The sequence below is a fragment of the Dipodomys spectabilis genome, unplaced genomic scaffold (genome assembly GCF_019054845.1).
Source record: "Dipodomys spectabilis isolate Male_0828 unplaced genomic scaffold, ASM1905484v1 ptg000196l, whole genome shotgun sequence".
NCBI classification, from domain to species: Eukaryota; Metazoa; Chordata; class Mammalia; order Rodentia; family Heteromyidae; genus Dipodomys; species Dipodomys spectabilis.
In genome coordinates, this window is record NW_024870873.1 from 826,785 (window position 1) to 898,873 (window position 72,089).

Sequence of the window (72,089 nt, forward strand, 5' to 3'; positions counted from 1 at the left end):
TCCAAAAGAGTTAAGTTTGAGAATAAGGTTATCTTTCCCCTATAGTTGGGCACAAAAATGTAATGGGGAACAGTATTTAAGAAGCTAAGAGGAGGTACAAATGTGAAGTGCAATAACCAGTAAATAGTTAACTCCAACCTGAACTTTAGTGTTGATTCCTAGCCCAATTTTCTTTCTTCTTAGTAGGCTTTTTTCTAAGTTTTAGTAGCAGTTTCTGTATAGAGTGAAGTTTGTTAACCTTATATAAGGTAAAGTTCCCCAAGTTCCTCCTCTTCTTCAAGGACCTGACCTGGATAATGTCAAGAAGAAGAAACCATCTGAAGAAGAGCCAACTTAAGGGTTCACCTTCCAAATAAAATTTCCCAAATCTGAACACTGTTATTTGAGTGGGGGTAGGGTCACAAGGTTATTCCTTTGAGGCCATGTCAATCAAAATATCTACCCTCCTGGTTTTTCAGTTAAATTAATTTTTGCAGCAAGAAATGAGCTTGACAAATGGTTGATTATTAAGGATGATATTGGTTCTCAGATCCAGGTTGGAGAGTGGATATCATTGTTAAAGAAATAGACAATCTGATTCTCAGTATAGCCTTTAGAGGAGCTCTGGATGTTTGGTTCACCATTCTTGATGACATCTGAAAAAAGCTACCAAATGTGATGACAGGTCCGATTTACAGATAATAGCATTGGATATGTTGCAACTCCACAGGTTACAAGTGACAATTTCTGAAAGGGCATTTATGGTCTGGGTGTAATGGATTATGATGATGAGTCACTCTATGATGTCAAAATCATCATGGATGAGCTATAAACAAGAAGTGTAAGTATTTGTTGCAGCTAGAGGCATTTTCTGATGACATTGGTGAAGTTACATTTCTCAGGATTCACATTCATCAGAAACATGAAATATGAGAAAAGGGACACAAATGATTATCTTTTACACTTCCCTCTTTAAGCCCAGAATCCTCCTATTGAAGACATCAGAGAACTTCACAAATAGTTCCATACTCATACCTTTGATGTTGGTGGAAGATGAGCAGGTGTTTTACATTGATGACAAGTTTCTCAGTCTCAGATATGATTGTACTGCCCGTGGGCTCACACTGGAACATATAAGACTATATAGTTGTTCAGAAAGATCACATTAACGACTATGTTATGCACTTTGTCAGAGTTAAGGCATCTCTGTTTACCATGTGCCCAATAATAGCCAAATACATTTGCTTTGTCTTTCACTGTTATGTCTTGAGGACTTGGTGAAACTTTATGCAGAGGAGTAGAGAACCTACCAATTCTGAAATTCCAGTAGGTATTAATTACTTTGCACACAATGGGTCCTATTATTTTTTACAGAAATCCTGTTAGCTTGTATGTTTTCATTTGATAAAATAGATCAAAAGTCATCACTCTCTAGGATTGTGATCCTGAGGAAATGACTAAATCTCCCTTATTTCTAAAGTGACTCAGATCTGTTTCAAGTTCATAGAAATTTCTTCTTACCAACACCTTTTCGAATATGATACTTGTGCTTTGTTGATCTCGTTAAGCACCTTTGGATACAAAGAACTTGATGGACAGTACCTAGAAGGGTCAGCACTCTTCTTAAGAGGCCAAAGGAATCTGGCAATGAAGGAGCAAGCATCACAGCTAACCAGTGAAGGAATCATTTCCCCATAAGTTTCTTTTGGTACATCATACAACATGAGGGAGGGAATTGTAGTTTTAGACTACTTTATCATAACAATGATAACCTATCCTTTATTAAAGGAAGAGAAGAATCAGGTTTGAATTTTTACTGGGAAACCTCATCTAGCTAGTTTTATTTTTTTTAAAGATGCTCTGTTTTGTATATAAAATTGTAACTTATTCCAATCCCCTGAATTACAAATAAGTGTTCAAAGTAAAGACCTAGTCATGCTGTCTCCTCTACAAACCTCCCTAAAATCAAAGGCTCCTTCTCTCCTTATTGTTTTATCTCTAAAAATTTCTTTGGTGTCAATAAGCTGTTCTGCTGAAATTCAGGTGACACCTGTTTTTATTGTATTCAGGCCACCGTTTCTGCAAATGTCTTCATTGGGTTGTCAAAAGGCATTTCAACCATCCAACCTGTGTAAAAGTAACCTCAACTGAAATATACATGTTCATAACTGAGACAACTTTATTAAAGAAAAACATAAGTTTAAATGATTTTGTAGTAAGTTCTGCAATCCCGTCTTAATTTTAACCTAGTTAAATTCAGATGATTTATTATATAATATATGTAGATATTAGATAATAATATCTGGCTACAGTAAATGAGTATATAGTCAGTTGGTTGAATTAAGGTTTATTAAATGCCTATTATTTACCAGTCACTATGTTTAACACTAAAAAAGGAAGGTAAATAAAATATGTTAATAGATTTAATTTCTGTATACTTTTAATTCACGATACTAGTTTTACAATATTCATCTAAAATTTATACATGAAGTAAGGTTTTGAGAGTTAGGTAATATATCCCATGGCATAAAACAGTCAGACTCAGAGCTGAAATATGCCCAAGACTTATCCTTGTATTCTTCATGATACCTTATTTAACTCTCAGAATCTCAAAATCTAAACTGTTACAACTTCAGCAAATATTTAGTATTTGCAGTATTCTAAGTTGCTATTTTTTATAACATTACACATGGCCATGTTTCAAAACTGAATGGAAGGTAAATAGTTTGGAGTAGTCATGCTTCTTTGAATCCTAGATTTTATCAATTGCAAAAGAAGTTGGTTTTAAAGACGTTTAGATGGTTTGGAAGGTTCTCAAGGCAGGTAAATGGAGATGAACAACAAAAAGATGAGAAAAGAAAAACTAGGAAATGATAGACTTTTGATGATTAGAGGAGGGTATATAATGCTAGCAGAGGGAGAAGAAAAGAAAGGTTGACTAGACTTTTAAATGAAGTTGACTCACAAAAGATCTTAAATAGGAAGACTATATGAAGAACTGTGTTTTAAGATCCACCTGACAAGAATGTACAGGTTAAATCAAGAGATACAGGAATAGAAGAGTGAGGAAACTATGCCTGAGGACATGTAAATAACTTCATGGTGGTGAGGGCATGGACTGAGTGGCAGTCATGGAGCCAAAAAGAGAGGATACTTCCAACTACTCACTAACTGTCCTGAGATTATAGATCTGCAGAGCTTCCAGGCACTGGTCTCCCCTCTAGAAAAAAAAGACAATAGAAAGTTGAGGAGATGAGCAGAAGACATGCCCCAAATATATGAACACCAAAGGAAATAATCTAATGTATTAGGGCAAGTGAGATCCCAATAGCAGTACCTCAAGGAACTACCAGGAGGCACAGGAGCAAACCATCAGAATCAGATAAGCCCCTATGAGCCAATATAGGCAAACTTCAGGAAAACAGGGATTATTCTGTTTTTCTGAAGATCTTGATGAAACTAAGGCTATAGAAAAAATATTTCACACCTTTGAAATACTACCTCTTAAGGTGAGATGGAGTAGACAGGGAAAGTGAGGCATAGGAAACAGCAGCATGGAATTCAGAGACACTGTATTAATGATTCTATTAAAAGCACAAAAGCATTACCTTTAAGGCCTACATTCCATCAAAAGCTTCAGTATTAGTTAAAAAAAAAAAGAATAAAGAAAAAGAGTAGATCTCTTCCTCTGACTTAGCCTGCTTGTCCAAAATAAAGTGTGATCTCAATGGAATTCTATGCCTCCATCAGAAAGAATGATATTGCCCCATTTGTTAGGAAATGGAAAGACTTGGAAAAAATTATATTAAGTGAAGTAAGCCAGGCCCAAAGAAACATAGGTCCCATGGTTTCCCTTATTTGCAATAACTAGTATATGTTTGAGCCAAGTAGTAAAGGTCAGATAAGTTGATGTTAGGGGAATGAACCCCAAGATAAGCATTCAATTTTTTTTCTCTCATGTAATTGTTTCTAACATATTTATAAGATGATTTCTATGTTGCCTTGTACGTCCCTCCCCCACAGTATAACCCCTGCCTTCACTGTATTTGATGTTGGTATAATTTGTGGAGGAGAAGGGCAAAAACAAATTGTTTAACCAGGGATACAGGTGGACTCATTGCAACAATGAGATGTACAAGTCGTTATGTAGAAAAACGAACTTTACAACTTTGGGGGAGGGGAAAATCGGGTGGGGGAAGTTGGGAAGAGTATGGGAAGAGATGGGAAGGGGAAACAAAGAGGAGGTAACAATGCTTAAGAAATGTACCCGTTATCTTGCCCATGTAATTGTAACTCCTCTGTACGGTATTCTTACAATAAAAAAATATATAAAGTGTGATCTGAAAACTGAACAACGATATCTTAAAGAGACTCATCCTGGAAAAAACAGACATTTGGGAAAAATAACTTTTCTTGATAAAATGTGATTAAAGTTTTATTTATCTCACGAATGGACACCTGTCTTGGAGTATGTGGCAAAATTCATCCTTTCTCTTAGGACTTAGCAGACATCAATGAACAAAATTTAACAAATAGGTCAGTCTAGAAGTCTCTGAGCCTAATTGATGAAAGTGTACCTTATGTATTTATCTTTGTTCTCACACTTGGTACATTTAATCATCACTCTTAATAAATATGAGTCAAACCCTCAACTTCCATTTGAGCACAGCTATGCAGAAAGTTTTAAGATCATGAAGAATTTATGGTCAGACATGCCCATACCCATGGCTGGGTTGTGCACTATCTTTTTATGTTTCATTCCCTCTGCTTTACTAATAAACTTTCTTGGCCTTTACTTTGTATCCTCAAATTCTTTTCTGAGACAAATCAGGAACTCAGTATGCAAGGGCCAGGCAGATGACTTCCTTTTGGAGACATCCTCCTTGGGGCATTAGGGATCAGCAATCCTGTAACAATGGAATTATCTTCAGTGTGCTCTTGCTGTGAGTTGCCTGCTGGAACATTACTGTGTAATTTCAAAATGGCTACCTAAGCAGGTTTTGATGGCTCAGAGTTGTATTCCTAGCTACTCAGGAGGCTAAGGTCTAAGGATTTCAGTTTGTAATCATCCTGAAGAAGCAAACTCTGTGAGATTCTTATCTCAAATTAATCACCAAAAACCCCAGAACTGGAGCCATGACTCAAGTGTTAAAATGCTAAACTTGAGTAAAAAAAATTCAGGGGCAGAGTCCAGGCCCTGAGTTCAAGCCCTAGAACAGGCACCGAAAAAGGCTCCCTGTTTTGACATGTAATTCCTACATTCTAATTTACAGTCATGCATATTTTCTATTTTCCTTGTTTGACTGTCTATTTATGAAACATAATTAGGATCTAGTAAGCTATAAATAAAGTAGAGCTATTCATGTGGTAGATTCTTTTCTGTGACTGATTACCCTTGGCACAAACTGTACAGTGGCATGATCTTCTTAAAAACAGAATAATGATCTTTCCAACTGGCAAACTTGCATAATTAAAGGCATCAGCAGTGCATAGAATTAGCACTTCATGTTTTTTTCCACAGGTTTGGACAGCATCCTTCATTAGCTTGACAGATGGAATTTTTTTAAGTTCTTCATTTTGTTCTCATGTCTATAGCTACACAGTCCCTTTCGAGGACCCCATGGAAGATAAAGAGTCATGGGCCCAGGATAATTGTCTGTAGGCATGATCTGTTAGCTTGCTTTATTATTTATCACCAGAAACTCTTACCTATGTGCCATTAAAGACCAATCTGTCCAATCTGACATAGGAGAGAACTAGTAACAGAGCACACAAGCATTGGCATTCTCTAGCTGGAAATTGAAAAGATGACATCTTTGCTTGGTGGAAAAATTTTCCGAGAACCTCTATGCACTTAGTTCTAGGAGTTACTACCGCAATTATAGATGGTGTGTGCTTGCATATGCACATTCTAGCTTTAGTTATCCCTTTAATAATAACTACTAGAGTTCTTAACATGTCACAGACTCTGTCCTCTCATGTTAAAGCTGAATAAACTTAAGAGCTAAAGTCAATTGCTTAGTAACAGAATCATATATAGAACAACCTATATAAGTAGATACATGTAGCTTATTAGTAGGCAGAATGATTTATTTTGTTTTCAGATATGTAAGAAAGTCCATAAGGAAGATAGAGCAGAAAAATAATCTATTATTTAACTGTAGGTAGAAGCAAAAGCAATATTCAAATCAGAGGGATAGGTTCTAAAACTATCTGCTATTAGACATTTATCCGTGGAATGGTATGATAATATGGTGATTTTTTTTGGTCAGTTGTGGGGCCTGAATTCTGGGCCTGTCAAGGTCCCTCAGTTATTCAGCTCAAGGCTAATGCTCTGGGAGCCCTGAGTCCTAATAGCCTGCAAGTCTTAACACTGTACTTCCTTAGTGATGGGATAGGAATTTCAGCCTTACTGGACTTAGCATTGATTTCTATGTCCTTTCCTAGCACCTGGCCAAAATTATGATACATAGTTACAGAATGAAAATGTAATGCCATCTTAAGAAAGTCATTTAGGGCTCTGGGAATGTGACTTCATGGTACAGTGATTGCCTAGCATGCATGAAACTCTAGGTTAAATTCTTCAATACCACATAAACAGAAAAAGAAACACTGGAAGTGCTGCTGTGCCTCAAGTGGTAGAGTGCTAGCCTTGAGCAAAAAAAAAAAAGAATGCTCAGGATAACTCCCTAGCCCCAGGGACTAGTTTAAGCCCCAGGACTGGCAAAAATAAATAAATAAATAAAACAAAGACAACATTTAGTTAGTAAATGCAAAATAAATAACCCATACTTGGAATATATAATTGCTCCTTTCATACTGATACCTGACAATAGTCTCTAATTCATGTACTTTACCTATATTAGGATACTGTGTTGAAAAAAAAAGATTTGTTCATTAGGTCACAGCAATTAATGCCAGGAATGTGGTTAGATGTCAGGTGAAGATTAATTCTGGAAATTCAAAGATTCCAGGCTTTGAGTGATCACTGCTAATCACAATCAAAAGGGTAGTCTAAGTGAGATTTGGAAATCTTTTTGGTCAGTCATGGCACCAAAAAGGCAAAGGCTAATTAGCAGTTGTGACAGAAGAGAACGAATAACTCCAGATGGAAGGAATAAATGATAGTAACTAAGGTATAGCAGAAAACTGTTCTAAGGAACCATTTTTGGTTATTGAAGAACTAATTATCAACTAGGCTTATTCCTCATTGCCTTTAATATTCTAAATCTCTTAGGCTAATTCTTAATCTCTGTATGATATCTGTCTCTCCTGCTATATTGTTCTTTCAAGTAATCATTATTAAAGGGATCGGATCCAATGAAGATTGAATCAGAGACCCTGCAGGTGCATCTGAAAATGTTCATATCCTATGTCAAGTGTTAGAACATCTTTGAATCTAGTACATAAACAGTCTGAGCAGTCAGTCTAGTGGATATCATTGGAGAAATTCAGAAGGTCACATTTTTTCCAGCAAATCTTATCCCTTATAATAAATGACAGCATGCTGTGTCAGCCTCCTATTAATATGACAAAGTACTTTATAAAATCAACTTAAAAGAAGAAAAGATTAATCTTGGCTTCTGATTTTATACATTTCAGTTTATGTTTCTTATCCTCATTGCTTTGGATTGGTGGTGGCACTGTACCCCATGTCAGGAACATTAGATGGAGCATGTGTTCATAGAAGCCCGCAAGTAAAGAAGAGGAGGAATAGGAGTGGGAGAGGAAGAAAGAGGAGGAGGGGAAGAGGGAGAGGAAGAGTGAGAGGGAGAAGAAAAAATAGAAGGAGACAGAGAAGAAAAAGAAGGAAGAGGAGGAAAGGACTTTGATCTTAATGTCCTCTTTGATCACAATTTCTCAGTGACCAAATCTCTACAACTGTACCCACTTGAAAAGGTTCACCACCTCTTTATGGCAACATAGTGAAAGCTAATTATTAATCCCAATCCTTTATGATTTCAGATTTAATTTCTAGAGTGGTGGGTAAATATTTCTATACAATTGTGATAACATCTATTCCTAAATATTTACTTGAATTAATCAGAGGAACTATTTGCCTTGGAGTTGGTTTGGTTATACAATTGTTGGAGAGATGAATGACATATTTAGAATGCAAATACACTTTATTTAATAGATAAAGAAGCTTCAAGAGATGTCATTTTGTGATTTTCAAAAATGACTATTTCGATGGAGTTCCAGGAAGATGGTGGAGGAGAAGCTGGAGGCTAAACAAGCTCTTGCATAGAAAGCAGTTTTAGTGTTCCAGTGAACAGTCCTAAAGCAAAAGAATCACACCAAGTGTGCCATCACAGTGCAGAGAGTTAGGCCAGAGAGGGAAAATCCAGGCAAGGAGACAGATATGAGCACTTGCCAGCTGCCACAGCTGTGGTGGCTGTGGCCATAGCCGCCATACCTGCAACACAGGTAATCAAAGCCAGAGGCTGCCCCTCCCTACATCAGCCTTGACAATCAATTGAAATTCAGTAAACATAAACCCTGAGAATGGCTCCAGGTTGGGCTCTGTGAGTTTCTCAGAAGCTAGCTCCTTAGGGAAAAGCAGCTGTTTGCTGAAAGGCCTCAACTCTACCCAGAACCTAGCCTCATCACAACATCTCCAAACTAGAGGAAACAGCCATCTTCCTCTTTTGTGATACTCAAAGCAGATCTCCCTCCCATTGACCTATCTTGGGAGGAGGATCACAAAATCCTGGGTAAAGCAGAGCATTTTTCTGCCTGCTCAAACAAACTGACTTACGAAACCAACCAAGCCACAGGAAAATCAAACACCACAAGCAGACCAGAGACTCCAACAAGAGACTGGTTATGGACACAAGGGAGATACAGGATCTTCCCATCTCCCCTCCCCCCCAAAAAAATCAAAGAACTCTTTTTTTGCACCTTTTATTAAAAAATTTTTTTCTAAAACTTTTTTTTAATTTTTAATTTTTAACTTTAAAAAAATTTTGTTTTCTATTAACTTTTTTGTCTTCCTCTAATAATTTTTATTTTAGGGGTATATGTGTGTATACTTTTTTCCCTTTTCCTTTTTTCTCTTTTTTAATTTTTTTGTTTAGTTCCACTCACCATTTGATCCTTTTTTTCTTTCCTTCTCGTTCTTTTCACTTTTTCTTTTCTCTCATTCTTCTTTGCATGACTTAATTGCTGTTCTGCTCATCCTCAGATATACCTGTAGTCGATTATTAGACCTTAGCCCCATTGTGTACACACTTAATCCAGAAATGTATTACTCAATTTAAAACCTCTTAGACTTAAATTCCTTAATAGCAGTACTACCTCTTTATGCCTATATAATATTTTAAGCATTTTTATTTTTAAGTTTTTCACGTCTCCTTTCTATCCCTCCCCTTCTCTTATTTTATCAACGTTCTTCTCTGCATATTACGTTTTCATTTTTGCATAATTTTTAAGTGTTGCACTTTTTAATTTTTAATTTTTGTTTTTCCATTTTTTCTTCTTTTTTTCTTTCTCTTTCTTCTTTTTTTCTCTCTCTACTATCATTCTATCCAACCTATTTCCCGCTTTGAGATTAGGATTTAGTTACCTCTCCTTCTGCCTTTCCGCATCCCTCTATGCCTATTTTCACCTACATCTCTCCCTAAACCTAATAATTTCTGTTTGCCAAATTCTTCTTTGTGGTTCGTAGCCCATTAATACATAGTTGTTTGATGTTGAATAGATATATCTATTGAACTAGATTGTATCTGCAGACTTTTGACTGTGCAACTACAGACTTTGGTTGATGCTTGCCTTAAAATACTGTGCTAACACAAAACTGGTGTTACTTTCATCTCAAATGGGCAGAGCAATCTGGAAAAACACAAGAAAAATGGCAAGTCCGGGTATCTCAACTCCTACTCATAATCAGGGGACAGAACAGATAATGAATAATCCAGAGGAGAGTTCCCAAAAAGCTCTACAAACACTACTGGTAAACATGGTAAATGAAAAGATTGAAAACCTGCAAAGGACTCTGTATGAGCATCATAGGGAGAGAGAGGAGGCAAAACAAACTTTAAATGCAGGAATATCATGAGCGTGAAGAAGCTACTCAGAGATTGATACAGGAATTGCATGAGCAACTTGAGAACACTCAAAGAGAAAGCCAGGAATGACATGAGCAGGTTGAGAACACCCAAAGAGAACTACAGGAACTGCGTGAACATGAGGAAGCTAATCAGAGAGTAATACAGGAATTCAGAGAGCAGGATGAGAATACAGAAAGATCACTAAAGGGATTCATGGAATCCATAAACACAGAGCTGAAAGAAGTCAGGGAGACCACAAAGGGAATGCTGAATGGAACCCAACAGAAGGAATGGGAGTCCAAGGAAACCATAACCAATCAACTAAGTGATTTGAGAATAAACACTGAACACCAAATTAAGGAAGAAAAGAAGTTCATACAAAATCTAAAACAAAGCTCCAACAAAGAATTTGAAGCCATGAAAGCCGACCAAGTAGAAGGAAAAGAAATAAAAAACAAAGTAGAAAGTCTTGATAGTAGGTTAGACCATGCAGAAGATCAAATCCCAGGGATTGAAGACAGCCTAGCTATTATACAGAAAGAACATACAACCATCCAAGACAAATCCAAGAAATATGATAGATCTATTCAACACTTGGAAGACACCATCAGAAGGCATAATCTGAGGATAATGGTTGTAGAGGAGCACCTAGAGACAGAAGTTAATGGTATAGGAAATTTGTTTAACAGGATCCTATCAGAGAACTTCCCAAACATGCAAAAAGATAGGCCTATTCAGATACAAGAATCTTATAGAACTCCAAATAGACCAGACCAGAATAGGACATACCACTGCCCCATTATAATCCACACAGGATCAATTCAGACCAAGGAAAAGATCCTTAAAGCTGTCAAGGACAAAGTATCACTCACCTATAAAGGGAAACCAATTAAAATCACCTCAGATTTCTCAGCAGAGACAATCAAAGCAAGAAGAGCCTGGAATGATGTATGCCATGCCCTAAAGACAAACAACTATCAACCAAGAATTCTGTATCCAGCTAAACTCTCCTTCATAACCTCAGGTCAAACAAAAACCTTCCATAGCAAAGAAAAACTGAAACAATATATCTCCACCAAACCAGCCCTACAAAAGATTCTTAAAGATGTCCTACACATAGAAAACCAACAAGACCACAATGAAGGCCAAGAAACCTCACCCAAACTGAGAATCCAAGAACCATAGGAAGAACCCAGTTTTCACAGCCCCCAAGAAGGTGGATAACATGGCAGGAACTCCCAAATACTTCTCAGTCCTATCTCCCAACATTAATGGACTTAAGTCTCCAATTAAGCGACATAGACTGTCTAGTTGGATTAAAAAGCAAGATCCTTCTATCTGCTGCCTTCAGGAATCACATCTTGCCCATAAAAACAAACACATTTTCAATGTGAAAGGCTGGAACAAAATCTACCAAGCAAATGGCCCCCATAAACAGGCGGGAGTTGCAATCCTAATATCAGATAAAATAGACTTCAAATTAAAATTAGTGAGAAGAGATAAAGAAGGTCGCTACATGCTAATTAAGGGATCTCTCCTTCAGGAGCATATTACAATCCTAAATATCTATTCGCCAAAAAAACAGAGCACCCAAATTTAACTAAGAAACACTACTATAACTCAAATCCCACACAGATCCAAAGACATTAAGTGTTGGGGATTTTAACATACCACTTTCCCCACTAGATAGATCAACTCTACAAAAACAGAAATTGCAGACCTAAACAACTGCATAGATAAACTAGATTTAACAGACATCTACCGAATATTTCACCCCGCAGCATCACAATACACGTTTTTGTCAGCAGCACATGGAACATTTTCCAAAATAGACAACTATTAGGCCACAGAGCAAACTGGTCCAAATTCAGAAACATTGAAGTTATACCTTGAATTGTCTCAGACCACAAGGGAACAAAATTAGAACTCAGCACCAAAATCCACCAAAGAAAATCCTGTAACACATGGAGGCTTAAAAACACACTGCTGGAGGAGGGGGGACCAAGATGGCGACGGGGCAGTAGGGAAACGCCACAGCTCTCTCCAACCAAAAAGAGAGTTCGAGTTCCAACATTTAATCTCCCCAAGAGACCGACAACAACAAAAAGACGAACACTCAGAGAAAAACCAGAGGTGGAAAATAACAAAAAAAGAAAGAGAGGAAAAGAAGAATTTCAGAACAGAGAAGAGAGAAGACCCCTCCCCCAACCTTTACTGGCCGCGCGGCAGTGCGCCAAGCCGCCGGCCAGCCGGCCCGGCTGGGACTGCCGGAGCCACAGAGACACAGGGGGCTTCTTGCAGATCACCAGGTACCGGATTGCAGAACAGCGGATCGCCAGGAACAGAGAAACCTACCAGCCGGAAGTCTCCACGAGGATCCCACCCCTACCCCTCACTCTCCACCGGAGCGGAGAGGCTCCATCCCGCCAAAGCCGCCCGGCACCAGCAGCACGACAAAGGGACCTGTCCGCAGACCACCCGCCCAATCGCAATCGCAACTACCCGGCGGGGGGCCGCCCAACCCAGCCCGCAACTACCCCAACTGAACTTGGATTGCAACAACAACTGATGACCTACAGGGTGAGTACCCAACAGGGGACAGTGAATCCCTCAAGGGAGACCAGAGCTGGAGGGAATCCCCAGACCCTGACCTAGACTCCCTACCCCAACACCCAGACCACAGGACCCACTAAAACTGGGAACTGTTCGAGAGCTCCACCAGCCGGTGGAGCACACTCTGCTGGCCAGGCCAGAGCAAGAGCACCCCTGGAAGGGAGCTTAAATGCCCAAGCCAGGAACAGCGCCCCTGGGTCAAGACTACCAACAGTAGAAGAAATTTGAACTGTGTCCTCCAGGCTGCATAACCTAGGTGGTATACACGTTAGCACAGGCCTAACGAGCGCGCTCCAGGCTGGGGCCGGAACCAGGCCCGGGGACCGGCGCCTGAACAAAGCAAAAAGGGTCAGAAGTGGGGCTGTGGCTCAAATGGTAGGGTGCCAGCCTTGAGCTGAAGAGCTGAGGGACAGCACCCAAACCTAGAGTTCAAGCCCACAACCAGCCCAAAACAAACAAACAAAAACACATCAGGAGCCCATAGCAGACTCCAGTATTTGGGAGAGTGCATCCAGAGCATCTGATCTTCGCAAGAGCACCCGCAGGAGCAAACACAAGCAGTCTAGGCTGCTCAACCCTTCCAAAGGCGGGAATTGCTACAGCAGAGAGCTGAGAATCCTAAGTAAGTCAGAATAGCAGCTGGAAATAGGCTCCCAACAGAATCCAGATCAGGCACAGACTCTCTCTACCAATACAGAATCAGCAACCAAGCAAAGACAGACACACCCAAACAAGATTGAAGAGCAGTCTCCTGAACCCCCATGTGAAAATCACAGAGAAAAATCACAAGGTTTACCACCACCCAGGACAGTAAGCTCACCTCAAAAGCCAGCAGCCATGTAGGAGAGAGCCCCAGTGGGAGCAAAGCAGGAATGGAAGACAAAAGCTACATCCAAGGGTTGCTGGAGGCAATGACTCAAGAAATAAAGTGAGAAATTGATCAGAAATTGAAAGAGCACAAGGATGAACTATCAAAAGAGTTACAGGATATCAAACAAAAGTTGGATGCAAAAATAGAAGCTGCACAAACCTCAGTAAGAAATGAGATAAATGCCAAATTAGAGGTAATGCATAACTCATTGAGAGGTGAGATCAGTACTCTGAGAACCAACATTGAATCCATAAAGGGATCCATTTCCTCCATGCAAACCACAATAGAAGCCACGGTCAACAGAGTGAATGAAATGGAAGGTAGAGTGTCAGATACAGAAGACAGAATACACCAACTGGACCAAAAAGTGACAGATATGGAAAAATCACTCAAATTAAGCCAAAGGGAAATTCAAGAGCAAGCAGATAATGCCAAGAAATTTAACCTTCGCATAATCGGAGTGGACGAAGGTGAGGAATTCCAGAGCAAGGGAATGCAACACCTATTTAACAAGATAGTCAATGAAAATTTTCCCCACCTCAAAAACGACCATCTTAACTACATCACAAAAGCTTATCGAACACCCAACAAGCAAGATCCCAGCAGAAACACTTCTAGACACATTATAGTAAAAATGATAGATCTGAATAATAAGGAAACAATCCTGCATGCAGCAAAAATGAAGAAGGAGCTATACTACAACGGGAAAAAAAATAGAATCACTGCAGATCTCTCCACACAAACAATGAATGCAAGAAAAGCCTGGGAAAGCACCATAACGAGCCCTGAGAGCCAATAACTGCCAACCCAGACTAATATACCCGGCAAAGCTAGCATTCACATTCGATGGAGAACTGAAAACTTTTAATAGCAAAGAAAAACTAAATGAATACATAAACATTAAGCCAGCATTACAAAGAATTCTAAGAGGGAGGACACAACCTGAAGAAAGCAGCCAGGAACTGGGACCTGCCCCAAACAGGCGTTACTCAAAGTCTAACTGAGCAAGCACAGGAAGAAAGGAAAGAAGAAAAACTTAGGAAAACGGAATGGCAGGGACAACAATGCATCTCTCTATACTTTCTCTTAATATAAATGGGCTGAATTTGCCAATTAAAAGAAAACGAACTGAGGACTGGATCAGAAAACAAGACCGATCAATCTGTTGCCTTCAGGAGACCCACCTCTCAGCCAAACATACAAACAAACTCAGAGTGATGGGGTGGAAAAGGATCTACCAATCAAATGCCCCCAGTAAGAAAGCAGGTGTAGCTATCCTGATATCTGACAAAATAAACTTTTCATTAAAATCAGTACAGAAAGACAAGGACGGACACTACATATTAATAAAGGGAACAATCCAAGAGGAGGATATAACCATCATCAACTTATATGCCCCAAATATTGGTGCACCCAGATATGTCAAATAAATGCTCTCAAACTTACAGAATAAAATAGATCCCAATACAATAATACTAGGAGACTTTAACACACCACTCTCACCAAAGGACAGGTCTACCAACCAGAGGATTGGCAAAGAAGCTACCGAATTAAGTGAGGCCATACTTCAAGCGGAATTAACTGACATCTACCGAGTATTTCACCCTAAAACAACACAGTACACATTCTTCTCAGCAGCTCATGGAACTTTCTCCAAAATAGACCGTATCATAGTTCATGCAAGGAACTTCAGCAAATACAAAGGGATCGACATAATCCCCTGTATCCTATCTGACCACAGTGGAATCAAGCTAGCTCTCAATAACAAAGCATACCGCAGAAATTTCTCTAATACATGGAAATTGAACAGCACACTCCTTAACAAGACCTGGGTAACAGAAGAGATCAGAGAAGAAATAAAGTATTTCCTACAACTCAATGAAAATGAAAACACCTCACAAAGAAACTTGTGGGACACAGCAAAAGCAGTCCTGAGGGGCAAATTTATTGCCCTCAGTGCCCACATCAAGAGAATGGAGACAGACCAAGTAAATAATCTCATGTTGCAACTAAAACAGCTAGAAAAACAAGAAAAAATGGGACCTAAAGCTACTAGACGAAGCCAGATAACCAAATTGAGAGCAGAGCTTAACCAATCAGAAAATTAGAAAACCATAACCAAAATAAACCAAACAAAAAGCTGGTTCTTTGAAAAAATAAACAAAATTGATGGCCCGTTGGCAAGATTAATTAAAAAAAGGAGAGAGGAAACTCATATTAATAGGATTAGGGATGCCACGGGAAACATCACAACACGTACCCAAGATATCCAAACAATTCTAACAGACTACTTTCAAAAGCTATACTCTCTAAAGGAAGAAAATCTGGCAGAAATGGATGCATTTTTAGAGAAATACAAGTTGCCCAAACTGAGAAAAGAAGAAGTTAACCAATTAAATAAGCCAATATCCTATAATGAGATACAGGAAGCTATCAAAAGTCTTCCAACAAAAAAAAGCCCAGGACCAGATGGATTCACAGCAGAATTCTATAAGACCTTTAAACAAGAACTAATACCCATACTCCTCAAGCTCTTCAGAGAAACAGAGAAGGAGGGAGCTATCCCAAACTCATTCTACAAAGCCAATATCACACTCATCCCCAAACCAGGCAAAGACCCAACCAAAAAGGAGAATTACAGGCCAATTTCCTTGATGAACACAGATGCAAAGATCCTTAACAAGATTCTAGCTAACAGAATCCAGAAACACATAAAAAAAATAATACACTATGACCAGGTAGGCTTCATCCCAGAGACACAGGGATGGTTTAACATACGTAAGTCAATAAATGTAATCCAACATATCAACAGAGCCAAGGTCAAGAATCACATGATTATCGCCACAGATGCAGAAAAGGCCTTTGATAAAATTCAACATTCATTCATGCTAAAAGCCCTGGAGAAAATAGGAATAGAAGGAACATTCCTAAAAACAATAAAAGCCATTTATGACAGACCAATAGCCAATATTATATTTAATGGGGAAAAGCTACAACCAATTCTCCTAAAATCAGGAACAAGACAAGGATGCCCACTGTCTCCACTCCTCTTCAATATAGTCCTAGAACCCTTAGCCAGGGCAATAAGGCAAGAAAAAGACATTAAAGGGATCTGCATAAGGAAAGAAGAAGTTAAACTATCCCTTTTTGCAGACGACATGATACTATACCTCCACGATCCCAAAAACTCCATCCCCAAACTCTTAGAAATCATAAAGCACTTCGGCAAAATAGCAGGATACAAAATAAACCCACAAAAATCAGTTGCCTTCCTATACACTGATAACGCACAGGAAGAGAGGGAAATAAAGGGAGCAACCCCATTCACAATAACCTCCCAAAAAATAAAATATTTAGGAATTAACCTAACCAAAGATGTAAAAGAACTATTTAATGAGAACTATAAAAAGTTAAAGAAAGAAATTGCAGAAGACACTAGGAAATGGAAAGACCTCCCATGCTCCTGGATAGGCCGACTTAATATAGTAAAGATGTAATACTTCCAAAACTAATATACAAATTCAATGCAATTCCTATTAAAATCCCAATGACATACATCACTGAAATACAGAAAACAGTCCAAAAATTCATATGGAACAACAAAAGACCTAGAATAGCCAAAACAATTCTAGGGGATGAAGACAATATGGGAGGGCTATCCATGCCGAACTTCAAACTCTACTACAGAGCTATAATAACAAAGACAGCATGGTACTGGCACAAAAACAGACCCGAAGACCAATGGAACAGAATAGAGGATCCAGATATAAATCCACAGGCCTACAGCCAGCTGATATTCAACAAAGGAGCCAAAGACAAACAATGGAAGAAACACAGCCTCTTCAACCGCTGGTGCTGGGAAAACTGGGCAGCCACATGCAGAAAACTAAAAGTGGACCCCAGCCTATCACCATGCACCAACATCAACTCAAAATGGATTAAAGACCTTAACATTAAACCTGAATCTCTGAAACTACTGCAGGACAGAGTAGGAGAGACACTTGAACTAATAGGCACAGGAAGGAACTTCCTGAACAGAGTCCCAGGGTCACAACAAGTTGGAGAGAGACTCGACAAATGGGACCACCTTAAAATAAAAAGCTTCTGCACAGCTAAATCTACCACAACTAAGCTAGAAAGACAACCAACTAATTGGGAAAAAATATTTACCAGCAATATATCAGACAAGGGGTTAACATCCTGTATATACAGGGAACTCAAGAAACTAATCCCTCCCAAACCTAACAAACCAATTACTAAATGGGCAAGGGAACTAAAGAGGGACTTCTCAAATGAAGAAATAAAAATGGCAAAGAAACACATGAGGAAATGTTCATCATCCCTGGTGGTGAAGGAAATGCAAATAAAGACAACCCTGAGATACCACCTTACCCCAGTCAGAATGTCCCACATCCACAAATCAGCCAACGACAAATGCTGGAGGGGATGTGGAGAAAGAGGAACCCTATTACACAGCTGGTGGGAATGTACACTTATACAACCACTTTGGAAAGCAGTCTGGAGGGTCCTTAGAAAGCTAAAGATTGACCTCCCTTACGACCCAGTCATACCACTTCTAGGCATCTACCCTGAACAACAGGAACCAATATACAAGGACACGTGCACCTCCATGTTTATTGCAGCACTGTTTGCAATAGCTAGGATATGGAAACAACCTAGGTGCCCCACCACAGATGAATGGATCCAAAAATCGTGGTATCTATACACAATGGAATATTATGCAGCCATTAGAAATGACAAAATAATGGCATTTGCAGGGAAATGGATGGAGCTAGAAGGAATCATGTTGAGCGAGGTAAGCCAAGAACGAAGAGACAAACAGTACATGGTCTCCCTGATAAGTGGATGCTAAATCCAAAAGGTTAGGTGAAACGACAAAACTAACAGGAGTTAAGAAACAAAGAACTCCCACTCATCTGGTTGAACCACTACTAAATATCCCCATGCTGCTGATCACATATATGGTATATAACATGTGAACACCGTTATATATTACAGACTGTGATAGACAATTTGCTCCAGGAAAGTTAGAATGAACTTGTGACTTTAAATAAGCATCATTATTCCACAATACTGTGAATTTCCAGAAATTATGTAATCACTTAATCACAATCAAAAAAAAAAAAAAGAACCTCGGTGAAGGGAGGGAGGGAGAGGATGGTAGGGGAAAACAATGGAGGGGGTAACAATGTTCAAGAGGAAGTATACGCATTACCTTACTCATGTAACTGTAACCCTCTGTATAGTATCTTTACAATAAAAAAAAAAGCTTACTAAACGATCAGCCCTTTAAAGAACAGTACCATTTTTAAGACACTCTAGATAATTCAAGTCCTTCATCCCCCCACAACCATTACTACCAGTCACAAATCATTGCCAAGTGAATTTCCAGTTCTTTTTGATGTTTCAAATGGCTTAGGAGTAACATCAACAATAATTCAAGTTGTTGAGAATATTTAATTTAGAATACGCAAACAAATCAAATTCAACTCCATAGTGTAACCTTTAGGAAAAATGAATTAAGGAATATGGCATGTCCTTTGTAATTTAATATTAGACATGATGGCAAAATGCTGGAAACAGACTCTGCAAGAAGGAAACAGAAGTCTTTGATAAGATATATTAAAGATTACCTAGAGACAAGTAATTTTATCTACATTTTCTATTATATGACAACATATTTTTGTCTGCTAATCAGAGACTCAAAAAGATTTTTAATTATTATATGAAAAATGAATCATCATGAATGAATGAAATCAGGGAGTAAATGGCTCAGGAGCTGGATGGTTCTTTTATATATTCTCATTATTTTGAATGATCTGGTATTTTTGTATGTGTGGAATTACGAATGTATTTTATATCTGGGCAGGAAAGTTTGATTATTAGATCATTGTCTGATACTCAATGTCAGGAACCTAACCTGAGTCAGAGTGGTAAATATGTGTGTGTGTGTGTGTGTGTGTGTGTGTGTGTGTGTGTGTGTGTAAGCGCACACGCGCGCATGTATGCCTGCAAATCTGTATTTAGAAGGAAGAATCTTATTTCTCTCAAGGTATATACTTAATTGTATTAGTTATACTACATTAATGACAGCAGATAAAGGTAATTAACATTTTGTGCCATATGTTTATGTTTCTATGATTGCATGAACAAACTAAAAAGTTATGTTTGGGGTATGATTTTTGTGGAAGGTCAGCAGAAAATATAAACATTTGGAATCTTGAGAAAGATACCAATGGCAATCATTTCACTGTAGATCAGTTTTAGACAACACTTGCAAGGATATATAATCATATTTCAAAGTGCAACATTGGTTTATTTTCAAAAGCTACACTATTCTATAACTTTGTAGGAAAACAAGTTAAATTATGGAAACATAAAAGTAATGTGATTATTTATTGCATACAGTTTTACACTTTAGTTTTGTCAAATCAAAATACCATTTATTTCTACTGTATAGGAAGGAAAACCCTAAATATTAGAGTTTGTGCCATATTTGACATTGGGAAGGTCTGTCTGTATCAATGTTTATTTCTTTTGTTTCTGCTTTCCTATTCATAGCTCTGTTTCTCATAGTATTCTAAGGACTTTTTCTTTCTCCCAATTTGGGCTTGAACATACCTCATGTTCTCAGTTTGTTTGTTAACAATAATCAGTCTACCATTTGAACCATGTCTCCAGCCCAGAAATTTTTATAGTTAATTGGATAGTAACTCATGAATTTTCCTACTAGCCTGAAAAGCATTATCCCCCATGTCTCATCCTTCTTAATAACTAGCATTGTAGAGATGAGTCATGGACCCCAAGAGTCAATGACTTTTCATGTCTTATAGATTCCACATTTGTTATTAATTGTAATAATACACTACCACAGATTGGGTAGCATTAACACTGTAAATACATTCCCTCTGAGTTGGTGGAACTAAAACTCCAAGATCAGAGTTGGCTTCTTCTGTGTCCTCTTTCCTTGGAATATTCAAGGCCTTCTGCTTCTCTTGGAGGAGACTTCAACTTAAATGCTACCTTTGAGATTCTGTTTCCAAATGCAGTCACTTTCTAAGACAATGGATTTTTTATCTTTAGTGTGATTTCAGTGGGACAGTATCCAACACATAACATATTAGTTAACAGATAGGAGAAAAGCTCTGATAAGAAATTATTTGGTTTGGGCATGGAAGTTATGGTATATTTTTTTTTAAATACCAAAAGAGGTAAAGGTTTTATTAGAGCTTGTAAAAAGAGTGTGAAATCTTGACCTTAGACATGCCAAATTCTTGCCCTGTCACACACTTAAATGCCTAGCAGTACTGGAAGATTGAACCCAAAACTCTATACTTGTGAAACAGCATCTCTACTACTGCCATAACAGCAGAATGTAATTTGATTGCTTATTTTGAGGTAGTATCACTATGCCTGGGCCTGCTTGAACAAGCAAAACACATTGCACCCAGCAAATGGTTAGAGTTTCTGAAACTTCTTTTTTTGTCTGGGCTTGCCTGGAACTGGAATTCTCTAATCTATGTTTTCCAAGCAGATAATATTACAGGTTTGAGCCACTTTATCCAGTAAAAATATACAATTTCAAAATATCTTGATATTGCCTCTATTTGTGCTTAACATATATAGCTAACCTTCATTTTCTCCCTCTTTTGTTTAGTACTCTGAGTTGAAAACATTGGCTTTCTTGATATACTTGGCTTCGTTTTCAATGGAATCCTATCACAATGAAAAAAAGTCCTAGAAGTTTATGTTAAAAATCATGGAAAAGAAGGTTTCGGGTTGAAAAAAAAAACACTGATCCTTAAGTTATAAATGCAGTATATTTACAGGGTTAGTCAATGCTTTCTGAAGTATGAGAAGAGAAGGAAGGCAGATATGTGAACAATGTCATGTCTCTGTAGAAATTCTGTAGTTGTCACTTCATGTTATCTTCCTTCCTTAAAGCTTGCTTTATTAAAAGCTTCTGGGTGTATATTGGTTGGACTGATTGGTAACCTTACCTAGGAAATGAAGCTGATTTTAGAAGGCAGATTGTGTGGTAAATAAAGGAATGATGAGAATGAGCACAGATATTGTCACAGAATGAGCTGACCAGTTTCAGCTTCCGAACAGAATAACAAAGCAAAGTTTCAAGTCTAATTATCCACATTGGAATATATCTAGAGAGAGAGAATATAGAATCTATACAGAATATATAGATATAGATAGATATGTAGATAGATAGATAGATAGATACATATACATATACATATACATACATACATGAAAAAAGTAAATCTCCAGTAGAATATAGAGAAACTTGGCATGACAAATATTAAACTATATCAAACTGATTACAGGAAAGGTATAGTAAATATCAATAGTTTAGCATAGATTTTGCATACATTTTGTAAAGGCTGAACATTCTTTCTTTATTATAAACTTTACAAATATCCTTATTATGTTTTAAGTTTTTTTTTTCTGTGAAAATACCATAAAGAGGGGTTACAATTACATGGGCAAGGTAATGAGTATATTTCCTATCAAACATTGTTGCCTCCTCCTTTGTTTCCCCTTACCATCCCTACCTATCTCCCCTACCCCGCTCCCCACTCCCGTGCCAAAGTTGTAAAGTTCGTTTTTCTACATAACATCTTGTACATCTCACTGTTGCAATAGGTCCATCTGTATCCCTATTTAAACAATTTGTTTGTTCCCTTTCCCCCCCCACACACAAATTATACCATCATCAAATACAATGGAAACAGGGTTACTTTTTTATATATTGTAGTAAAAGCATCTACACAATGCTGGAAATTGGAATTACACAAAATATGCAACATGGTTGGGCACTGGTAGTTCAAGGATGTAATCTTAACTAGTTAAGAGATTGAGATCCGAAGATCACAGTTCAAAGCCAGCCTGAGTAGGAAACTTCATTAGATTCTCATCTCCAACTAACCACCAGGGGAAATGGAGTTCAGTTCAGATTGTGTGTCGAGCTCTGGCCTAGAACACAAAAGCACCATCCAGGTCCTGAGTTTAAGCCCTAGGACTAACAGAAACAAAAACACAAAATACAATATGGAGTTAGATATTTTATAATGAAGCACATTTTAATATATTCTACATTGTTAGAAAGACTAGACTTCTGTGTTAGCTTTATAACCTACCATAATAAGTGATATTGTCCATTTATTAAGCAGCTTACTCAGATTTACAAGTTCGAAGGTTTCAGGGTATGTTCAGTTGGTTTTATTGCTTTGGTGGCCTGTGACAAGACAATGTGAAGGTGGAGAGTATGTCAAAGAGAAAAGTTTTTGACTTAGAATGATTAAAAATAAAAGAAGAAAGAAGATGAAAGTCTATGTTCTCATGGGTTTCACTCTGAAGAACTTAATCTCCAATGGAAATATTCAGGTATTCTCAGGAAATGGTAAATCATTTTTCTTTAACACAGGTCTTTCTGGGGCATTCTAAATTCAAATGGCAACATCTTCACCAATGATGATGACTTGTCCATGGGTGGAAGCAACTAGACATTACTATAAATTCAAGTCAGATCTCAGCAGACAATATTTTATGGAATTCCTATTAAAATATTTCCTTGCAGACTGACTGGGTCTTTATACTACACGTGTTTGTGTGTGTGTATGTGTGTATTTGAATAAATATATAGCAACTGTTGGCAATGAAGATGGATATGCATTTCTTTTATCAAAGAAACAAACTTATGAAGTAGTAGCCTTTATATATAAAACCTTAATAGTAACAATAAAATTAATATTATTACTATTATTATTTTTTGACGGCTATAGGGCTTGAACCCTGGGTCTGGGCATTGTCCCTCAGCTCTGCAGCTCAAGGCTACCACTCTACTACTTGAGCAACAGTGCCACTTCACATTTTCTGAACCTTTAGTTGGAGATAAGGGTCTCACAGATTTTCCTGCCCGGGCTGGCTTTGAACAGAGAACCTCAATTCTCAGCCTCCTTAGTAGCTAGGATTACAGGTGTGAGCCACTGGCACCCGGCAGTAAAGTTATTTTGAAAAAGAAAAAATCCCACAATTGTATACTTAAAAAAAATCACAATCTGGCAAGTGTATCTCTAATGTTGTTATGTCAAGTAACCATAGGCAGCAATCATTTTTAGATCTCACAATGTCCTGTCCAATGCCAGATAATATTTAATTAATTTACTTAAATTTTTCCATAACAAAGTTCATTATGAATGCCCAACAGCACAATTTTCTAGTGAGTATAAAGAATTCTTCAACATATTTATTTCAACAAACAGCATTTTGTGCTTAGTTGGTTTGTTTTTGTTTTTGTTTTTAGTTTTGCCAGCACTGGAGGCTTGAAATCAGGGCCTGGGCACTCTCCCTAAACTTCTCTTGCTCTAGGCTAGCACACTACCAATTGAGCCACAGCACCACTTCCAGTTTTTCTGCTTACATCATACTGAGGAATCAAATCAAGTGCATCATGCATGCTAGACCAGCATTCTACCACTAACCACATTCCCAGTCATTGGGTCCTGATATATTTCCCCTTCTAGATTAATAGAAACATTCCAGGTTCCGAACTTGAAGCTGATCTTTGCCATCCAACAACATCACATTCTTGTGAACAGCACTAGCTGGCCTCATGAGCATAGCAGCCAGCTGGAACTCAGCTATCTGATGGCCTTGGCCTCCAACAATTCAATCATTTCTGTGCACAGACTGAAAACTGTTATAGGAAATTTTGATTTATTCCATTCTATTCTCAGCTACTTGCCATTCTCAGCTTTGTATGTTTTAAATTCTGTTAAACATTTATTACTATTTCCTGCCATTCTCAAAAGTAACATATATATTTTACTTTAAAGTTCATTCAAACATGCAAAAATGTTAATGTAGTTGCTATCCACCAGTGGCTCATGTTTTAAAACCTAGCTACTTTAGAGGTCAAAAAGTGAGGATTCAGGTTTAAATCATCCCATGCAGAAAAATCTGAGATATTTCTCCTATTAAGAAACCAAAATCGAGGGGCTGGGAAGGTGGCTCAGTGGTAGAGCGCTTGCCTTGCATGCCTGAGTCCCTGGGTTCGATTCCTCAGCACCACATAAGCAAAAAGAAAAAAGCCAGAAGTGGCACTGTGGCTCAAGTGGTAGAGCACTAGCCTTGAGCTGAAGAGCTGAGGGACAGCGCCCAGGCCCTGAGTTCAGGCCCCACAACCGGACCCCAAAAAAAAAAAAAGAAACCAAAATCGAGAAGTGGAGATGGTGGCTCAAGTGGTAGAGTGTCAGCTTTGAGCAAAAAGACTAAGCAAGAATAATACGTCGACTTCTAACTCTATTATTTACTCATGGAACACACACACACACACACACACACACACACACACACACACACACACACACAGTCAACATTCTCCTAGACTCCCCTTCTTGAGCAGTATTCAATGCCATTAACTGAATGCAAGTTTTCTCCAAATTCTTATGATAGGGATTAAACTACATTTGTATTTATGATAATGTATTTTTTGTACTTTTTGTTTTGCAATTTTTTGTACTAATGTGAGAGAACAGTGTTTTGTGAAGACTAAACAGAAATCAGTGTGTTGGTAAATAGGTAGGTGACAAGTAGACTGAAAGATGCAGATAATACCACTTGAAATTTTATTTCTCCAAATTTAAATATATATACATATATGTGTATTTATAATTTCTGCCAAGATTTTATTTCCATTAACAATGATCTATTTGTTCCATTACATAAATTTAACATATTGTGTGCTTCATAGTAGATTAATATTTATAGAATTTCTTTCATTTGGAGACCAAGTTCTGCAGTGTAGACCAAGCTTTCCTCATCTCCTTATTCTCCTGAGTATGGCTGGCATTACTATGTGGTTGCATAGTACCATGTCCAGCTATATTATTTATATTTTGTCCAGTAGAATATTACTGTGAACAGCTTTAAGCCATATATCTTCATAAGTATGAATGCATTTCTTGCAGAAAAAAAATAATAAATAAAGATACTGAGTGAAGCCAATTATGGTAGGCATGCCTGAAATCTCAGCACCCAGGAGGATTGTATGTTTAATAGCAGCCTGAGCTACACAGAAAGTCCCTTTTAAAACAAAAAAACAACAACAACTGGTGAACTTGGAAGAGGGAAAGTATTATTAAGTGGGATGATAGGAACATACAAAATTTAGTGTGTGTGTGTGTGTGTGTGTGTGTGTGTGTGTGTGTGTGTGCACGCGCTTGTGTTGGTCCTAGGGCTTGAACTAAAGGTCTGGGCACTGTTCCTGAGGTTTATGCTCAAGTCTATCATTCTACCACTTGAACCAAACTCCACCTCAAGCTTTTTTAGAGCTCATTGGAGATGAGTCTGCTCCAGTTTCCTGTCCAGACTTAGAACCTTTTGTAAGTAAGATTACAGGAGTGAGTCTGTAGTAGTTGTTGTATTACTGTTAAGAAATATAGTAAACATCATGCCAGTTTATACTCCTTCCAGCAGTGTTTGAGTGTTGAACACACACCTAAAATAAAACCCGCTCCATGTTTGATGACACCCAGATCTCATAGTCCCGTGAGGTAAGTATTGTTATGCTCACTTTACCTGTGAAGAATTTGAGATCCAGAGAGTTTAGTTAATTTTGAGTCCCCAGCTAGTATACAGTGGAGCCTGTATTCAAGCCCAACTAGGTCTGTTTATTTCAGAAAACATAGTCATCATGTGTTCTAGTCAACATGTGTTCTAGCAAGTACTGCTCATTGCAAGTACAGTTCTGTGCCTGACAGATTACCTTTCTCTCTCTTTAACTGTTTGAACCCCCTTTCATAAGCTAGGGAAAGCACAAGTGATGAGAAGAGCCATTTTTTGGAGGGGAAATTGATGATGGGGTTTGAACTTGGTATCACATACATATTAGTCTGATCTTCCATTTGGGTTATGCCTCCAGCACTATATTTCTGTTTTTTCTTTTGTATTATTATTATCAAGGTGAGTTACACAGAGGTTACAGTCATATAAGTCAGGTCAGGATACATTTCTTTTTTGAAATGTCACTCCTTCCCTTGCTCTCTCAATTTTTCTCTCTCACTGGTTTGGTTTTATTAACTTCCTCGTCCTCCTCATCCTCCTCGTCCTCCTCGTCCTCCTCGTCCTCCTCGTCCTCCTCCTCCTCCTCCTCCTCCTCCTCCTCCTCCTCCTCCTCCTCCTCCTCCTCCTTCTCCTCCTTCTTTTTTTATTGTTATTATTATTATTACTACTATCATTGTTGTTGTGCTGTAGAGGAGTTAGTTACATTTGTGTGGTAATGACTACATTTCTTTTGTCTTTGTTTTTATTTTACTCAGTAATGAGGCTTGAACCCAGTGCCTGGACACTGTCTCTGAGCTCTTTTGCTGAAGAATTGCACTCATATTGAGCCACAGCTCTACTTTCCTGAGTGCATTGCTTTTTGGACAATGTCACCTTTTCCCTTCATCTCTTCCAGTTTTCCAGTCCTTCCCCACAAACAAGTTGCACAGGTCATTTTAAATATAGTACCAATTGAATACCACTGTTGCACATGTTCAACCTTTGTCCCTCCTTTTCTAGAACCCCTTTAGCTTCTCAACGAGAAATAAATTCTAAAAATAAAAATGAAAGAAAATAAAAAAATATCATCTTGTTTCTTTTTCCTGTTCACTGGTTGTTTTGAGATAGGATGGGTTTGTGTGTGTGTGTGTGTGTGTGTGTGTGTGTGTGTGTGTGTGTGTATGTGTGTGTGTGTGTGTTTGAATACTGGGGCTTGAACTCAGGGAGCTGACCTTTAGCTTTTTTCCTCAAGGTTAACAGTCTACGACTTGAACCAAACTTCCACTTCTTCATTTTGAATGGTTAAGTGAAGATCAAAGTTTCACAGGTTTTTCCTACCTGGTCTAGCTTCAGTTCACTTTCCTCAGATCTCAGATTTCTAAATAGCTAGAGATACAGATGTGAGCCACTGGTGGTGCTTGGCTTACCTTATTTTTGTTAAGTAATTGAAATGTAAAAGAAAGTTGCAACCATAGTAAAAAAAAAGAAATCAATCTAACTTTCCAAGCTTCATTAATTTTTAATATTTTGTCACATTAGATATGTGCAGAAAAACATTTTTGTAAATGCTCCTGAAATTTGGTTTTCATCTGGGTTTTTTCCTCATGATGAACTTCATTTTATATAGCTTTTTATCTACTAAATATTGATGAGAATATGTCCAGAGGGCATTAATGACCTTTTGTTGGCTTTCATAAGGAAATGGTGCAAACTAACACGTGATAAATTTGTGTGCAGGACCCCGATAATATATCCACATTCTTAGTCAGAAGTCAGTAGTGCCTGTTACAAATCATCTAGATCTGACAAAATCCTGACTCGGGCTTTGTTACCACCTTCTTGTATGACTCTCCGGTGACCATGACAGAGCCCTGCTGGGCCCTCTAAGGACACAGCCAAGGTCATGTCAGGCATGGCACCTACGGTGTGATGAGAGACTGGTGACTGCTTCCTATGATGAAATGACACAGGAAGTGTTAGGTTCTTAAGCTGTCATCAGTCCCGAGGGTTCTTCATTGAGTATTCAATCTTAAGATTTAAGGAGACATCACACTCTCTCTTCCTTGTGCCATTTGTGGACCTGTTACAGTTTCTTCTGCTTTTGTCATCTTCTGTGGAAAGAAATCATCTGAGCTCTATAAGCCATTTTGTTTATTCTAGGCCATTAGGGTAAGTCTGGCTTTTATACTTAGACAAAAAGAAATGTAGTGATAAAAAATAGCAAACTTAACATTTTTTTCTGGTCTATTTATTACCAAAATATGTTTTCAAATTCTACCAATAATTAGTAAGAGATTCTTAATTAGCAGTCACTTTCTCAAACTCCTAAGTTCCTCAGTGAGCTGTGAGAGAGAAACCACAGCGAGTGACAGGGGTCCTCCAGTCTAACTTCTTGCCCAGGGAGGAGGGCCTTTGTGCTAGGCCTCCAAATTGAACAAAGAATAATTCTTCTACCTCAGATTACATGTCCAGGCTATACATACCAAAGAAAGCTAAGGACAAGAGATTTGTGTGACTTGGGAACAACGCAGATCACAAACATGAATTCTACATAAACAGAAATAAAAAGAAATTTTTCTTTATTCATATAATACAATAAAAAGTGCTACTTTTCTCATTATCACTTAATTGTGGTTAAGTACTAAAAAAACACTTTGACATGAACTCAAGTTCTGTTGGTATCAGCTTGAGATTTTATGAAGAAAACTTTTTTAATTTTTATATTTCTAAAAATCTAATTATAAAGATGCTGTACAGAGGGGTTACATTTACATGATTAAGTTACATTTCTCATTGAACATTGTTACCTACTCCAGTGATTTTCACCCTCTTTCCCTTCCCTCCACTCCCCCCCCTTACATTGTAAAGTTAATTTCTGCCATAGTGTCTTGTGAGTATCATTGTTGCAATGGGTCACCTTTTGTACTTCTTTCAGCATTTTGTTATTTCCCTTCCCTTCTCCCAATCAGATAAAGGCATATACAGGATGCAGGGTACCAGAATCAAAGACAAGAATTTCCATGGATAAAACCAATAGGAAAAGAAAAATGACGTAAAGAAGAAAGAACTAGCTGCAGTACGTTGGCTACATCAAGATTGACAACTAAACAAAAGAAGACCTGCTGTTTCTATGTCTTGGCGTACATTTCAATTAATATCATGTTGTATGGTCATATATATGCCCATAACTCCTGAGCTATTATGATCCACTTTCAGGAGTAACAATCTAATACTAATCATTGCAAATGAGGGAAATCATAGAGATCATGTTTCTTTGGGTCTGTCTTGCTTCACTTAATATGATTTTTTTCCAAGTCTTTCTTGCTTACAAAAGGGATGATATTTTTTCCGATAGAAGCATAAAATTCCGTTGTGTAAATATACCACATTTTCTTGATCCATTCATCTATTGAGGGATAACTGGGTTGGATCTCTATCTTGGCTATGATAAACCATGATGCAATGAACATAGCTATGCTATGCTGGTAGCTTATTGTGCCCTAATTTGAGATCATTTGGGTAAATGCTGAGGAGAGGGATTGTTGGATCTTAGGGGAGTTCTATGTTTAGTCTTTTGAAGAACCTCCATACTGCCTTCCAGAGTGAACCAGCTTACATTCCTACCATCAGTGTAGTAGTGTTCCTATTTAGCCACATCTACCCTAGCATCTATTATTATTTGTTCTCTTGATAATAGCCATTCTAACTGGGGTGAGTGGAATCTAAATGTGATTTTGCTTTTGATTTGCATTTCTTTTATGACCAGTGATGCTGAGCATCCCCCTTCTCTTTCCGAGAGGCCACACTATTACAGGTTTCTAGTGTCTCAACAGAGGCAGAGAAACTTGTAATATTGTGTGCTTTTTGTTGTACATTCACTTCACTTGGAGCTTCCAATGACTCCTATAACTTACACTAAAGGCTTATACTATTTCCCTTACTGAAAAAAACACTGATTTTCAAAAAGCATAGAAAAAAACCTTTGTCAGGGGTCCCAGTGAATACTAAGGAAGATTCTTTACTGGGAAATTTTATTTGGTTGCTTGTTCATTTTAACACATGTTGAATTTGGGGCTCCCCACCAACTCTTCAAGAGACTAGAAACTATGTTGCCTCATTGGATTTTGCCTCAAAAGTTACAAAATATTTTGACATATTTTTGGTTTGATGTTTTGGGCTTTTGGAGTGTTAGTGGGCCAGTACTCAGGCTTGAACTGAGGGACTGGAGCTCTTGCTTATGTTATTTTACTCAATGCGGTCACTGTGACACTTCTGGCTTTTTGCTACTTAATTGAAGATAAGAATCTTGAGGACTTATTAGCTTGGGTTGGCATCAAACTGTGATCCTCAGATCCCACCCTCGTGAGCAGCTAAGATTACAAGAATGAGCCTGGATATATTGTGCTCCCTATGAAACCTAAACAAGGGCACATCATTCTGAAGCATGTGTGTATGGATATATATTTCAAAATTAGAAAAATGTAGCCCTTTATGTGTGTGTGTGCATGTGTGTGTGTGTATACACACACATAATATAAATATACACACAATATAAATGTGCAGAGGGAAATGAGGGTATAGCTGCTGGTTTTGAGAAAAGATTTCACCTAGGGCTTTTCACACACTGAGCTATGCTGCACAGAATGCTTGAGACTAAAGGTGAGGTAAATGATGTCATCATCCCATTCATCTATATCCCTTGCTAACATATGCATATACTGTGGTGTTGACATGATTATTTTGTGTATGAGAGCCAGTACTGGGGCTTGAATTCAGGACCTACATACTGTCCCTTAGCTTTTGTATGTGATGCTAGCACTCTACCATTTGAAGCACAGCTCAGCTTTCTTTTAATTTAATCTTACAGGAGGTAAGAGTCTTTTTTGCTCAGTTGTCTTTGAACTGAGTTCCTCATATCTCAGCATTCTGAGTAGCTAGTTTTACAGGCCTGAGCTTCCAGTGCCTAGCTTTTCATGACTACTTTCACAAGCTACATGCTCACACACATTTCATTCAAAAATCTCACTGCTTAACCCCTGCTTTCACTATATTTGATGTCGGTATAATTTTTGGAGGAGATGGGGAAAAACAAGTCGTTTAAGAATACAGGTGGGCCTGTTGCTACAATGAGAAGTACAAATTGTCATGTCGAAAACGAACTTTACAACTTTGGTGTGGGGGGGGTTGGGGGGGGTGGGGGAAGACTGGGAAGGGATGTGAAGGGTAAACAAAGGAGGAGGCTACAATGCTTGATAAGAAATGTACTCATTATCTTGCCCATGTAATTGTAACCCCTCTGTACAGTATGTTCACAAAAAATAAAAACAAAAAACCAAAAATCTCACTGTTCAGGCTGACTGACAAGTTGTGAGGAAAGATGGTTGAAGAATAAGTTACCAAATAGGCCTCTAGCCCTATTAACATCATTCTAGTCAGTGACTTAGCTTTCAGTGAGTGAGTACATATTTCCACTTTCACTCTGCCTTTTTTAACTGGAACTCAGTGAAATGTTTTTGATGCATCTTTTAAATGTTATCTCCCAAACAGAAGATATTATTTGAATGTATTTGATAATATTTTAGATGCGGGTGGTCTTGTGTGTCTGGATGTCTGTGGGCAGAGGCCATCCAGCTGGGCTTCAGGCCCAGAGCTGATGCTTCCTGTCTGCTGATTGCAGAGAGGAAGGTTTTCTTCCTGGCCAGTCTTTGAATTGAGATCCGTTCATTTTAGATTTCTAAGTATCTAGGATAAAAAGCATGAACCACCACCAACTGGCTTGTTTTAGAAGCATTGCTTTTCATTCATCCCTTTTTTTCCTGGAAGTTTGATCTAGACAGGCTGCTTGTGCCTCATGATAAGGTGATTTGAATAATACCCTTTGCCTCTGGCATTTCTGAAACTCATTTCCTCAGTTCCAGGCTAATGAATTTGTTCTAAAGTCAATAGCATTTTCCTTCTGAGATGTTAGGTAGCTTAATTAAATCTCTTATCCTTTGCTTTGGCAATGCAATCAGGATGTTTCTGTACAACCCTACTTCTTGAGAGTATTATAGTTAGAAGGTATCATGTGTACACTTTCATATACTCTCTAGTTTTATAAACTTATGTTACAAGATTGGGTGGAAGAATGATGACTGTTGAATTAATTTGATAACCACTCTAGAGTTTTTAAGCCTTAATGGTAATTAACTCAAAGGGGGATTAAAAATATTCAGAGTAGTGGAATGTGGCTACTATTCATTTCATGTATGTGGATAGATGATAAGAATTCTTGTGATTAATAAAATAAATCTTCAAATTTCCAGTGGTAGACTGCTATGTTAACTGGGAGGAGACAGTGGTGATGCCAGGACTTTGAAAGCTGGTAATGAAGCAAAATATCCGGGAGAGCATTTGCTAAGGATATAATTCCAAGGCTCATATCAAATATATTGAACTAGAATGCTAAATGATGAATGACAGCACCAAAATTTATTTGTTGGCTTCTTTGTTTTGTGAAGTCCTTGGATTTGGACCTGGGGCCTGGGTGCTGCCCCTTAGTTTTTTCCTCAAGGCCAGCGCTCTACCAGTTGAATCACAGCTTCATGTCCATATTTTTGGTGGTTAATTGGAGATCAGTCTTACCAAATTTCCTTTGGGCTTGCTTCAGTACAGCCCAAATATCTCAGATATCAGCCTCCTGAGTAACTAGGATTCCAGTTATGGGACACCAGAGACCCATATGTTTGACTACTGTTTTAGCACTTTGGTTCCAGTGGGTCACGTCAGATTTAAACTAAAATCATAACTTTTCTTCTTGTAACCCGCAGCATTCAATATATATCTAATTTATTCCTATCTTCATTTCTGATCTCTCTTTTCTTCATTGTACCCTTCCATTCTTATTTCACAAGCAAGCATGTCAGTGCTGTTTTCCTTTTCTGAAGCAAGTCAGGTCCATTCCCATCAATGGGGGTTGTACTTACTGTTCTTTCTGCCTGGAAAACCTGCTCCTAGGGCTGGGAAGGTGGCTCAGTGGTAGAGCGCTTGCCTTGCATGCATGAGGCCCTGGGTTCGATTCCTCAGCACCACATGAGCAAAAAGAAAAAAGCTGGAAGTGGCACTGTGGCTCAAGTGGTAGAGCCTTGAGCTGAAGAGCTGAGGGACAGCACCCAGGCCCAGAGTTCAGGCCCCATGACCGGACCCAAAAAAAGAAAGAAAGAAATAAAACCTGCTCCTAGATAATTGCCTGGATGATGGCTCTCATATCAACTATCTCCTCTTTAGGGATGTCTCTCCCCATCCCCAATGTGAAGTTGTTGCCACAAAACCACCAATTTCATGTCTCTGATTTATAGAAAGTATCATTATGATTTCTGGTTTTCTTTTCAGCATGAAATTGTTGAGGAGAGAGCCACATTCACTTCTGTTTCTCCAATACCTGTAATAGTGCCTAGTCCTTAGTGCTCAGGAGCCTTACATGGAGATTAGCCTTCTCCAGCTCAATTTATCCTAGCTTCTGGTCAGGACAGCTTCTCAAGCTGAAGTCTGGTGGCTAGTAATCATTCCCTCTTATTCTTTGTGCCTTTTGGTGGTGTTGAGTCTACTTCAGGGAAAAATCAGTGTTTGACACTTATTTGCTGCTATGACAAAGGTGACTGTGACATCATAGAAGTTATGGCTATTGTTTTGTAAAGCTGTGTGAGGACACCCAACCCCACACAATTTCCCCAATATATGTGTCTCCTTTGCTCAGGAGTGCATTCAAAAATTCAGCAACCAAACTGTCACCCAGTTCCTGATACACTCAGAGTATGTTTCCATTTCCTTTAAAAAAAAAAAGAAAAAAGAAAAATTAAAGACATGCCTTTGACGATTTTCATTGAATTACTAAAACAGAGTATATAATTTTATGTATTTGTAAATCTTTGTCCATCTCTCTTGAGCCCTTGCTATATTTCTATGTGTTTGCAGCTTGGGAAGGGAAATATGGTTTAATTCAGTATAGTCAGAGACTATAGTTCAGAAGGCTCTTTTTAGACCTTTTTTGAGGGAATGCCAACTTTCCATCTGATGTTCTACAGATGGCCATCTTGGTACAGGAACTGAGTAGACTGTCATAAGATAAGAGGCTTGTCCTGATTTCTACTGACTTTCCTCTGGGGTCAGGGAGTGTGATCCCACTGCATATGTGTCTCTTTGCTACACTGAAGGGCCCAGGCCTCCTCAGAAAATCTAAGGCCAAGGGGGTAAGAGAGATTAAAAGTCAGAACCCAGCTTCCCACATCACTGAGATTACAGGATTGAGTCTCATGGACTCAACTCATAGCTGCTTTTTTATACATACTGTAGTCAGTTTCATTATATTCACCTCACAGACAGATATATACAAATATATGTATATAATTATTCATCTATTTATAATCAGTGTTATATCTAGAAATGCACAAATATATATTCATATAATTATAATCAAATTATATCCCTACTTTCCCCAATAATATTTTACATTAATGTTTTGTGATAAAAATACTAGACTAAAAATTTAAATGCCTTTGTAGTTTGAAAAATCATATTCAATCTTATATATTATATAATATACTATATATAATATAAAGAATATAACACATATTAACATATAACTAATTTAATTGTGTTTTTTTTCTTCCTGATTTTGTGTTTTTTCATCTATGTAAACTTTCTTTCTGGGGCTGGGAAGGTGGCTCAGTGGTAGAGTGCTTGCCTTGCATGCCTGAGGCCTTGGGTTCAATTCCTCAGCACCACATAAGCAAAAAGAAAAAAGCCAGAAGTGGTGCTGTGGCTCAAGTGGTAGAGTGCTAGCCTTGAGCTGAAGAGCTGAGGGACAGCGCCCAGGCCCAGAGTTCAGGCCCCACAACAGGACCCCCCCCAAAAAAAAACAACTTTTTTCTTCTACTGATGATGGCTGTTACTTTCCAGTATACATATTTTCTATATATTTTGTCAAATATTTTCAGCCCTAAGTAGGTTTTTTATATTACTGGAGTCAAATTTTTCTTCCATATTTGCCCAAAGCACAATGAAGATGTATACAGATTTGAACTCACTGTTGGAAGAGCGTCCCACATACCACTATAAGTATTGTGGCATTTGTCCCAATTGACAGATTTCTAGGACATCTGATCTGCTGTCCTAGACCTTTTGCAGCCACCATATCACCCTATGCAGTCATGACCTGCTTCCTTGCCACTCCCCGTGCATTTAACTGTTCCCATTATATGCAGTAGGCTCTCTTGTACAGCCCCCTGTCACTCTGTGTTTCCCCCCCACAGAACATGTATGCACGATGTTTCAGATTGTAGGTTTAAAAAGAAACATATTTAGGATTCATGAATTTTAGGATATATCAAAAATATTGACATTTTAAGCCGGGCGCTGGTGGCTCACACCTTAATCCTAGCTACTCAGGAGGCTGAGATCTGAAGATCGCGGTTCAAAGCCAGCCCGGGCAGGAGATACCGTGAGACTCCTATCTCCAATAAACCACCAGAGAACCGGAAGTGGCACTGTAGCTCAAGTGGTAGAGCGCTCGCCTTGAGCTGAAGAGCTGAGGGACAGCGTTCAAGCCCCACAACCAACAAAAAAAAATTGACACTTTAATAAAGTTAGAAAAATAAATAGAATGAACCTTTTACAACAATCAGGACAAAGAGAAAAATGAAGATTTTCCCAGGAAGGGGGAAAGGAATCTCTAAATCTAGATTGGCCTCTAAGTTGCCTTCAGGCAGAAATTCTGCCTCAGAGTCCTCAAAGTGATCTACTTCCTCATTAAAGACAGAATTTTCTTCCTGAGTCCAGGGAGGGACAGATTCTAATTTCTCAATTGGAAATTGGATCCCTTGCAGGAGGACAGATTGGTCTGGGTATTCTTTGAGGAAAGATTACTTTTCCTCAACTGAATCTAGATTTTGGACCTCACTTATTGGTTTCACTGAACATAGACTGGGGTAATTTTCCATTAGCACACATTTACCCTGCACACCAAGATGTGTTTTTTTGGCTGGTTTGGAGCTGATCTAGCTGGATTGTGAACATCAATGGAAGACATTCTGGATCATCTTCTTCCTTGGTAGTATGTGCAGGTACACCTGCATCACATGTGGAATTCAGAACCAGTGGGATGTCCACAGGACTCAAAACCTGCTTGGGCCTTTCTACAAATTGAAAAAAAAAAAACTCTATGTTCACATGCTTTCTGGAGATCAGTGATGGCTTCTGATCTCCATCAGTCCCCATAGACTACATCACTGAAGGGTTATTTATCTGTAGTTCTGCAGGAGCTGCTCTACGCTGATGCAAACCTGAGAATGGAAATAGGTACAGGATTCTTAGAGTAGACTCTAGAAGTTAAGGTGTGACTAAACTTCCATGAGGATCTAATGGGGGAAGTTGTAGAACTTGAGTTTGGACTGAACACTGATGGGAAGGTAGGGTGTTTCTGAGTGGATACTTCCAAGTTCTTTCAAAAAGAGAACATATTACCTGCAAAGAATATCCATAAAAGGACATTTTGCCAAGCTGGAGAGTACTAAGGGCTGTTGGCCAATCAGGCCCATCTCTAGAGACCCAGGTTCCATCCCTACTCACAAGCTCTGAAGCATTGAAACAAGGACTTCTTCCTCTTTTTCTGGGTCTCATGGGTCATGTGCTCCTCCAGATGGTCCAGAAGAATATATAAACGGAAGAGCAGGTCTGAAAAGGGCATGTTGAGCTTGACATACTGTGTAAGTTCTTTTAGGGTGTCATGGTTCTTGGGTTCATAGAAGTCATCAGGGTAGAAGTCCATCCACATAAGGAGGATGGAATAAACGATGCTGTGGGCAGATTGGTGACAAGGAAAATGAGAGTCCACCCTCCCCATCCTGAGCCTTGTACTAGAGCTTCTTTCTGCAAGACTTGCAGGTTGGGAAATGGGAAGAGACTTCTGCAAGCAGGATGCTCCTCAAAACATACTTCTAGAAATTTCTTAAATATAATCCTCTAAAATTCTCCCTGTGATAGGAAGAGAAAGTTGTTTCCCCGCTGAATCTGACTCGCTATACACAGCCCTCCCTGTCTTCCATGAGAGTCCAAAACCACAACCACATCCACAACTGTGTAATCTGCTATGCACTGAAGTGCCAAGACTCAGCCCCCTGGTGAAAATCACAACTTCTATGCAAAGAAGAAAGTTGGCTTTGATTCAGAAACCTCAAAGATACCCAGTTTTCAAGGACAGAACTTCTCTTTGTGCCAACATCCACTTACTTCTTCGCTTGTTCATCTTCCAGTTATCATAGTAGGATCTGTACCAATGGGAGGAGAGAAGGAAGCTAACTCTATGCTTCTCCTTTTCTGAACTAACAGGACACACATGGGACTGGCTAAGACCCACATGGTAATGTAAACATGACAGACAAAAAGTGGAGATATGTTTACACAATTTCATGCAAATTCTGTGAGGATGCTTATATGCATCTGTCCAAATAAATGCACAATGACTCATGCCTCTAATCCGACTAATCACAGTTTGAACGCAGTCTAGTTTGTAAAATTCCAAAGACACTAATCTTCAATTAACCAGCCAAAGGCCAGAACTGGACCTGGGGCTCAAATGGTAGAGTGTTACAAATGGGACAGCACTCAAGCCCCCTATTCAAGTTTAAGTTGCATCCTTTCTTCTGTCTATATTCCTTCAAAGGCCTCCAAGATAGTGATTTTCTAGGTGAGGGTGGACGTTGGATGCCACGGGCTCATTCCTTTAATGCTGGTCTCTCAGCAAGCAAATTGCTAAGGCTCCACTAGCTTCTGAGGCAAATGAAATGCTCTGGCAGCCCAGTCCTAAGGAATTAGCCAGAGAGTGTACTTCTTTGTCTCAAGCCAAGCTCCTTGATCAGACTCCAGTGAAACAGTCTCAGAAAGGTGCCAAGTATTCCAATACTCTGCTAAGGGGTCTCATCAACCCTGAGTTTGAAAGAGGAACACTCACTTTTTTTTTGTTGGTTGTGGGGCTTGAACTCTGAGCTTGGGTGATATCCTTTAGCTCTTCAGTTAAAGACTATCACTCACCCACTTGAGCCACAGCGCCACTTCCGGTTTTCTAGTGGTTTATTGGACATAAGAGTCTCATGGACTTTCCTGTCCAGGCTGGCTTTGAACTATGATCCTCAGATCTCAGCCTCCTGAGTAGCTAGGATTACAGGCATGAGCCACTGGCACCTGGCTTAAGAACATTCACTTTTTAAACAGACTATCCAGCAACTGCTCCATTGTCCCCCACTCTCTGTAGTGGTATAGGAAGTTTCCAACATAGAAGGGATCACCTTTCTGGTAGTCAGGGACCAGGTCCATTACCAGCATTTCCAGCAAGCCTGAGTCCAGGATCCATATGTTATAAGGCACATTCAGGGTTTGGGCTGATTCATTGTCACACTGAGGTGGTAAAAAGAATGGATCTTTGAAACGTGGAAGTGGGAGTACCCTTCAAATTGAGTAATTGTAATAGAGTGGATTGAAAAGTACACAGTAAATATTTTTTCAGTATACACATATAAAAGCACACAAGAAGAAGGTTCTAATATGGGCTGGATGAGATTAGATAGGTTTCCTGTCATAGTTATACTTGCCTGAGTTGCCTTGTGATTCCCTTGGTTTCTTCTTATAAAAAAGGCCTGAGACATTGGATTGGTAATTTGGCACTGATCCAAAGTCTGCAGCATTGATTGAGGCACTCATACCTCTCATGCCTGAGAGCTGAGTCTCTTGAGCTTTGAAAACAACACAAGAACATCTTTCTTGTTCCTGCACCACAGGCCAAGTGAGCTGGCTTGAGCTGAATGTCAGTTACAGTTGCTTGGCTCTCATAGTTCTATATTCTATTCCATTGTGAGGTAGGTAGTGTCATTTCTCAGAGCCCAATGATCTAAGCTGTTTGGTCACATAAGACCATCCCAAAGACAAACTGGAGACTGAAATCTCCCCTCTCACATCACTATATCCACATGTGGACATTGTCAATTCCCAACATCCTCAGCTAAGCCTAGATACAGGCATGGTCTCAGCCTCAAGGAGCCCTTCCTAGGTCAGATCCAGGCCTTATTTGTCACTATTTCTCTCATAATGCACAAATCATTTTGCATCTCATGGCCCTCTCAGCCTGCCATGTGCTTCTTGCATCTATTTTTGACATCTACTTCCTAGGACATTGTAAGGTTTTTGTTTCCTAATCTTCTGTTTGCTCTTGATGCCCCTGTGTGCTGTCATCTGGAAAAAAGGCAAGTACTTAGAGGTGGGAAAATCAAACAAGTATTGAAAAACAAACATTACACATATAGTCAGACATTTTTACAAGTGTTCATTCTTGTAAGATAAAAGACTATTTTTGATAATTTTGTCATATTTTATGACAGAGGGGAAGGGGAGAAGGGAAGAGGTGCTGCATTCTCTTCTCATAATTCAATGATTATTATTTTAAAATACTATAGTTGAAGGAATGTACTATTTAAAGATAAAAGCTGTGCTCCTGTTCTTTTTATAAGCTAGTCATTTATAAAGTATTCCTCACTAAAGTCTTGTCATCTGTGTCCCATGAACTATCCTCCTCCTTCAAAATAATCAAGGAAAACCTTCACAAATAAGTGGACTGTTGTCCAACCCCTGGATAAGAATTTAAGGTACAACATTGCCTGCAATTTTGTTCGTGTACATGTGAGAGTGTGTGTGTATGTGGGTGAATGTGTGTCTGTGCATATGTGTGTTTTAGGGCTTGTGCTCAGGGGCTATATGACAATCCCGAGTGTTTTTCCCTTGAGTGTAGTGCCCTACCAATTGTGCTACAGTTTCACTGCAAGTTTTCTGTACTGAACTGGAGAGGAGAGACTCATAAAATTCCCTGTTCAGGCTGTCTGAAGTAAATCTCAGGTCTCAACCTCCTGTTAGCTAGAGTGATAAATTATGTGCTTCCAGATCCTAGTAAGAAAGCATTGTTATTGGAGGCAGTGGGGTTGCAAGTTTCAGTCCACCTTCACCACACTCTATATTATTAAACAGCAACAATAAAACCCTATATCAAAATACAATAATAAGAGGTAATTAGAATAAAATTTAGTGATATAGTCTGCTGGCATCACTTTCAGGAAACCTTGGTCTTAATGATTTAGCATTACAAAACCAAACAAAATGAGATAATTACAGTAGACTCAATGAATTTTAATTCCATCTTAAAATAATTTCAAAACATTATAAGAAACAAGAAAGCATTCATACTTATAAGAAGATTGTAAAAAAGATAAAAGATGGCAGATTATGAAATGGAAAATTCTACACTGCAAGAAAATTATTGTCATGGTGAATATATGGTGGTATTGTCACAGTGAATATATGATAATGTTCTTCAGAGCAGCAATGGATAAATATATATTTACTACACATAGTCTAGCTTGTCTCAATCTCTATAAACTTTCAATCTTCTAGTACACATTATCAATGTATTCATGTTTATGGTATATTCTAAAATAACTAGCACAGTCAGGAGGTTACCAAAATACATTAGCTTCAATGTTTTAGGAGATTAACCTGCTAATTGTATTGACTTCTATATATTAAACATGTAGTGTGTTATCATTGTACTCTGTAAGTATGTACAAACACTACTTCAAAGTGAAACAGAATACAACAAGGTTTTGAAGGCATATGCCTGTAAAGCTAGCTATTTGGGACATCAGTTCAAGACCAGTGTAGTTTTTCCTGCAATGCTCCCCAACCACTGGCTCTGCGTGATGGAATATATCTATCATCCCAGGTTCATTGGGAGCTGAGAGCTGGAGGATTTCAATTTCATGCCATGGAGCCACATGGCTCCATCTCAACCAAAGAAGGTTCAACACTGGCTAGCACCTATCACTCCCACCTAGGTGAAAATAAAAATAAGAGCAATGTAGTATAAGAAACAAACAATATCAAAACATGTCAATATAAACCATCATGAACTACACACACCTAGTGTTTGTTTCTCATACCTGTAATCCTAAGTATAGCTAGGATTATATATGTGAGCCAGAGGCACCAAGCAGTTCATCATTTTAAAAATGACTATTGAAGCCAGGTGCCAGTGGCTCATTCTTGTAATCCCAGCTACTCAGGATGCTGAGATCTGAGGATCACAGTTCTAAGTCAGCTCAGGAAGAAAAAATCCCATAAGACTCTTACCTCCAATTAACAACTCAGAAGTCAGAAGTGGCTCTGTGGCTCAATTGGTAGAGTGCTAACTATGTTGAGCACAGAGTCTCACAGACAGTGCCCAGGCACTGAGTTCAAGCCCCACAACTGACAAAAAATAGATAAATAAACATTTAAATGTCTGAATTTTTTGTGAATTAAAATGATGCCTTTCATACACAATTCTACAGACAACTACATATTTCATTATTTTTGTGGTTAGAAAAAGTAGCAGCACTTGAATAATGGATATTTTTTCATAAACTAGGGCATACTGATCTCTAATTAGAGGAAATTGCTGGACTCAGAGGTAGTATTTTTTGGTTGGTTTTGTTTTGTTTATAGAACAGGATGAGAAACCTTATTTCTGCCAATGACCATTTGGATATGTATAACATCATCCACAGGCCATGCAGAATTAACAGTAAAGACATGACACAGTCAATTGGCAATAAACTTATTTGTCTTTATGCCATGTTCCCAATGATTTGTTTAGTTTATATGTCCCCATGGCCTACAGTTTCCTATTCCTGCCTTCCTCAAAATACAGCATGTTCCACTGATTCAGATTTGAGCCAAGCAATATGTAGTATTAGTGCCAAGAGTTAAGGAAAGTTGTAACACAAACAGGGAAGCATGAAGCCAACACTTTAGTAGCTGGACACTGGGGACTCAGGCCTAGAATCCTAGCTACTCAGGAGGCTGATGATCACAGTTCAAAGCCAGATGGAGTGAGAAAATCTGTGAGTCTCTTCTCTCCAATTAACAACCAAAAAGCCATAAAAGGAGCTGGGGCTCCAGAGGTAGAGTAACCTTGATTACAAAAAACTCAGGGGCAACACCCAATCCTGAGTTCAAGCTGAAGGTCAGGAACAAAAACAAAAACAATCAACAACAAAAAAAAAAAAAACCAGAAACTGGGAAAAAGCTCAGGAAAGGATGGCATTGTCTGTAAGACAAATGTACACATTACATGAATTGTGAAATCACTGTACACACCTTAGTAACAATTACATTTTAAAAAGAGTGTGAGAAATCCCAAAGCCATGGGGCCTTATGATGTGCATCTGCTTTCCAGAATCTCAAAGTCCCATCATCTAAGCTGGTAGCACACAAGTTGTAGCTCAGGGTGATGAGAAAATAAGAAGCCAGAGATCCTTTCAGATTGTCCCACCAATTCTTCTATTACTTTAAGCAAAAAAAAACAAAAAGCAAAACAAATAAATTAGACTTTAAGGTTAAACTAAGCTGCTATTAAAGATTCCAGGCAGAATTATACGGTGCCTGCTTCAAGGCGAGAGTGAGGCCAAGCCCACAGCAGAGCTGGCCCTCACTCACTTCCAAGGGCCTCCAGAGAGGCATGACTACCACTTGTCCAACACTGCTGCCCTCCCCGCCCCCAGAGTTTACCTATAAGTCCCAAGTCCCTGCCTTTCTTCTTGAAATTCTTCAGCCAATGGTTGTCTCATTTCTCATTGTCTGTTTAGGTGGGATTTGAGACTCCTTCCTCTCCTCACCCAGCCACCAGACCCCAGGGGCCAAACTCCCCACCTCACAGACACTCCCCAGAACCCAGCTGCCTTTGCAGCTGCTGCTTCCTGAGCCACTGGGCTACTGCCTCCTTCCTCCCTTCACCAGCCTCTGCCAGGGCCTCCCATCCTCTCCCTACCACCACCACCCCCAATCCCAGCTTGGCCTCCCCCATGGCCACCCCTCCTCTCCACAAATCTCCCAGCCCCAACCCCAGCAGGATCACTGCTCTGGGGATACAACTGTGGGCCAGGCCCAGCAGTATCAAAGGTGCCACAGTGTGCAGCTGGCTGAGAACTGGAGACAGCGTAAGTCTCTGATCAGTGTCTTTCACTTCACTTACACAATTATTAATTGTATTGATTTGGTATTTAAGTTTAGATTTCGTAACTTCTTATTAAGCCTTTGCAGAAGAGCTGGTAGAAATATAGTCCCCAAATTCAGATTGTCTCTAGTTTAATTCTTTCGAGATTCAGAGATGTTTAAGTAGTTATAACCATCATGAACTCTCATTTTCATAGCAGATGCTATTCAAAAATAATTGCTTATGCATCTGTTATCAATTATTTACAAGAAACTTTTAAAGTTTCAAATATTACAGGAAGATCTTTGATTCATGTTGAATGGATGTGAGTAGGTTGAGCTGTTGCATACATTCTTGTGTGTGTGTGTGTGTGTGTGAGTGTTTCTGTGTGTGTGTAGGGGGGGTGTATGTGTATCATTGAAATCAAGGTTAAGGATGTTGAGCCCTGGTCTGAACTTGTTTCCTTTTTCTGAGATATACATTATGGTGTTTCTTTGTTGGTGGTAGGCTCTGATTGCTTGCCTTTGCCTGATGCGCACATTCCAGCTGAATTTTTCAATTAAAGCTTTTTATTTAGTATTGAGCATATAGGGCTCTGATATTGCTTTGTCTTTAGTCTGCCATCTAGGATCTTCTTTTCCTCTTTAAAAATTTACATTCAATATAAATTTTACCTCCTGACTGATTTTCCCTTTAATTTGCATTTTGAAAAAAGTATTATAAGAACTTTGATCTCTGTATTCATGAAGAAAAACCATTTTGAATTCTCTGTTTAATGTAACAACACCTGGACACATTTGTTAACACCAAGATCTTAAAATTTATTTTGTAGTTTTAGTTTAAAATGCCTCCTCCATGTTTACAGCATGAGGAGACAAACTATTCCTGGTAACAATGATAACAGTTTTATTCATTAAAATATCAGATAATTCATAATTTTGAATATGTATAGTGGCAAATGAATACATTTGGTAAATAGATTTGCTTGATAGATCCGTGCACAAAAATACCACTCCTAAGGGCTGAAAAGGTGGATCGGTGGTAGACAGCTTATCTTGAATGCATGAGACCCTGGGTTTGATTCTGCAGCACCACCTAAGCAGAAAAGCTAGAAGAGGTACTGTGGCTCAAGTGGTAGAGCACTAGTCTTGAGCTGAAGGGCTGAAGGACAGCGACCAGGCCCAGAGTTCACCACCAAAAACAAATTAAATAAATAAATAAAACTCATATCAAGTACATTAATTTCAAAGGTTGTTTACCATTTTAGTTAGGGGCAGGGTGCCAAGATATAGCAGACCTCTGTTGCAAAGCTTTAAGAAGGATTTCAACACCTGACAAGTACTAAAGACAAGAAGGAAAAAAATTAGCTCTGCCAACAACATATAGAATCACCACTCAAAGAGAAACCAGTACTAAGAATGAAATGCTTTTCATAAAATTTCTTAAGAGATTCTGGCTCTATATTAATTATCATATAAGTTAACCTTCAAAATCTCCATCGATGGGCCTTAAGGGCACCTACAAAAACTGGAGGAGAGAATCATCAACCCAGATTTTTAATTTTGTAAATCAGGTAATGAGTTCATTTCTGGTTTGACAATCTCATCCCTTCCTTTGCTCTCTGTCTCTGATTTTCCCTCCTGTCCCTGTCCACAGTGGTATAGTTCATTGTGAACATAATATCTACAGAGTACAACTACTGCATTTGTTTCCCTGTTCTCCTTGAATATCTCTGGCTCCCTCAATGCCCATAAATGGATAAACTAGAACAGAAAAATCCCTCTTGTTTCCAATTCCTGGAATTCATTTCAATATAAACATCAATAGTTTTATGAGAGTGTCAGGCTCTGTACACACATCCTTAACACTTATACTTCCTGCACCCAGTCATAACTTCCACCAGATTCTAAGGTCCACAAAGTAATTCTCTTCACTTTCCACACATGAAGAAGCTGAGATTCAGAAAGATTAAGTAACTTACTGGAAATACTGGGCTGAGCATAGTGGCTCACTCTTAAACCTTACCTACTCCAGAGAGTAAGATCTGAAGATCATAGTCTGAAACCAACCCAGGTTGACATATCCATTACATGTTTATCTGCAGTTAATCAGAAGAAATTGAGAATTGTGTGTTTCAACTGGTAGAGCTAGAACACCAGCAGACTTCAATTGGAAACCTAAAGGACAGCATCAATATTGTGATTTTTAAGAACCAATGCTGTCCCATACATAATCTCAGACACCACACACACACACACACACACACACACACACACACACACATCTTAAAATAGATGTTAGTACTGAAATCCAAATAGTTTTTTTTTATTTTTATAAGTTTTATTTTTAGCTTTAATGAGGTTTGACTTGATAGTTTCTACTGATGAGCCACAACTTAGAACTTCGTTATAATTTTACCCTGTCTGTATTCAGAGAAACATTCTCTGAATTTCTCCATTTCCAGCAATGATAAGTTTTCTCTTCTTGGTCCAGTTTCTTCTTTTGAGACTCAGTCTCTTAGACTTTTCTGTCTTGCATTGTCTGTAAGTTCATTGATCCAGTAGATCTCAGCCATCCTAACACCTGGACAGAACCTGCCTTGGGAAAAGTGTTCTAAGCTCACCATGCAGTGGAAGTTGTTAGTACTCACCCATAATCATTTTTTCTTCAGAAATGAGAAATTGTTAGGTCCAGGAATTCAGGGGACGCACTCACTGTGTGTTATTTCATACTTTTTTGGGGAAGGGCGTGGTCCGGTCGTGGGGCCTGAACTCTGGGCCTGGGCGCTGTCCCTCAGCTCTTCAGCTCAAGGCTCGCACTCTACCACTTGAGCCACAGCGCCACTTCCGGCTTTTTTCTTTTTGCTTATGTGGTGCTGAGGAATTGAACCCAGGGCCTTATGCATGCAAGGCAAGCACTCTACCACTGAGCCATCTTCCCAGCCTGATTTCATACTTTTTTTTATTTAATGGCAGCTTCCACCTATTGTCTACTTTAAGCATTGTGTGAAGAGAAAGATTGCCCCTAAGAGACAGAAGTACTGTACTAACTGTTGCTCTCAAAACACAGGAGGAGGGAAAGAATTTCTGAAGGAGCCATGTAGCCTAGAAACTGAGTTCTTAGAAACTCAAACTGCCTTTTATCTTACCTTCAACATAGAAAGTCAGAGATTGCAGTGGCTTGTAAGCTCCATTTATATTCCTGTGCAGGGGCTCCCTTCCCCTTTGCCCTTCTGACTGTTTACATCAGCAGCAGGTGTGAAGACGTAACAAGAACACCTAAAGTTTGGGCCTGGGATTAAAAACTCCATTTTGTGATTATAAACATTGCACCACTTCCTGAATTGAATCTGAGGGGCAGAAGAAAGTTAGGTTAGGAATTCATATAATTACTTCTAAGTTTGCTATCTAAAATCATCCCTTCCCACCCTTCAGAATCCTATTTCCCAACTGTGTAGACACCCTTATACTCTGTTCTCCTGGAGCATTTGAGTGTGGGCCATCATCTGCTTCTTATGTGTACTGCTTTTCAAATGGAGAGTTTTTCCTAGGCTCAAAATGATTTCATTGATGAGGACACTGTGCAGTAAGCTAAACTGGGTTTGTTCATGTGTTCATACCCGAGGGAGAACTAGTAAGGGCTAAGTAGTAGTCAGGGCTCACTTGCTGCCAGTGGTATTGCTCTGAGGAATTACTGTCAATGTTGCCCACAGTACCTAGTCCAAGGCCTCTCAGAAAGGCTACAGACACAAACTTCTTGAGTCTCTGTGTAAGCTAATCATCATTGGCCAACTATGTTCCATGGTTTGTGAGACATTCACTTCTGTGAGCATATGCATATAAGGGCCCAAGAATAGACTTACTAAGAAGGAAGATCCTAGAATGCAAAACTTCTACTAGGACAATGGAAACCCATGGTTTGGCATGCTTAATGTTTTAACCTGTGCACTGAACTAACAGGAGAAAGTGGCACACTAAGAAACTTGCCAATTATGCCAAATAAAGAACTATGGTGAAAGTCAGAGAAAGGACATTGATTTCATGGTAGTCATGACAAGACAACACCTTAGCACACCTTCAGAATACTAATCCATACTCACCTACTGTTTTATTTACCCATGTCATTAAGTCTGAGTTGTATGTAGGAGTCCTCAGGGCCTTCAGAACAGGAAGATCTAGGCAAGAGCCTAAGATTGGTCTGCCATTTTGGACATAACATAACTAGTCAGATGAAAGCCCTTAGTAGTGTCCTATAAATATGTGCATTCATCCTACTACATTTGATATGTATCCCCTCACAAAATTATCTTTGGTTGGGTCACTTTCTTACATAGCAGCTGTCTGGTAGCTCCACTGTGACTTCACTTTATTCTGCTGAGCCAGAAATGGAGAAGGAGAGACTGACCACAACACATTTGCATCTTTCTCAATGAGCAGTGAATGGCATGGGAGTAGTTAAGATGCTTCCCATGTTCTCAGTGAGCTAGTACCACCTTGGATTCCAGCTCAAATCTTGGTAAACAGATACAGAAGTTACATATAGCTTGTTGTGCCAGATTCGCAGCTACAGAGATAAATGAGAAAGTGGAAGGCCTTGGTGTGATATGAAGCAGAATTCAAAGGATGTGGGGATGAAGTGAGCTACCTGGAGGGAAAAGGAGAGGCAGCTGAAGCTGAAGCTGAAGAGCACCTAGAGAGAGAAGATAGAGCAAGTTTGAGGCCACCTGGACATCAAAGTAACCCATCTGAGGTACAAGAGTCTGGCTGTCCAGAGCCACAGAGAGAAGTTGGAAGAGCCGCAGCAAGTGCTCTTTCCCATTGCTAGGGAGCTCCCAGAATGCCAGAGTAAGAATTGGTAGCTTCCCAGAGCACTGCTGCTGAGCACATCTCAGATCCCTTGCTATCATAATTGACATTGGAGAGGAGCAGCAAGAGTTGTATGAGGTGATTGCAGCTCACTATGTGGAGCCTGTTCTGCAGCATTGTGGAGTGTGGTCTCAGGATGCTTAGAGCAAAGATCCTATAACTGGTGTCAAAGAATGCAATCTACTTGGAGTAGACATTTATAGATGGCACATGCCTGAACACAACAAGCTGATAATAGCTGCTAGAGGTAGTTTCCCTAAAGATCTAACAGCCAAAACTGGAGAGGCAAACCCAGAGCTCTGCACCACATCAGTCCACCATGAAAATTGCTTCTACCATAGTACTGGCTACCCAGTTTGCACACTCATGACCTTTTTACCCTGATTGTGCCCCACAATCCCTCACAACTTTTGCTCTTTCACTTTGTCTATGCTTCCTTGTCCCTGCTAAACAGTTCTGGATGCCTGTATTAGCTACCACAACCCCTGCAAAGCTGTTGCTGCTACCCAATTTCCTGACACTGCAACTCAGCAATTACAGTCACAGTTACCCTTTCCCTGGTATCCTAGTCTCTACTACTCTTTTCTGCTACCCATAATTCATAACACCATGGTTCCAGCTACCTGATCCCTGACACCCCTCTCTCTGATACCCCATTCCCAAACAAAGGGTAGATTGGGCATAGACAGTCAACTTGGGTACTCCTCTTGCAGGCACATTGGGCCAAGTTATTCCTCAGGTATTTAACACGAGGGACTAACTGGTGGTGGAAAGAAAAGAGGTTACTCAGAGGTCACTAAAATCCAAGGACATCACATAACTTCTTGCTAGGAAAAGAAGGCCCTAAGGTGAAAGTTTATGAGAAAAGAAAATTTTACAAAGAATATTGATGATGATGCAAAAGGTTTAGCTTAGTCTCTTCTACTAATGGTCTGAATTATTTTTTGACATATATATGTAACTACTTTGCATTTTAAAAATTATATGAAAATGCACATTTATGTGGTACTTATATTAATTTATGGAATAATTGTATAGGATCACGTTAATGATATTCAAGATTTTATGCTCTATGATATGCTCATGAGGCTGCCTTTGGAAATATAAATTGAGCTCTCTAACAACAAATGAAATCTCATTGTCAAATACTATAAGGAGATTACGGATGCTAGTACCAAAATGAAAGCTGTAACAATAAAAATGAATAAAGCTGCAAGTTTGAAGGGAGGGAGTCAGTGGTAAGGGCAATTATAAAAGAGAAATTCTTCACCATGGAATCATGGAAGGATAGAATGTGTTTGTTGAATTACTAGCTTTTAAAACCTTCTTAGAAAGCAAAACATTGGTTTTTATTATTGCTATTTGGAACCTCTTTAACGAATGGTTTAACAAAAAATTATCAAAACAACTTTGAAAATTCAATGATGTGAATTATCAGATTAACATTATACTCAAAGTTGCCTTCACATGCAGGCAGGCTGCATTCCTTTTCTATTAAATTAATGGACTAAGCTTTCTTTTGAATGGTTGGACAGTCCATGACACTTGTTCCAAAACAAGAAAAGATACTGGTGAGAAAAAAAAAGAGGAAGGAGATTCAAGACTGCTGAAATTAGCATATTTCCCATTTGGACTTTAATGGGATTTTTCTACAAAGAATAAGATTTTCATCTTACCATAATAATGTCAAAATTGATGTGCTATAGGATAGCTTCTAAATGTAATATTTAATGCTGTTGGATTACTTGAAGACAAAGGTTTATAGAAAACTTTAAATTTCAGAAAAACTGTAATGTTCCAATAAACACGTAGAAGAAATATAATTTAAAAATTCACTGCTCAAAGCAAACCCTGGCAGGAAAGTCTGAGAGATGCTTGTCTAGAAACAGGAAGTGGCACTGTGGCTCAAGCGGTCAGGGCTCTCCTTGATCTGAAGAAATTAGGGATATATTGACACCCAGGTCCTGAGTTCAAACCCCATGACTGACAAGAAGAAATTTTAAAGAATTAAAGCATTAGGCCTGGGAAGGAGACTCAGTGGTAGAGTGTTTGTCTTACATGCATGAGGTCCTGGGTTCAATTCCTCAGCACCACACAAGCAGAAAAAAGTGGAAATGGCACTATGGCTCAAGTGATAGAGCACTAGCCTTGAGCTGAACAGCTCAGGAACAGCACCCAGACCCAGAGTTCAGGTCCTCCTACCACCACCAACAACAAAAAATTAAAGCATCCAACAACCTGAAGATGTTGTCCAGAATAATGAATGGGGCATTATCTGTTTACATGACTTAGTGACTTAAAACCTAGTTTACCAGGGGAGGTGGTGGGCAATTTGTGTGTTTTCTAAAACCTGCAAAATTATTTTGTATTTTCCCAAGGAGGGAGAAAGGAGGGGATGGGGTGAGGAGGGGAGGTGTTTGGTGACTTTGCCTTTTGGTTCAGTGATTTTTCTGGGGACAAATTCAGAGAAATACTGCTTTCAATCCTAGTTGCATGGGGAATGAAGAAGCCAGGCCCTGGAAGTGGTTTTGTCCTGTCCTTGGCCTGGTTCCAACAACCAATGGATAATCCAAGTCCACTTCAGGACCAAGATGCCTTGAAGACTACTGATCCACTGGACAGGCAGACCTAACCACAGCCAAAAAAGGCAAAAAAAATGCAATGCTGAGGGCAGCATTGGAAATCTACACCAGGCAGAGATTTTTTTATATTTTTTATTGTAAAAATCTGCACAGAGGGTTTACAGTTACATGAGTAGGGTAATGAGTACATTTCCTATCGAGCATTGTTACCTCCTCCTTTGTTTTTCCCCTAGCCCTTCCCTCCCCACCTCCCCAACTCCTCCCTCCTTGACCCCTGCCCGACACTGTAAATTCATTTTTGACACAGTGTCCTCTACATCTCATCATCACAATGGGTCAACCTGCATCCCCATTTAAGCATTCTGCTATATCCCTTCCACTCCCCAAATTACAAAAATGTATATACAAAATGCAGAACACTTGATCAAATACAGTGAAAACAGGGATTATACCATGGGGGAGGGGGGATGAACCTACAAAAGAATCACATAGTACATTATAAGTATATTAAAAACAAAAGCAAGAAAGAAAAAACCACTATGTCTCTGACTTGGGGTACATTTCGCTTAACATCATTTTATATGGTCATATGTACATAACCTTTGATCTTCTCTGCTTGTCCTAGACATGTACTAGTCCTTGCAAACAAGGGAAACCATGGGCCTATGTTTCTTTGGGCCTGGCTTACTTCACTTAATTTAATTTTTACCAAGTCTTTCCATTTCCTAACAAATGGGGTAATGTCATTCTTTCTAATGGAGGCATAGAATTCCATTGTGTGTGTATGTCTATATCTATATACATATATATAGATATATATCACATTTTCTTGATCCATTCATCTACTGAGGAGCATCAGAGTTGATTCCATATCATTGCTATGGTGACTAATTCTGCAATAAACATGGTTGCACTGGCAGCTTTGGTCTGACCTTGTTTGTGATCATTTGGGTAAATGCCCTAAAGTGAGATTGCTGGATCATAGGGGAGCTCTACACGGAGTCTTTTGAACAACTTCCATACTGCTTTCCAAAGTGGTTAAACAAGTTTACAATCCCACCAACAATGCAGTAGGGTTCCCTTTTAACCACATCCCCTCCAACATCTGTTGTTATTACATTTCTTGATTATTGCCATTCAACTAGAGTGAGGTGCAATCTCAATGTTGTCTTGATTTGCATTTCTTTTATGGCCAGAAAAGTTGAGCATTTCTTTATGTGTCTAATGGCCATTTTTATTTCCTCTTCAGAGAAGTCTCTCTTTAAGTCTTTAGCACACTTAGTTATCGAGCAGTTGTTTCTTTGAAGATTTATTGTTGGGGGATTTATTTTTTTGAGTCCTAAGTATATTTTAGATATAAGACCTTGTGTCGAGAAGATCTTCTCCCAGTATGTGAGCTTTCTATTGATCTTGCTAGCTATGACCTTTGCCTTGCAGAAGATCTGATGTTTCATGCAATCCCATTTGTCCAAACTTTCTTTGATTTCTTTTGTTTCTGGCTCTCTATTAAGAAAATTTCTGTCTGTGCTAAAAAAAAAAAAAAAAGCCCTAGAGTTATTCCTATTCCTTCATGTAATGTTTTCTTGGTGTCTTCTTTTATTTTGAGGTCTTTGATCCATTCGGAGTTGATTCTCATGCAGGGTGATATTTACAGAATCTAGCTTTAGTTTTCTACAGGTGTTTAACCAATTTTTCCCACACCATTTACTCAAAAGGCTGTCTGTCTTCCATTCTGTTTTTTTAGCTCCCTTGTGAAAGAGTAAGTGGCTATAGGTCAGTGGATTCATTTCTGAGTCTTCAGTCCTATTCCATTGGTCCTCAGGTCCATTCTTGTGTCAGTACCAAGCTCTTCTTTTACTATGGCTTTTTAGTAGAGTTTGAAATTTGGAACTGATATTGTTCCAGTACTGTTCTTTCTGTTAAGGATTGACAAACCTACAGCCAGTATTATACTTAATGGTGAAAAGTTACAGCCATTTCTTATAAATACAGGAGTGAGATTAAAAATGTCTACTCTCTCCACTCCTCTTCAACTTAGTATTAGAATGCTAGCTGGGGCAGTAAGACAAGATGCCAACTGAAAGGGGATCCAAATAGAGAAAGATGAAGTAAAACTCTCCCTCTTTGCAGATGACATGATCTTGTATTTAAAGAACTCCATGACTCCACTCCCAAGTTAGTTGAGCTGATCAGAAATTTTGGCAAACTAGCAGAGTATAAAATTAACCCTCGGAAATCAAAGACTTTCCTGTATTCCAATAACAATAAGAGTGTGGCTGAAATTAGGAAAGCAACCCCTTTTTAATAGCCGCACGAAAAAATAAAATACCTAGGAGTTAACTTAAGAGGTGAAGGACCTCTGTGATGGAAACTTTAAAAACCTTAAAAAGAAAAAGAAAGCAGAACTAAGGAAGTGGGAAACCTCCCATGCTCATGAATTGGGAGGATTAACATCATGAAAATGGCAATACTGCCAAAAGCTATATCCAAATTCACTGTGATACCTATCAATATCCCAATCTCACTCTTAAATGAAATAGAAGAAGCAATCCAAAAATTATTATGGAAGAATAAAAGACCCCGAATAGCACAGAGGGTTTTTTTGTGATTCTTATTTTGTATTACCACTTTGATTCTACAAAGTCATCTATGGATTTTAACTTCCTTCCCTCCCTTTGGATAAAGCTCATAATAACCCTGCCTCTAGCTCCCAAAACACTTATATCTTAGGTCTGAAAAATTGTTCCTAGATAGTGAATTACTTAATTGTATTTTGAACGTATAAAACATGCATATAAAAATAGCACATTTTGATCTCATGATAAAAGAGCCTTTTCCCATCTCAAATTTATTTCCTGAAAGGCAGTTTTAGAGAGAATCTGTTTTCAGTTTTAGATGAAAGGCTTGTAGGAAACTATGTTCATAATCTGGCTCCTCTTCCTGCACCTCAAAACCTAAAACACAAATTTTACAACCCATTTACAAAAAACAACACAAAAAACAAACACTGAGAATGCTCAGATGCAGAACGTTTTACAAAACCCAGAATATAACTTTGCTGTCTGAGGGAGAGGCTCTCTGAATAAATTAACAAACAAACCCAAAAGAGCAGCCAGGAGTATCAGACGTGAGTGTTCCTGGCTACTACTCCATGGACCAGGAACATGGAAGGGCTTCCTGAGCCTGCTGGAAAGTGCGTGGAGGAAAGTTTCCTTGCCAGCCTGAATACAAAAGTTGGCATCACCCCTCCTGGGCCTGTCTTTCTTGTCTTCTCCCCACAGCGGAGCAGAATCGTCCCCTGCTCCATGAAGGATAAATACTGTACAAGCTGATCCACAGAGTGGCTTCTATTCAGTCTGCACTCCTTCCTAGGTGGGCGGTCTCTGCCCTACGGTGTGTGTGTGCTCCCAGGGGCTGATCCTCAGAGCCCAGGCCCACGGGGCAGGCAGGTGCTAGATGTGAGTCAGTGGCACTGTGTCATTCACACAGAAGCTACTGGGTTGCTGCCCTAGCCCAACAGGAGGTGTACCCTGATCTTCTCCCACAGTCCCAGGCGAGGTGCCCACAAGGGCCCGATTTGGACAGACTGCCATTAGGATCCTACTTCACCAGAGGGATCAGCATGCCAGATGAAGTGGCTGCCACCTGAATTACTACTTATTTTATGGAGCAGTTTTAAACAAAGTGATACATAATACTGTATGATATATAATGCTATATCCTTGAGTCTATAGTCCAAAATCATTGAACTTGATACTAACAAAAATGGATTTTATTGTTTGTATTTATAAGGCCATAATGGCAAACTGAAATAAAAGTGCAACAAAACTCTTATCCATAACACATGATTAAATCTCAGAATTTGAAAAAAATTGTATGTAAGTAGTGCAAACGAAGTTATACTAGAATAGTAAAACGCACACACAAAATATATTAGTTACATTCAAAAGTAAAATAAGTAATTACAGAAAGAATTACTACTGGATAAAAAATATTACAATGGTTTAACAGTTTGAAGTGATATAGGTTGAATATTTGGTTTTTATAAAAGTTACTTAAATCTCCCAGTTCTGTTTATCTTAGTGAAGGAAAATGTTAGAAAGTAGAAATTATATGTGGCACCTCTTGCTTCCAGTACCACAAAGGGGAGTGGCACTTAATAATGGGAGTCCTGGGATGACACCCACACCCAGCCCATGTAGACCCATCAGAGGTCCCTGTGGTGACCCTGAGGGGGCCCAGGACATTACATTGCTGCTGCAGCAGGTGAAGCACTTGTTGTGGTGGGCTGCGGCCAACAAGGCTCCATCAGTGACCAGATCAAGCAAACCAGCCTCAGGGGTCAAAGCCAGGAGGGAAGGCAAGGCAGACCCCAAGTCCTGCCTTCCATCTGTGTGGACTACACTGCCAAGACCAGACCCATTTCCCTGCTTTGGAGCACAACAAGGGTAGGTAGTGAGCCTCCAAACGGAGCATCCCCAGAAAGGCACCCAGATCTGGGGCCATGCGGACCAAAAGGACGAAGGAGGAGGCTACACAGCAAAGCCGAAGGGCTTCAGGCCCCTGGTGCTGCAGCTGGTGCATTGAAAGTCCAGACTCCTCTGGCACTGATGGGCATATGCAGGGATGGGCCCATACCCGAGTCCACAGGGACCAGAAAATGGAAGTCTGTGGGGATGCTGAAGGGGCTCCAGGGTGCTGAGCTGCGCAGCTGTCACAAGCCCGCTGGCAGAGGGGCCAGCACACAACTCCAGTCTCCAGACCACCTTAAAGACAGATGAGGTGAGAGCAGGGGTTATACCGTGGAGGAGGGACATAAAAAGCAACAAAGAAATCATCTTATAAATATGTTAGAAATAATCGAGTGAAAGAAAAACATTTGAATACCCCTGCTCTCTCTGTATTTGCTGTTGGTATAATTTGTAGAGGGGAAGGGCAAAAACAAATCGTTTAAATAGGGATACAGGTGGACTCATTGCAACAATGAGATGTACAAGTCGTTATGTCTAAAATGAACTTTACAACTTTGGTGGTGGGGGGAGGAGGATGGGAAAGGGCTTGATAAGAAATGTACTCATTGCTCATGTAATTGTAACCCCTCTGTATGGTGTTTTCTCAATAAATAAATAAATAAATGACTGATAAGGTGAACCACAGCTGGGCTGCCTGGCCTCAAAGGGGTGGACTGCCCGCCCAGCCTTCCTTCTCCCGTGGACTGTACAGTGTACAAACATGGTGTCCCCCCACCCCACATCCATGAGGGCAGGCAGTGACCTCGGAACGGAGTCTCCCTGGGATGGCACTCTCACCTAAGACCGCTGCAGACCAGTACCAGCACAGCTGGAGGAGGAGAAGGCAGCAGTGGATTCAACTCCAGCCCCATGGCTGCCAGATCCTGAGTGAAATGGAGCAACTGAGACTGGGAAGGGAGGTGGGAAGGATGTGCGGGGCTCATCTGGCAATGCTGGGGAGCATGCACACACATCCCCTCACTGCACATCCACCACAAGGAAGGGGACCCCACTTCTCAACGGGTGACCTGAGGAGGCACCCACACCCACAGGGACTACAGAAATTGAGGTTCATGTGGTGACTTCGAAAGGGCTCCAGGGTACAGCCTTGCTGCTGCACTGAACAACTGGCAAAAAGAAAAAGAAAAGGAAAAACATCCACTAAAACTTCTCATCAATGATAATGTATTATACTTTAAAAACAGTTTTAATTCCCTCTTGTCATATATTTTTGCATGGAGCCCTCTGAATTAACCAAAAAATCTCCATGATTTCCTCATGCACAGTAATACTAATAAATATAGCTTCTATTCTTTTTTTAATTAAGGGAGGTTGCATATAGTTCCTTCTCATGTTTAATTCATGAAAAAGAAATCCTGAATATATCTGTCAAACACCAAACAGGATTTCTTCTGAACTCCTCACTGAAGAAAGAGAATAAAATGACCGAACAACAGGTATCACCCATATTGTCACCATGCTAGCTTTCTCACTGATTAAAAATAATCCTGCCATGCACATGCAGATCACTTATGCAAAATTTTTTCCAACAATTCTTGTTGTTATATTACATTTATCTTTCTCCTTCTCTCTCCTCTCCTGCTTCTTTTCCCCAGGGTCCTGTTTCCCTGTTACATCCCTTTTCCCTTCAACTTTCTCCCTGTCCCCTCCTCTTCTTCCTCCTGCTATGCCTTTCCTCCTCTCTTACACCTTTCTCCTCCTTTCCTTTCCTCTTTCTCCTACACTTTCACTTTCTTCTACTTCTTCTTTATGATCCTGGGGGTTGGACTCAGTGCCTTGTGCTCACTATGCAGATGCTCTACTGCTCACTACAGGCCTCCAGTCTAGACTTCATCTCAATGACCATCTATTTCTGATTTGTTTTTAAATAGCAAAACCAACAAAGACTTTTGATTCAGGATTTAATTCATTGTACATATTCTGTGCCATAAATATGTGCTACTTCATACATTGTGGCTAATAGATTTTGATTATGCCTTGGGGTTCAGATAAACTCATCAGAAACAATGTGTTTGAAGGCAATCTAATGTGATCCTGTGTTACTAATGAACTGGTTACTTTGTATCTTGCACAAGTACTTCTATATTGTTCCCAGATTAATGAACTGTCACTTTGTGGTAGCACCCACAGTAACACTAATCCAAGGATTGCTGGGGATCATAAGATTAAGTCCAGACAGGAAAATCCATGTGATTTGTATCTCAAATTAACTGCTAAAAAGCCAGAAGAAGACTTGTGGCTAAGTGGTTTAGTGCCATCCTTGCACTGAATAAGATGATGACAGAACCCAGGCCTGAGTTGAAGACCTGTGGTGGGTGCACGCACACTCGCACATGCATGCATACATGCATGCACACACGTGCGCGCGCGCACACACACACACACACACACACACACACACACACAATTTCCCAACTAGAGCAAGTAGAATATCTGTTTTTCTGATAAGATGTCTGAGTTTCTGTCCCATGTGTTTGTATATTTTTGAAAGCTGTATCATCAACTTACCTAATTTTAATAAATGACACCTTGTTCACTATTATTTACTCCTGGTTTGAAAATATTTTAAGACACATTTTCATGTAGAAAATTGAGTTTGTTCCCCAAATTGTGACTGTCTTGGTTTGTAAGAATGAAAGAATTGTGCCTTTAATTCATTAGTTCATAAATTAGAAAAGTAACCATAACCCTAGAACCAAATGCCTTTGGATTCTAAAAGCCACACAAATATATTAGTTTTTATTTATCCTATCTTTGATTCAACTCATCTTTCTCAAAATAGTTTTTAGTTTTACTTAAATATCCTGCCATTTTTCTTTTCTTTTTTTTTTTTTGTGGTCGTGGGGCTTGAACTCTGGGCCTGGGCACTGTCCCTCAGCTCTTCAGCTCAAGGCGAGCGCTCTACCACTTGAGCTACAGCGCCACTTCCGGTTTTCTGATGGTTTATTGGAGATAGGAGTCTCACGGTCTCTCCTGCCTGGGCTGGCTTTGAACCGCGATCCTCAGATCTCAGCCTCCTGAGTAGCTAGGATTACAGGCATGAGCCACCAGCGCCCGGCTATCCTGCCATTTTTCTAACCTGAACCCTAACTGGAACATTCAGGCTAACCCTCACACTAATCATACCCTAATCCTTCTATTATGAACAGTTTCCTATTTCACATTCATCCTAATTGTAACTTGACTTGTTTTTCAAAAATTTACTTTCAATTTGACCCTAAATTTTCCATTTCCCTAATGCTAACATTAAGCCCATCTAGAACAGAAACCTAACTTTCACCCTAATGATAGTCCAATTCTAATGTTTAAGAAAAATATTCTAGTTTTTATTCATTCTAGTGAATGCTCCAGTTTGCACTATGGAAATGAATTTCAATTTGCCCTAATTCCCACAAATTTCCTGACTCTACATCTGAAGTTATATTGTTCCCTAACATGAACCATTATATTATGTGTCCTCAAATTCTCACATCAGGAAAAATATGGTAGTTTCCCTTGATCTTACCTTTTCATGAACCCCTGTGCCCTAAAACAGTTTCAGATTTACTCATCATCTAGTCCATTACTTAACGCTAACTCTCAACTGAAACCTGGCTGGAAAACTCTCATTAATCATTACAAGAATGATCACTGAGAAATAAATATAATGATAATGCTCTAGTTTCTATTCAATCTCACATTTTTTGCTTCCACTTGTTAGTGAAAACTCAATTTCATACTTAAAATATTCCTATTCATAACACTAATCATAATCAGAACAAAATACTGACCCTAACCTTAATATAAATTATATGTCAATACTAACACAAGTAAACTAATTTTCACTCATCCTGACTTGATTCAAATAAGCCTTCCAAACATAGGTTACAATTTTTTCCCAATACCTTAGTCATTTTCTTTTTCTTTTTTTTTTTTGTCGGTCGTGGGGCTTGAACTCTGGGCCTGGGCGCTGTCCCTCAGCTCTTCAGCTCAAGGCGAGCACTCTACCACTTGAGCTACAGTGCCACTTCCGGTTCTCTGGTGGTTTATTGGAGATAGGAGTCTCACTGTCTCTCCTGCCCGGGCTGGCTTTGAACCGCGATCCTCAGATCTCAGCCTCCTGAGTAGCTAGGATTACAGGCGTGAGCCACCAGCGCCCGGCACCTTAGTCATTTTCTAACCCTAAACTTAACCTTAACTGGAACATTGAGAATAACCATAAGCCTGATTGTAAGTAGATTCTAATATAGCAATACTCTAGTTCACATTCATTCTAACTCTTACCAGGCTTATTCTAAAATTTACCTTCAATTTGAGCCTCATTTTTTTTTCTCCTTCACTCTAAACCTATTCATGGCTGTAATCCTAACCATAAACTTGACCCTAATGGTATCCCAATTATAAAATTTATGAAAATCCCTCATTTTGTGTCATCCTAACTGAAATTGACTTGTAATTCTTGAAATAAATTGCAGGTTTTCCTAAACCCTACAGATTTTTTCACTCTTAACTCTGAATCTATCTTGTTCTATAACAGGAATCATAATACCCATTTGATCTCAAATCCTGATGGAAATAAAATGTATTTCCATTATTGTAACATTTCCTGAGTTCATAGAACCTAAAATAAGTTCAGATTTATTTAACATTTAACCCATTACTTTTTTTTTCTTTTTGTTGGTCGTGGGGCTTGATCTCTGGGCCTGGGCATGATCCCTGAGCTCTAGGCATGGGCACGATCCCTGAGTTCTTTAGCTCAAGGTGTGCACTTTACCACTTGAGCCACAGCACAACTTTTAGGTTTTCTGGTGGTTAATTGGAGATAAGAGTCTCACAGACGCTCCTGCCAGGACTGGCTTTGAACTGCAATCCTCAGAAATCACCTTCCAGGAATGGGAGTCCAGGGAAACCATAACCAATCAACTAAGTGACTTGAGAATAAACACTGAACACAAATTAAGGAAGTAAAGAAGTTCATACAAGATCTAAAACAAAGCCCCAACAAAGCCAAACAATTAGAAGGAAAAGAAATGAAAAACAAAGTAGAAAGTCTTGATAGTAAGTTAGACCATGCAGAAGATCAAATCTCAGGGATTGAAGACAGCCTAGATATTATAGAGAAAGAACATTCAACCATCCAAGACAAATCCAAGAAATATGGTAGATCTATTCTACATTTTGAAGACACCATCAGAAGGCCTAATCTGAGGATAATAGTTGTAGAGGAGCACCTAGAGACAGAAGTTAATGGTCTAGGAAATTTATTTAATAGGATCTCAGCAGAGAACTTCCCAAACATGCAAAAAGATAGGCCTATTCAGACACAAGAAGCTTTTAGAACTCCAAATAGACCAGACCAAAACAGGACATCCCACCATCATGTTGTTTTTTTGTTGTTTTTTTTTTTGTATTTTTTTCCCACCATCATGTTGTAATCTGCACAGGATCAATTCAGACCAAGGAAAAGATCCTTAAAGCTGTCAAGGAGAAAAGATCAATCACCTATAAAGGGAAACTAATTAGAATCACCTCAGATTTCTCAGCAGAGACAATCAAAGCAAGAAGAGCCTGGAATGATGTATGCCATGCCCTAAAGACAAACAACTATCAACCAAGAATACTGTATCCAGCTAAACTCTCCTTCATAACCTCAGGTCAAATAAAAACCTTCCATAGCAAAGAAAAACTGAAACAATACATCTCCACCAAACCAACCCTATAAAAGATTTTTAAACATGTCCTATACATAGAAGACCACAATAAAGGCCAAGAAACCTCACCCAAACTGAAAATCCAAGAACCATAGGAAGAACCTACTTGCCGCAGCCCCCAAGAAGGTGGATAAAATGGTAGGAACTCCCAAACACATTTTCAATGTAAAAGGCTGGAACAAAATCTACCAAGCAAACGGCCCCCATAAACAGGCGGGAGTTGCAATACTAATATCAGATAAAATAGACTTCAAATTAAAATTAGTGAGAAGAGATAAAGAAGGTCGCTACATACTAATTAAGGGATCGCTCCTTCAGGAGGATATTACAATTCTAAATCTCCATACGCCAAACAACAGAGCACACAAATTTATCCAAGAAACACTACTTTAACTCAAATCCCACATAGATCCAAAGACATTAATTGTTGGGGACTTTAACACACCACTCTCTCCACTAGATAGATCAATAGATAGATCAACTCTGCAAAAACTCAATAGAGAAACCGCAGATCTGAACAACTGCATAGATCAACCAGATTTAATAGACATCTACTGAATATTTCACCCAGCAGCATCAGAATACACCTGGGTTTACATGGGACTCAGTGTCAGGTGAGCCTAGACCACTTGGCTAACTTCCCCATGTACCATGCATATTGTATGCAGTGTGATGTCAGTGGACCACATTTTCAGGGTGTGAAAAGTCTGACATTCTTAATGCATATTTGTAATGTAGTGCAGCAGAAACTAGGAAAATATTGCTTGGCATTCTGGTTTGGTTTGAGAATAAGACTTACAAAGCTAAGCATTGTGGTGCATGCCTATAATCTCAACACTCAAGAAACTGAAACAAGAAGATCACATGGAATATACAGAGACTCTGTGTTCAAACAAAAGGAGGGTAGACAATAATGGAAAGGGTAACAGTGATCAACATGCATTGTCCACATGAAATAAAACGAAAATCTCTTTAAAACTATTTAAAGAGATAGTGTATATTATTTATTTTACAATTATTATTTATTTTATTATTTGCTTATTTGTTACAAATAAACTGCTGATGGCTCACACTTGCAATTCAAGATAGTCAGGAAGCTGAGACATGATGATCCCAGTTGACTTTTGGGGGATGGTAACTTGAGGTAAGACTCTCATGGACTTTCTGGCCCAGGCGGTTTGAATCTTGACACTCAGATCTCAGACTTCTAAGTAATTAAGGTTACAGGGGTGAACCTCCAGCTCCAGGCTTCCAAGTGACTATTATCTCCAAATAACCCCAAAAATGCCAAATGTGGCTCAAGTGATTGAACTCCAGCCTTCAGTGAAAAAATCTCAAGGGACAGTACCCAGGCCTCAAGTTCAATTCCCATGAACAACAACAAGAAAAACAAAGAATCATCAATAGAATATGCAATCACTGTTGTTGTTGGTACCTTGTGCTTACATGGTAAATATCAGTAATTGTTCAATGATCTCTTTGTGCACCAAACTATTAAAATCATCTTTGCCATACATCCTGACTCCACATGAGGCAAAAACATCTAACAAAGATGAAATAAAGATCCTGTGATCATTACTCAGACCAGTTCTCCCCACATTCTGGTGGCTGTTGGTGACTGTGGGAAGAGGCTTTTTTTCTGAACAGACAATGTCCACAGAAGCACAGTGAGGTCCCTCAAAAGCTAGCAGAAGGGATGCACCTATTCCCATCCTCAGTCACTGTAAGCATGGTGGGACTCATTTTCTGAGAAGCTTTCACACTACTGCTGTGTGTAGAATACAGTCATCAAACTGGAAATGAGTTAATATTGATACTAGAGCTAACTCTCAGCATCTATTATTGCATCCCAGAAGGAGGTGATGCACAGAGATATGTGCATGTGTGTGTAAGTACACACCTGTGTGAACAGCAGTATTGGGATTTAAACTCAGAGTCTCACACTCTCACTCAGCTTTTTCACTCAAGTATAGCACTTGGTGCTATACTTCTTAGGCCAAAGTTTCACTGACTTTTTTTTTTTTTTTTTTTTTTGTTAATTAACTGGAAATATGAGTCTCAGAACTTTTCTGCCCAGATTTTTCTGCAAACCCTAGATCTGAGCCTTCTGAGTATCTAGAATTATAGGTGTGAGACACTTGTTGCCAGCTCCAACTACTATCCAAGGAGACACATGGCTTTATTGATACAGCAGGTTGGCCTTGGTTTATGATTAGTGGAGATTGGAGTTGGAACTCCAGCCTTTCCTAGGGTCTGAGTTGGTAATTCTAGGCATCTTGTCACCATTCATCAGACAGAATTGCCTTTAGCCTACTTGTCACAGAATTGAGAGGAAACTGCCAAGTCTCCTGGAATTCAGGGCCAATGCAAGGGATATCTGTTGGTTCTGAGTAACCAGGGCTGCCGTTTCCATGGCCTTTCAGGCTTCCAGATTTGCCTGCTAGATCACTGTGCTTCCTATGCTTCCAGCACCTTTCACTCACAAGGACTAGGGCAGGCCCAGGACTCTGCTTTGAGGTGCCATGTTTGTTTATTGGGTGAAGAATATGAATGTAAGAATCAGCAAACTCACTCAATCCAGGGCATAGAAAGCTGTTCACAGGCTTTCAGGATTTCAACTTGACCATTCTGGGGTTGACTCCCACTGCCCCTACCTTGAAGCATCCTCTTCAGAACCTAGATCAAGAGGGTCCATAAGGGGTCTGCATTGCATCTCAACACTGCCTAGCTGCTTTCCTGCTAAGCTGCTCCTCCTGCACTCCTCCTGCTATGTGTGATGAAGGGGGCCAGAAAATCTATACCAAAATAATCCTGCTATAGCATGTGGGGTCAAAGTTCATAGGGCATAGAAACATTTTCTTGGGTTTTCATACTCAGGAAAATAAGTGATTATTCTCTTTTTTGATTGGTTTTGTTTTTCATTATTTCTGGATGCTGTATATGTAAACACAGACTGGTTCAAATGTGCTCTTTGAACAATGTCTTAATTTGATAAGCAGATATCTCACAATAAGTCAAATACCCAATAGCCCCATTTGTCAAAGGTCTTCTCTTCTCCAACACCTTCAAGAAGATGCAAGAAAGAAAAGAAAATATTTTTGTAACCCTTCTCTTTGATCCATGTGTGAACACAAAGTGTGGATCCAAAGTGTGGATCAAAGTGTGATAGAGCAACAGTCTTGACCAAAAAAGCTCAGGGATAGCACCTAGACCCTGAGTTCAAGCCCTTGGAACAAAACAAAAGCAAAAGAAAACAATCCACAATATGTATGGGATATATGGATATACCTGTATTATAGCATAACTATGCTGTAAAAATAAACCTATTAGAAAATTTAAATTTGTTTTCTTTTGTAGCTCAGTACCAGAAGCTCAGGCCTATAATACTACTTACTCAAGAGACACTTCTCATCAATTCACCAGGAAAAATCTGGGAGTGAAAGTGCTGCTCAAGTGGCAGAGTGCCCACCACAAAACTAAAAGCTAAAACAAAAAGCTTTAGCCCTGTATTTAAACAGAATACTGGACCAAAATATTTCTTTTGTGTCCCTGTCTACCTTCTATCTTTCTAGAGTGAACTGAATCAATACTGTTTCATTTTTACCAGAGAAAAAATTGGATCTGAAAATGGTGCTGGGAAAACTAGATATTCACCTTGAGAAGATTGAAACTCAGTTGCTATCTCTTACACCATACCACCTACACACACACACACACACACACACACATTAATTCAATGTAATCAAAAGATCAGTGCTAGAGAACCTGCTATTGATTACATGTAACACTCAGATTAGCCCCTTCCAAGTCAAATCTCTGGGGCTAGGGAGTGAACTCCAGGCCAGACACACACTAGGCAATGCTCTAACATTTGAACTGTGCCTCTATCCCTTTTTTATTTAATATTTTTGAGAGGGTCTTACTACCTTGATTCAAAGTGCCATTGAATGTATAATATCCTTGCACTGTTCCCCAAAAGCACAAATTACAGCATCTGCCAACATTTCCAGTTTTTCTCATTTTTCTTCCTACCTTCCACACACATAATCTCACTTCAGAAGATACTTTTCTCAGGTATTTGTTCTGATGAAAAACTGACTACTTGCCGGGTGCTAGTGGCTCACGCCTGTAATCCTAGCTACTCAGGAGGCTGAGATCTAAGGATCACAGTTCAAAGCCAGCCCTGCAGAAAAGTCAGTGAGACTCTTATCTCAAATTAACCACTAGAATACCGGAAGTAGTGCTGTGGCTCAAGCAGTAGAATGTTCGCCTTGAGCTGAAGAGCACAGGGATAGTGCTCAAGTCCAGAGTTCAAGCCCCACGACTGACAAAAAACAAACAAAAAACCTGACTACATGCAACCCAATTAATATGCAGCAATCCCTTGTATTTGATGCACTGACATTTTATAATCTAAAAAGAAAACAAAAAAATCCACTTAAAGTTCTATGAGGGCAGAGTGAGAAAGGTAAGGGGCCCTGGGATTAGACATGTGGGAATCCAGACCTAAGTGGCAAAGTAAGCACCTTCCCCACATCAGGACCTTCATGACACCAAATCTGCACCTTTGTCCTCTGTCAGTGTCCACAATGACTACCCCACTCGTATCTGCCACCATTTTCAACTTGAGAGAAGCTTTATGCAAGCTTTGTTTGACAAGATGCTCAATGACAGAGCTTCCAGAGAAGGGGCTGCTTGCTGGACAGGAAGGCAGTGGTCTCTCCTGCTGCTGAGGTGTTTCCCTTGGAGGCACTTGGCCAACACCCTGCCCAGTACCAAGTTCCACCAGAGCTAGGTCATCAGCAACCTGAAGGATAAGCCAGTCCCAGTCTTGTACTCTAGGGACAGCAGCTTCAGAGACTGCTCTTTCTCACAGGTGCTGAGCAGCTGCTGCCCAATCAGAAGCAGACCAAAGGAGGCAGGTCAACTCCAGTCGCTATAAGACCTAGCTGTTCCACCAATTTGAAGAAAACACCTATAAATATAGAGACAAGTGTCACTTCATGCACAGCATCCACAAGCTCCACAGCCTAGCCTGCCATCCCAAGTGCAAGATCTAGCTGGGTTGCACCTTCCATGTCACCAACCTTTGCCTCTATGAGCCCTGCTGCCACTTCATCCAAAAAGCCAAGGAACGCAGAGCCCTGGCCAGGACCTTTCTGCAGACCTTACCTATCTCCAGCATAGCTTTAGCTTTGCTGGATTTACCATTGCCAATGAGACTGCTGCCACCACTGAGCTGCTAGATAGCCCCACGTCCATCATCCCAACACCCATCCTGATTGCCGCTGACCTCCTGGGCTCACCCAACCTTCCTGATGGCACCAATAACCCCTTCACCTTCTAGAGCCAGGTATTTGTTCTTTACCTCTTTCATGGGGCTGCCTTTCATGTCTACCCCACCACCTTCCTATTCTGATTCATGTCTAGTTCTCTCACATGTTTGATTCTCATGCCACCCCTCAGGATTCTCTCTTGGGTCAAGGCTACCTGTGCAGTGCAGCAGGAGCCATGCTGGGTCAGATTCCCGCATCTTGGACAATTCAGGAGACCTGCCCATTTTCAGCAAACTTTCCATTTCATATGACTAAAGCACCAGGGTAAGGAGGGACACCCCCAATCCATTCCTTCTACTCCCCTTCCTCCTGCACCACATCCTAGATCCAATTAAACACCAAAAAACCTGGAAGTGACCTGTATCTCAAGTGGTACAGTACTAGCTTCATGCTAAATGAAGCTCAAGGATAGCTCCTATCCTGAATTCAAGCACCAAGACCACCACAGAACATCAACAATAAAAAGATGAGTGATTTGGAAATGGAAAAAGGCCTTTAAAGTCAAGTAGATCCACTGAAATGGAAAAAAATAACCCTGTCCTAATACTAAAGGACTCAATATTGTACTTTATTTTACTTTTTATCAGTTATGGAGCTTTAGTCATGGCCTGGGCAATGTCCCAGAACTTTTTTGCTCAAGACTAGCTCTCTACTTCTTTAAGCAACAGCTACACATCTTGTTTTGGGGGTGGTTAATTAGAGTAAGAATATCACAGACTTTCTTGCTCAGGCTGGCTTTGAATTGTGATCCTCAGATCTCAGCCACCTAGAAGCTAGGATAACAAATGTGAGTCACCAGTACCCAGCTAGGACTTAATATTTTTTTTTCCTTGACCCCCCCCCCCGCCCCTCCCCCCGCACCAACGTTGTAAAGCTCGTTTTGGACATGACAACTTGTACTTCTCATTGTTGCAACAGGTCCACCTGTATCCTTAAACAACTGGTTTTTCCCCATCTCCTCCACAAGTTATACTGACATCAAATATAGTGAAAGCAGGGGTTATACTGTGGAGGAGGGACATACAAAGCAACAAAGAGATAATCTTATAAATGCGTTAGAAACACATGCATGAAAAAAAACATTAAAATACATATCTAAGGGTTCATTTTCTTGACATCACATTATCTGACCTTTTCCGCTTGACTCATACATATACTAGATATTGCAAATAAGGGAAACCATGGGACCTATGTTTCTTTGGGCCTGGCTTACTTCACTTAATATAATTTTTTCCAAGTTTTTCCATTCCCTAACAAATGAGGCAATGTCATTCTTTCTGATGGAGGCATAGATAGGACTTAATATTTCTAAAAGAGGGCTGGGAAGTTGGCTCAGTGGTAGAGCACTTGCCTTGCATGCCTGAGGCCCTGGGTTCGATTCCTCAGCACCACATAAGCAAAAAGAAAAAAGCCGGAAGTGGCGCTGTGGCTCAAGTGGTAGAGCGCTAGCCTTGAGCTGAAGAGCTGAGGGACAGCGCCCAGGCCCAGAGTTCAGGCCCCACGACCGGACCCAAAAAAATAAAATATTTCTAAAAGAGCAGTACTTTTCAAATTGCCTTTGCATTCAAAATGCCCCCTTACAAGATTGTGACCTGGGTTTAAATTAATTGCAAAATTCATTCTAAAATGTGTAAGGGACTATAAGAAATCCTAAACAAACTAATTGGATACTGCAAAAACAAGAGGAAGTTAAGTAGGGGAGGATGATTCACATCTGTGATCTTTGCTACTCAGAAAGAAGAGATCTGAGAATGGTAATTCAAAACCAACCTGAGGAAGAAAAACCTTTCCAAAAATTATTTCCAAAAAAAAACAACAAATATCTAAAATTGGAGCTATGGACATGAGAAAAAACTGTTCAAGTACAGTATTAACATGTACTTTTCCTTTTTCTTGTATATGTTTTTCCTTAGTTTAAAATTGCCATTGCCAAAATTTTGTTTCTCTGATATATTTATCTTTTGTGCCACCAGTGGAATTTGAACTCAGGACCTTGCTCTCTTGCTTATTTTCTGTTCAACGCTTGTACATAGAACTTTAGCTACACCTCCAGTTCCTGACTTTTACTGATTCATTGAATAAGGGTCTTTAAGATTTGTCTGCAGGTGCTGCTTTGAACCTCCATCTTTAGAATATGCCATTTTAGAAGCTAGAATTAGTGAGATGGTTCATGACACCTGGCAAGTCATTTTCCATTTATGCAAGTCTTCTTTCTCCTATTTTCCATTTATGCAAGTCTTCTTTCTCCTATTTATGATGTATTTTATGTCAGTGTTCATATTTCTTATGTATCTTTTTTCCAAATTTTTTATTGTGATTGATTATATGTAATCATATAAAATTATGATTTCACAAATTTCAAAGTATTTTGGGATAGTGATGCTTAGTTAAAGTCACAAACACATTCTAACACTCATGGGACAAATTGTCTATCATGGTCCATAAAGTTTATGAGTTCTATGGGCTTTGACTATACAGTTATTTCTTCCATATTGAGTGATATTGCATAGTGTCAGCTGTTCTCTCTTTCCCACTCATTTCCTCCCTCCCATGGTTGCCTTTAAGTTGTTTGGTTTGTTTTTATCAATGTCCGGTGCAGCCGATGGGTCCCACTGTTGTATGTTTTCCCGTTTCCCTCTAGTTCTGTGCCCTCCTCCTAGTTTCCCTCCGATGTGCACATATATACCATATGTGGTCAGTGGCATGGGGTCAGTTAGTAATGATTGGACTAGATGAGTGGGGGTCTTTTGTTTCTCGAGTCTTGTTTACTTTGTTGTATTACCTTATGTTCTGGATTTAACATCCACTTATCAGGGAGACCATGTGTCATTTGTCTCTTTCCTCTTGGCTTACCTCACTCAACATGATTTCTTTAAGTTCCATCCATTTCTCTGTGAATGCCATTATTTTGTTCTTTCTAATGGCAGCATAATATTCCATTGGATATAAATACAATTTTTTGATCCATTCATCTGTAGTGAGAGCATCTGGGTTGTTTCCATATCCTGGCTATTGTGAACAGTGCTGCAATAAACATAGAGGTGCATGTGTCCTTGTATCCTGGTTCCTGTTGTTCAGGATAGATGCCTAGGAGTGGTTAGTGCATGGTGACAGGCTGGAGTCCACTTTTAGTTTTCTGCATGTGGCCACCCAGTTTTCCCAGCACCAGTAGTTGAAGAGGCTGTGCTTCTTCCACTGTATGTCTTTGGCTCCTTTGTCAATTATCAGCTGAATATAGGCATGTAGTTTTATTTCTGGATCTTCTATTCTATTCCCTTGGTCTTCGGGGGTCTGTTTCTTTTTGTTGGGGGGTGGGTGCGGTCGTGGAGCCTGAACTCTGGGCCTGGGTGCTATCCCTCAGCTCTTCAACTCAAGGCTAGCGCTCTACCACTTGAGCCATAGCGCCACTTCCGGCTTTTTTCTTTTTGCTTATGTGGTGCTGAGGAATCAAACCCAGGGCCTCTGAGCCCTTCCCAGCCCCTCAGGGGTCTGTTTTTGTGCCAGTACCATGCTGTCTTTGTCATTATGGCTCTATAGTAGAGTTTGAAGTCTGGCATCGAGATCCCTCCCTTGTTTTCTTTTTTGCCTAGAATTATTTTGGCTATTCTAGTTCTTTTTATGTTCCATATGAATTTTTGGACTGTTTTCTGTATTTCAGCAATGTATGTCATTGGGATTTTAATAGGAATTGCATTAAATTTGTATATTAATTTTGGCTTTTTCACTACATTAAGTCTGCCTATCCAAGAACATGGAAGGTCTTTCCACTTTCTCTATAATTTCTTTCTTTAAGTTTTTATAGTTTTCATTAAATAGTTCTTTTGCATCTTTGGTTAGGCTAATTCCTAAATATTTTATTTGGGGGGAGGGTATTGTGAATGAGGCCGTTTCCTTGATTTCCCTTCCTGCTTGTACATTGTTTGTGTACAGGAAGGCAACTGATTTTTGTGGGTTGATTTTGTATCCTGCTACTTTGCTGAATTAGTTTATAAGTTCTAAGAGCTTGAGGACGAAGTTTTTGGGATCATGGAGGTATAGTATCCTGTCATCTGCCCAAAGAGATAATTTAACTTCTTCCTTCCCTTTGTGGATCCCTTTAATGTCTTTTTCTTGCCTTTTTGCTCTGGCTAAGGTTTCCAGAAGTATATTGAAGAAGAGTGGAGAAAGTGGGAATCCTTGCCTGATTTTAGGAGAATTGGTTGTTTTTCCCATTAAGTATAATATTGGCTGTTGGTCTGTGGTATATGGCTTTTATTGTTTTAAGGAATGTTCCTTCTATTCCTATTTTTCCCAGAGCTTTTAACATGAATATTGTCTCTTATCAAAAGCTTTTTTTCTGCATCAATGGAGATAATCATGTGGCTCTTGACCTTGGGTCTGTTGATATGATGGATTACATTTATTAAATTATGTAGGTTAAACCATCCATGCATCTCTGAGATGAAGCCTACTTGGTCATGATGTATGTTTTTTTTTATATGTTTCTGGATTCTGTTGGATAGAATTTTGTTAATGATCTTTGTGTCTGTGTTAATCAAGAAGATTGGTCTGTAGTTTTTTGTTGTTGCTGCTGTTGTTGGGTCTTTGCTTGGGTTGGGGATGAGTGTGATATTGACATCGTAGAATGAGTTTTGGATAGCTCCCTCTTTTTCTAGTTCATGGAAGAGGCTGAGGAGTATGGGTGTTAGTTCCTTTTTAAAAGTCTTACAGAATTCCGTAGTGAATGCATCTTGTCCTGGGCTTTTCCTTGTTGGAAAACTTCTGATTGCTTCCTTTATCTCATTGTAAGATATTGGCTTTTTTAATTGATTGGTTCTTTGTTCAGTTTGGGTAACTTGTATTTCTCTAAAAATGCATCCATTTCTGATAGGTTTTCTTTCTTTAGAGAGTATGGATTCTGGATATAGTTCTTTAGAATTGCTTGGATGTCTTGGGTATTTGTTGTGATTTTTCCCGTGGCATCCCTGATCTTGTTAATTTGGGTTTCCTCTCTTAATTAATCTTGCCAAAGGTCCATCAATTTTATGTATTTTTTTAAAAAACAGCTTTTTGTTTTATTAATTTTATTTATAATTTTCTTAATCTCTATCTCGTTAATTTCAGCTCTTAATTTGGTAATCTGGTTCTGTCTAGTAACTTTAGGTTCCACTTTTTTCATGTTTTTCTAGTAGTTTACAACATGGGATTATTTACTTAGTCCATCTCTATTTTCTTGATGTGGACACTGAGGGCAATAAATTTGCCCCCTCAGGAATGCTTTTGCTGTGTCCCACAGGTTTCTTGATGTGTATTCATTTTCATTGAATTGTGGGATCCTATGTATTTTGTTAAATATTTTCTCCCCAAACTAGGTTTTTGGTGTTATTTAGGGTGAAATTTTCTTAGATGTTTGCATGAAGCACAATGGATGTGTAATGATACTTGAATTCACTGTTGGAAGAGAGTCCCATGTACCACTACATTTACTCTGGCATTTGTCCCAATTGACAGATTATGAGCTTGAGGATCAAGGAGGAACACCTTTCTAGGATGTCTGGTCTGCTATGTCCTAGAGCTAGTGTAGGGACCCTATCACCATATAGAGGCATGGCCTGGACTTTTGCCACTGCCTATGCATTTAATAGTTGCCTCTATATTCAGTAGATTCTCTTGTACAGCTACAGGTGTTTTTCAACCCACTCAGGACCCATGTGCCTGGGTCATCAGATTATAGGAAGAAAAAATCCACAGTATATAGGATTCAAGAATTGTACAACATAAATATTGATGTTTTAATAGAGTTAGAAGAGTAAATAAAATAAACATTTTACATCAATCATGACAAAAAGTAAAATAGATATTTTCCCAGGGAGGGGAGAAGGAACCTATAACACTAGATCATCCTATAAGTTGCCTATAAGCAGAAATGCTAGGTCAGGGTAGTCAAAGGGATCTACCACCTCATTA